Source organism: Embiotoca jacksoni, unplaced genomic scaffold (genome assembly GCF_022577435.1).
Source record: "Embiotoca jacksoni isolate LCO1_2020_lvr unplaced genomic scaffold, fEmbJac1.0.p SCAF_11, whole genome shotgun sequence".
NCBI classification, from domain to species: domain Eukaryota; kingdom Metazoa; phylum Chordata; class Actinopteri; family Embiotocidae; genus Embiotoca; species Embiotoca jacksoni.
This window is the reverse complement of record NW_027185241.1, coordinates 2,157,070-2,229,158: the sequence shown is the minus strand read 5'-3', so window position 1 is coordinate 2,229,158 and position 72,089 is coordinate 2,157,070.

The following is a 72,089-nucleotide window of genomic DNA, read 5'->3' as shown; positions in this document are numbered from 1 at the left end:
GAACCTGAATTAGACCGAGAGCACTAATTCAATCAAAATAAAGCTACACATCAATTATTTGAATTACAACTAAATCCTGTGTGACTGGTCATAGGGCCAATAGAGAGCCGGCAGTAAGTGTGTACGCACTTTACACACAAACATTAGTGCAAATGAGCCTGTGTGTGTTAGTGAGTGCATGTGAGCAATGCTGAGGTTGTGTGATATGGAGAGAAAAAACAAAAAAGGAACTCTGAATAATGCATGAGTCTTTTGGTCAATGCATTGTGATTTGCTTTAAGGAGGCCTTCTCTCAGCCATTATAAGATTAAACCCAACCTTGGTTTGTTTAGAGTGGCCGGGACATGCGAGAAGCCTGTCAACACTGCAGGAACTTGGACCTCACAAACACACACATACACACAAACGGTTACACCCGATACATAAAACAGCCATATATCCACCATACAAACAACCCAACGAACTGCCACACAAACAAAAGCACTAGATATAGTTGTGTATACGTCAGATACACTATGAACCTACCTATAAACTTAGGTGCTGTATGGAGGGTAAAATCACAAGTAAGGGGAAGAAGATGAGGGTGAAAAAAGAAAATAAAGAAAAACACAGAGTTTCTATAAGAAAAGAAAAGAAAAGAAAAGAAAAGAAAAGAAAAGAAAAGAAAAGAACAAGCGTAGAAAGGTATGAATGGAGTAAAGGCAATCTGTCAGTTCCAGTGGGAATGTAGGTAAATTGTAGTCCCTCTCTGTATCGACTGCTGTCCAGCCAATACACCTGCTGTGTGACATGCTTCAATCATTCTTTATTGAGCCCTCGGTCTCTCTCATGCTTTTTTCTCCTACTCTATCTGTCTTTTGATCTGCAGCCTTAATCAGTTCTGTTGTTGCTCTCAATCAATAATCAATTTCCTTGAGAAATAATGGCCCGCTGCTGTTTTGGGTCTTGCCCATAGGCCTTGACCTTATGATAGGCTAATGACAAATCCAAGGGGGCTGGGATGAAGGACCGGTCCTGGCCCATTAAGAATCATGACCCTAGATCATGAAAAAAAAAAAACAGGGACTGAATAGGTAAAGGTTGGTGGGCTCTCTCCGCACAGTCCTACAGAGATAATGTGATCGATAACAGGAAACTTGTATTTTCTCTCATGGAAGATATTTATGATTGTAAATATCCATCTTGCTTGGAAAAATACTTGACTTTGAGGAGGTTGTCAATTACTTTGTTGACACAACGGTCATAAAATATGATGTTTTAGCTCTAATTCCCAACTTAATTATGCTGAAGGTACTTCAAAATCAAGTTTACGATATAGACTGTCAATTATATGAACAGCACAATAGCAAACTTCTTCGTGATTTCAAATTCAAAACAAAACCACAAAGACAAAGAAAAGGACGCTTTCACTACTCTTTCACTAAACAGAAACCAGTTCAGGAAGTGGCAATGGATGTGCAGAGCTAACAGCTTTCTGTGTGAAACAAAAGGTAATGAGAGCAACACAGAAAGGTAGAGAAGGAAAGAAAAACAGAGAGGAGAAAAAGCACATTCAGTTTAGCAGGACATTTAAGACTCTTCGCCTCTTTTTCTCTGCTTGTTGGCGTGTTACATGAAAATGGCGTCCCAAGGGACCTCCTCTGCATGAAATGAGGGAGGATAGAAAGGATAAGGAGAGATGGGAGTGAAGACATGAGGAGAAGAGGAGGAAGGAGAGAAAGGTGGGAGGGGGGGAAGGGGGTGAGAGGGAGGGAAATCTAGTTAGAGGAGAAGATGGAGAAATAAAAGGGAACTCTGAAGAGGTTCTGGATGAGATACAGACACAGGAATGTATATCGTAACATGTGATAACATAGTTTAAAAAGTTTGTAAAGTTCTGTTCCACAATTGTTCAGTATGTAGATTTTTTTGGGGAGAAGATGTATCACTTGATGAATATGTTTTTTGTTGTTGTTTTTTTAAACATAGTGGCCTACTATCCTGCTCTAAGTTCAGCTCCAATTTTTGTCTGCCAACCCTTTTTATTCCAAAATAATGCATATTTAATTTACACTGTTCAGTATGTGCATGTTACACGTGAATACAGGGATATTCTTAACTTCCAATTTTCAGCAAAGCTCAAATGTCTAGATTTGTTTATGCAGACAATTCTGTGGAAAACACATTAGGTCAATTGAATATTTTGTTACTTTAAACAAAATTAAAAACACTTTTAAAACGATTGTGTTATAGACTTTATACCTTCCAAAGAGCCATTTATTTACGGTAATTTACTGTCTAAAAATGGAGCGTTCAGACAGTTGGAGCCTCGATCAATGATTTAAGTCTACATTATTTTTATTACCAATTGATCAAATAATTATTTTTTTTATAACATTAAGTTGATGATCATATATGACAAGAAAAATCCAAATGAACCTAAGTTTTGTGAACTATGACGTGTTTTTTTTTGTTACAAAATACAATGATTTAATTGATTATTAAAATAGTTTCTGATACATTTTCTGGTAATCAATTCCTTGATGAATCCACAATTTGTTTCAGCTCGACTCGTAATGACACCCTGTAGAATAAGTAATTGAAGTACAATATGAAATCATTTTTAATATGTTCAGGCTTTATGCTACAAAAAGTAACAGATTTGTAATAAATGTGACAGGTGTAGTTTTAAAAAAACATCACATAAAACTATAGATAATAGACGAGAAAAGAGACGAGAGATATTTTAATAAATTATATTAATTTTTTGTTATTTGTTGATATCACAATAAATGTGATACTAACACGTGTTAAAAATCTTTATCACCTTTAAATACAAAAGGAAAACCCATTACGGGAAGAAAGAAAGCATTGGAAATGTGACTGACATCAGCTCAAGCTCAACTAATCAGTGGCACAGTCTTTTAATCTGCCCCTCTCTGTAGCAACATTAGCCGCAGCCCGGCACAGAAAGTTAAATATTCACGATACCAGGCAAGCTACTCAGTGTTCAAACAAAGTGCTCTGCCAAGTTCACCGTGTATGTGGAGGTGGTGTGACAGCAGAGAAGTGTAGCGGGGGAGAGAGGGGAAGAGAGGGGGAGAGAGTGGGAGAGAGAGGGAGAGAGAGAGAGCGAGAGAGAGAGAGAGAGAGAGAGAGAGAGATACAGGGAGAGGGAGACAGAGAGAGAGAGAGAGAGAGAGAGAGAGAGAAAGAGAGAGAGAGTATTTTATTATTCACACAAGGCATAATAAACCAGGCACGCTCGGTTAGCAACACTTAAACTCCCCGTGCTGTAGCGGTTAGCCACTAATGCGACAGCAGTGATTTGGACATGTCCTATTAATAGTGCAGGGGAGGTTTCCATGCATGCTAATGGTGGTGTGTATTAGCTATTAATAGAATCACATAGGGGGTCCAGGGATGGAGAACCTTGCTGTGTAGTACAGAGTGTGGGTTTTGTCTGTGTGTGTGTGTGTGTGTGTGTGTGTGTGTGTGTGTGTGTGTGTGTGTGTGTGTGTGTGTGTGTGTATGTGTGTGTGTGTGTGTGTGTGTGTGTGTGCGTGCGCGTGCGTGCGTGTTTGAGAGAGAGCGAGACAGCAGGAAAAAGAGGGGAAGGTGGGAGAAGAAAAAACACAGGGAGGAGCGCGCAAAACAGAAAGCAAACGGTGTGGTTTCAAAGGCGGTATGATGCGGTGTGATGCAGCTGGAAGTTTGGAAGTGTTGAACACTCCTCCTCGGCATGGATATTTAATGACCTGAGACCCCAACAAGGCCTGAAGATCTTTTCCCTCTCCCTCCCTCTCCACCCCACATCCTTCTGGTTCTCCACCCCCTACATTGCGATGAGGAGAGGAAGCTTCCCTTCTTTGCTCACAGTCAATGTATATGGCAAGCGCTTAGAAGCATCAAGGAGAATATTAGAGCAGAGAGGCGAACCACTGAACCATAAGTCAGGATGGTAGAATTTCATGTATGAACTACTTCCTTTTTATCTGATATTGCGAATCAGAAATGGACTGAATATGCATTTTGTTTCATCAGTTAACACCTATCTCATTTAAAACCCATAAAATCTTTAAAGTTGTTGATTTCAGAATAAGAACCAGAATGGTTGATTTAGGATTGAACAGTACAGTATAATATAGTAATGGTAATATCAGTCAGCCAATCTATTTATGGTCGGAGAACGGAAGAAAAATGGTTTGTGCAACCTTCCCTTTCCTGCGTGCGCACACACAAAGTTACTGTATACATGGCCAGATAATGTTCAGTGCAACACAATAGCTGAGATGAGATGAAACTTTCCAAGGACATCAAAATATCACACTTCTGGAGAAAGAGGAAATAAAGCCGGGCTCATCACCGCGCTTGGTAGCACTCATTCATGTGTGAACGGTGTAAACAAGGTTACTCAATTCAGTCAAAGCCCAAATACAAATGGAAAACACTGAATTGTTTCATTTGAAAAAAAAAATAGGAAAACTATTCCTTCGGTTGTTGGGGGGGGGAGAGAGTCATTCAACACTAAACGGTATATAGTAGAGTGGACTGGCATGAAACTGAAAAAAGATCAGGAGGTCAGTGTCACATAGCGATGACATAGTGGAGATGATGGATCGAGGGATTATTCTGATTCATTTTGGCAGGTTGAACAACTTAATTTGTGTGTCATAATAAAAACCAAACAGCCATATTTAAGAAAATAGATGCTGGCATTGGTTATCAGAACGTTACATTAGTCAGACATTTTACCGACCATCTTTTCTTGAGCAGAAGTTGTAAATAATGTTGTGATGTTCATGTCTTCACAAAGAGCCACATGGCAGTGAAACAGGCAGGAGACTGAGAGAGAGAGAGAGAGAGAGAGAGAGAGAGAGAGAGTGTGTGTGTGTGTGTGTGTGTGTGTGTGTGTGTGTGTGTGTGTGTGTGTGTGTGTGAGTTCATGCACTGGGCAGGTGCGTGGTGACAGAGGAAACTGTTTTCTCGCTCCATATATTCACACATAACCATATCACTCCTACATTAAAAACAGACACATACATGTGCATCACACTGTGATGATCTTTGTCACTTGTTATTTTATGTTTTGATATTGAAATCAACTCCACAATACTCAATAATCCCATATTGTACATGTGTGTGTGTGTGTGTGCGTGTGCGTGTGCGTGTGTGTGCGTGTGTGTGCGTGCACGCGTGTCACTGAAGACATTCATGCATGTGTCTGCATCAGGCTGCTGAATAGGTATTGTTTTCCCCTGCGCTTCTGATCGGGCAATTTGGCAACGGGCAGAGGGAGGGGAAGCTAATGCGGATCTAATGAGTCGGCGGGCCAGCAGGATTGAGAAGTGTATCGGCGCAGTAATGTAAGGAGATGGGCCCGTGTCGCCATGAGGGATTAGAGTTTTGAGCTGCAGTAGATGGGGGGGGGGACCCCAGTGAAGCCACATTCTTCCACCTCTTCCCTCCTCCCACTTTATACCTTCCCTTCTCTCTCCTAAATAATTCCCCCACTGGATGTATGGTCTCTCGCCGGCAGCCCGACACGCCCGCCCTGGGAGTAATTGATTTCTTCAGAGCTCTCCGTCGTGGTGGTGGGAACAGTGGAAGAAGCTCCTGGTCTTCATATGTTTTCAGCACACACATACATGGGTCTGATGCATGGGAGAATCCCACCAGGATTGATGCATTACTTTGCCAGTGAGCTAGTGTGTGCGAACCCAAATAGACAATCACTGTCTTTGTTGGTGGGAAATGGTTGTAGAGCAGAGGCAGAGGGGTCGGCAGGATGTTCGGAGGCGATGCATGTAGACAGTCATTTGTGAAGGTACCGTACATGGAAAACATAGCTGCCGAACATAATGAGAGCAAAAAGTGTCATGCAAAAAGTTTCTTTTGCGTGTTTATGTGTTCGTGTTTGGAAATAGGAATATCTGATATTCTGCCTCCCTCCTTAATGGAAGTCACATCATGTAAAATGACACAGCAACATCTCTTTCAAGAAGCGATACCCTCGTTATTCCAGATAATCTAGAAAACACAGAGTAGTTTGTTTAAAAACTGCCTGGACACTACTAAAGAAAAGTGAGAAAAACAACCCGTCAAATGTACGAAGGTCTGTACGGAGAAGAGCGCATTTATGTTTAAACACGAGCATATGTTTGTGCTTATACATAGGTGTGCACAGATGACAGATGTGCGTTTGATCATGGTTGTTGCCTTGTACCTCTGAAGGCCTCCGGGCGATGCGTGCGTGTGCGCGTGTGCGTGTGTGTGCGTGTGTAGGTGTAGGTGGGGGTGACAGCGAGGGTGCGTGTGGTCGGGCTGTGCTAGTGGGGTGATCATGTCTCAGCATTGATATTCAAATATGCCCTGAAAATACAAACCCTTATGTCAGGGATCAAGGACTTGCCTGGTTTCAACACAATCACTTCACTGCGCATACTTGGCTCATAAATAAAGGAGCAGCGCTCCACTTTATACCACTGTGTTTTAATTATTGAAGATAGAACCATGGAGGTTATCTCACTGTTCTCTGCCGGCAACTTGAGAGACAAAAAAAAAAATTTGAATTTTTGCCAGCGCAGTGCTTAGAGAGCAACACTGCAAGGTGGCACAACAGAAGGACAACCCAAATCAAGTATTGGACTCGAAATCTTCCAAAAAAAAATAAAAAGTACAATAAAGTACAAAATTAAACCAAAAAAAACAAACAACACAAGTGAAGACACTTCAATGCCCTTAATGGTTGGATGTTATATAAATGTGTGCGTCTCGGTTAAAATGTTTTAATTAAACAGCCATATAATATAAAAATATTGCCCATTGCCTAGTTCAATCTGACTGTCATAAAATAATACAATGAGGCACATGTACTAAAATATCTTTTTTTTCTCCTGTGTGTTGCCACGCTGGGGAAATATACCAGTAAAACTGTGAGCCACAGGTGACTAGATAGATTCATCTTGATGTGCAGGGCTACATGAAGTGAATTATCATTATTGTGAACACCCACATACATGCTGTAAAGCCAGTCAGCAGCATAAAAAACGAACGTTAGGCGAGGCGCGTTTCCTTCCTCATTAATTTAACTGGAGGACTATTATTTGCTTTCCCACTGTTCATTAGTCAGGTGAGGATGACATGGTGGGCCACCACAGTTGGGAGACGTTTGTAACTGGGCAGACAGAAGGCGTGTCTTTGTGTTTAGATGTGCATTATGTATTGCCTGTTGCCAAAGAGGGGAGGTATTTTGGAGAAATGGTAAAGGGGTAGGAGGAGAGGGGAGGGGAGAGAGGGGGGCAGGGGGTGCGGTCGGTGGGGGGGGATGAAAAGGATAAAGGGGGGGAGGTGGTTATGTGGTAGTTTCACCCACATCGATTGCCTGTTTTTAATCGGGCATAACAAATATAACTTCCCTTGAATCAAATTCCCCGGGTAAAGCGTTATAAAACTAACCTTGTTATATTTATTGACAGGACATTGAAATAAATATTACAGCCATGTGGAAGATGGGGGAAGGTTCCAATCCATTGATTTTTGTGAAAAAAAAAAAAAAATACCATAGTAGTCATCTAACAAAGCAAACCTCCCACTGCTCCTCTCCCTCCCACCTTCTTATTTTCCACCCTCCCACCCCCCCACCCACTCTCCTTAGCATATTAGGTGGGGAATAATGTGAAAAAATGCTTAGCACATGGGAACAAGGCCGGTGTGTGCAGACGTGAGAGTGGGTCCCCCGGGGGTGCGGTGGAGCCCCTATCCCATAAATCCCGGCTCTGGTGCAAACAATCAATTTTCAATTTTAATTATTTACCATGGCCTGCTGGACAGAGGCATTTATTTTCCCGCTCTGTCCAGATTAAAAATTAAAAATTAGGAGATTAATATTTGGTAGAGTGGGGAGAAAAACAAAAAAAAAAGACCCGCTAAAAAAAAATTCTTTATTATCTTTCTCCCCTTTCCCTCATGCAACGGGCGAAGGTTAGTGATAGCTGAACGAGTCAATCAATAACTTCATAAATTTTCACCGACCTCCATTCCGTTGCCCCTGCCACCCTTGCACCCAGTGTGATTTTAGCCGGGCTCCATCTGTCGGGAGCCGGTCACATTAAGGCTGTGTGAGGGGAGAAACCGGCAAAATGTGCTGCTCAGCACTTTCTGTCCGAGGCTCTCCAGGTTTTGGCCTATACTCTCACTGCCGTTTCGATATTTCATCTGTATATTTAATTACAGAACCTGGGGCAATACAACCAAGGTATCCCCTGTCAAGCTCTCATTCACACAGAGCTCCTATTATAAGTGGCAAGCTGCAATAAACGGCACTCTCCAGGCCCTGCGACATATTGTTTAAGAGAAACCAAATAAGATTCACAACAAAAGATGTCTGCTGCAATAACATATGATCACACTTAAATAACACTGAAGCAAAACCATCTCAAGACACCTTCATTTCAAGACAATGTAGCCATCTCACAGCCAGGAATAAACAAGAAACATCGCCTTTCAACAAAGTCACCCGTCTTAAAATAAAAGACCTATCCATCGTCCATTAACAAACAACAATTAAGTGTCCATACCTCACATCGGTGGCCCTGTTGTACAGGAGTGAAAAGCAACACACCAACACTTTACTGTCACACTTTTCACCATGATGTATCCCGCGCTCTATAGGAGGGGCTCTAATGTGTCCATAAATTTCAGCGGCCAAGCAGAGCGGCTTCTCAGGAGTGAAGGCTTTAATGCCGATCAATGTGGTGCTGCTGATGATCTCATACACATGCTTGGTATTTGTGGTGAATGTTTTGTGCTTGGGAAACATTTGGCTGGTAGGACATTGTTAGCCTCTGGAATAACCTCTATTTCCTGATTTAACTTTACCTCATTTAACTGTACTGGAGTATTTTGCCCTGTAGTGAATTACAAAGCTACATATGCTTCAGTGGTAACATTTAAAAGAGCAACGGCAGCTAAGAAACATAAGGTCGAACTATCTTCGCCAAGTGGTGGGATGTGATGTCTTGTGCGACCTCAAACACGTAAAACACTAAGCAAAGGTTAAAACATGCTCAGCAAGTCATGTTATCACTTTTTAAAATCAATTATTCTTTTTACTTTGTCTCTTTTTAACCACTGTGGGCTTTCTACATGCATTAATTCAAAAATATTCAGATGTATTTGAATAGGAACAAAATTTCATTTAAGGCCCAGAAGAAGATGTGTAGATGAAACCATATGATAACTATTCATCTGATAATGGCGAGTAAAAGCCACAGGAATTTTTAGAAGGCTAACGGAACACGGTGGGAGACAGGTCTTATCATCCTCTCCGGTCAGAGAAACGGTACAGAAACAATAAATCTTTATGAATCAGTGTTTGACACTTTGAATATCAAACTTGGTCGGCTCATATCCAGGAAATCGGGATACAACTGGGGGCATTTGATAGGTATCACGCTGTCACACCCAGTCTGTATCCCAGATATTCTTTCAAAAATCTGTCACCTTGTCAGAAATGTGAGGGAGCAGATAGAAACAGAGGCAGAGGGCCAAAGGAGACACGGTATAAACACCAAAAATGTACTTTTCAGCTGTTACTGGAAAACGAGGATGTGATTGAAACCCTGGTTTTCTTTTCAATTTTAAATTGCATACCCAGTAACTTTGTTCTGATTCGTAAAATATGTGGTTTCTATACAGCACAAGTGAGTCAAAAAGACAGCGAAAGCAAGTTAGGAATAGACATTACAATTCATAGAGGAGGAAGAAACAGCTAGCCTCTGGCTGTGTGAGTAGCTGCAGACAGGTAGACGTAGAGAGCAACAAAGATACAAATATCTGTCAAGGCTCCGAAAGAAGACAAAGAGAGCAATGGAGGCGGCGGGGGGAAAGGGAGATCTGAGCAGGAGAGAGACCAAGAGACAGAGTGTTTTAGTTCAGAGCAGAGTGTTGTTATTTATCTGGTGGCTGCTAAACAAATAAGGAGACTCCCAGTTCTGTGATTGTCTCCGTGGGGTGCTGTCAGATTTAGGCACGGATCTTCTCTCAGCATCCAACAAACTCCACACTCCAGCTGCGCTCGCTCCACGCTCTCAACATGTTCGCCAAACACTCCCCAAATGTTGTTGTTTTGGCTTGTGTGTTTCCTCAATGTCCTTCACGATGTTCCTCGAGTATTCCTTTGACATTTCTTCATGTGTGTTTTCCTGGCAAACACTAAAACCAAGGCAGACAGATGACAAACTCCCCATAACATTGCTGTAGAAAATGACTTCCTCATTCATAATAGAGACTTAATTTGAAGGCAGTAAAATCTGATTTTGGACACCGTTTTGAATCCTCATTGTCAGCTGTAGAGCTGTCAGTGCCACTGTATAGAAAAGTGGACTTTGCTTCCGGTTCTGAAAAATTAGGAAGATGCTGACGATGCAATACTACCAAGTGCCACTAGAGGTTAGCTCCAAAAAGCCTCCGGCTGCATAGACTTCCATTCAACTTGTCTCATTAAATTCGAAGTCGATAATTTTTTCAGTGTTTCTATTTTTGGCTCCAAACTAGCAAGATGGCACCGGCCAAAATCCAAAACTCAAGGCCTCGTAACAGCCGTTTACTAACCAATGGGTTACGTTGGTTGCCACTTGGGACGTGAATTGCATCGTGGGATTGTCAGCAGAAACAACTGTACATGCCATGGATGCAACTTTTTCCTTTTCCATTGAGGAAAAAGGTTAAATACAGTGCATTACATACTAAATAATGAGTGATAGCAGACAGCCATAGTTACCTCTCCAAGGAACGGAGGAGCAATTAGCACACAGAATTAAAGTCTTTAACACTGATAAAGAGCAAGTTTACTCCACAGACATTATCTGGATTTAATAGAACTTCATCCACAATGTTAAGCACTTAAGCCATGTAAACAAGACCCCATGGCTAGGTGCCAATGAGGATTCAACTAGCAACACAAAACCGTAAGGCAGATGAGTGAAACTCACACACTTAAAGATCGAGCACTTGCTACCTCTGAGTCAATACAGCCTCCTGCAGCTTTCGTAGCAGCTCTTCGTGGCCCGATCCGACGCATTAAACCGGACCCCCAACTGCAGCAAAACCTCTGACCTTTAGCTGGGACTGGGGCCTCTGACACCTGTGTGGCCAGAGGAAGCAGAGGTGAAAGCAGAGGTGGAGATCGCTTGACCTCTCTTTCTGCCTCCCTCTGAAGTGTCCGGCCCGAGCTGAGGTCAAGGGTTTGACCTTTTGGGCCAGGGGGGGGTTATTGAGAGTTGTTGACCCCTGCGACAGGCCACTTGACCCTGCTTACCCTTGGGCTGAGGGAGCTTTCCTTGGTCCAGGACCCCGTGGCTGCAGCCCACCCTTCCACCACAAGCCCAGAGTAAGAAACGTTCAGGGCCGAACAAACGAGGTCAGGGCAGCAGTGCTGGGAGATTTATGTTCCTCTGAAGCTCTGCTAGCCTTCTGGCTCAGAGACGGCGCTGAAAGCTGCGGATTGTACGCTCCTGATGAATGATGAATTCGTACAGTGCTGCCATGTTGTTTTTGCAGTTTACCATAGTATTGACATTGTCACAATGAAGAGACTAACCTGTGAAATGTGTGGGAAATGTCCTTGTCAGCTGCTGTATATGCTGAACATTGAGTTATCACTTCTTGCAGTGAACTGGATTTTCTCTTCTGGCATCAGGAGGAGATACCTGCATGCACTTGTCTTGACATGGCAATGCCCCCTGGATAAACATGTCATGGGAAAGAGTCCTCCGTTTAGCAGGTCAAACATGTAGAAGTTCAGGATATTAAATCTTGAGGATATGTGGAGACACAGTACCAAAGATATGGAGAAGAGTGGAAGTCAAAACATGGATGGAAAACAACTATTTTTGTCACAGCTCTTTCTCTAATTGTTGCACGCCTTGAAACATGCTTTCCGAGGATTGCTTTTTAGGTCACCGGAGAGGAAGAATTGCAAGCAAAGATAATGACCTCACAGTGCTGATCACACCAAGTCTCTACAAGCAACAAAGTAACAGCATAAGTCACCCTGCAACACTAAAGCTTACTAATTCTCCCTCATTCTTCCTTGAGCTCCATAACATATAAATAAATAAGTGCAGAACACACATATCAATCTATCTCCCTTTCCCTGTGCACAGCCCTCTTTTAAAGCGGTGCTGTGGGCTTTTACCCAAATGGCGCCGGGGCCACCGGTATCATTTATAACGGGACGGCAGCACTAATGCAGCGCGTGGTTCAGCCAGGATGTTTTATTCATGCTGTTTTATTATTAGGGCCCCACTTAAAAAGGTGAGGCGCTCTCCTCTCCTCTCCTCTCCTCTGGCCGCCTCTTGCCGGGGCTGACTGAGGCGCGAGCTTTATCTATCACCCTGACAAGAGCGTCTTCCCTGGGAAGTCTTTCAGAAAACTTCAAACAGCCTCACTATTGATTTCTCCCCCTCTCCACCTGGGCACCGGCATACATCTTCCCCCCACCGTGCAGAGAGACAGGGAGGGTGGAGGGAGGTGGTAGTGGAAGTAGAAAGAGAAGTAAAGAAGAAGATGGAAAAAAAAAAAGGATTGAAAGTAAAAGAGACTCTGATAGATAAAAGGAAAAGAGAAGAAGCCTGGCCACTGCATAACAATATGGGTGACCTCACTTTGCTTTATTGCTCCAATTCTTGTTAGCTTCAGATAACCACGGCTGGCAAGCAGACATGCATGGTGATTACAGAATCCACACTATGCCAATTATGCATTCAAACAACACTTTGTGACACACAGCTGATTCAAACAGAAAGATCATATGCACATCGTACATCTTGTGCCAAGTAATTGTTGATGAAGCCTTTGTAGACAATCAAAGATTCTTGGCCATGAAAGTAACACCCTGAAAGAGACCAGTCTTTGAATTCTACCAACAATGAAGATGCACTTTCATTTTATACTACAAGGTGAAACATGAAGACGTTGCAATTATATCTTGAATTAATAATACCACCAAGACAATTGCCCCTGGATAGCGTTTTCAAGTTGCGTCTTTAGAATGACTGCCGTGTGTCTTTGCTATCTCTAGCAGCAGAAAGAGAGGAAACTCAAGCAGATACTGTGTAACTGTATAGTAATTAAGACAACTTTAATTTTATCTACACAAGACTCTCCCTATCATATCTTTTTGTTCCAGTTTCAAGAGGCTGCACAAAAATGAAAAGACTAAGGACCCTTTATTATTCCCTCCAAACAACGTCTCTCCTTGATAACAAACAGACGCCACAGCAGATATGATTTGAGGTCATTTGATGATGGGATTTATTACCTTACGCATTTGTTGCCAGAAGACGAGGCTCTCTGATACGGCGGAGATATGATTTAATGAGCCGTTAATGATTTGTCCTCAGAGGGTTAATGAGAAATGGTGGGCCTATGAACTGTTCCAAAGTGCAGCAATATTTAAAGATTGTTTTAGAGCCCTCCACTCACTCAAAAGGGCACACATAAATTAAATAACATACTTGAGCTGATAAGTAAGTAATTAACACAAAAAAAGTAGTTTGCCAAACCCTTGTAAGTAAGACATGAAGCGATGGCATCAATTAAATTCCTGGCATCCTTCCTGATGGGACACATTTGTGCCTAATTTCCGCTCTATAAAGCATTTTCATCTGTATGTCTTTGTGTAAGAGTCTGTAACTGTACCATTAATCCTTTTACTTGTGTGGCAAAGGGCTTTCAGTGTATTTTCGGAAGACTTTTTTTCAGTGGTGTGAATCTTGTGCGTGTTTGTAAAGACCCCCTGGCATTCTAACACACTCTGAAATCAATAGCACAAGGCCCCACAGGAGAAACAGGGAGGAAGCCATTGATTGACACGTTACTCTCATGTCAAACAGTAGAACATGGCATGGCAGCAACCACCTGCCGTCTGCTCCACCTGCCGCTCTCACCTCTTTGCCAGACTTCACTGGATAAACGCTACAAAAAAAGAGAGCGTATGCTTGCCATGTGCTTTTAAAAGAAACAGTCGAATTTGAAAAAAAATAAAATAAATACCGTGTGATGTTTGTATTTTTTTTCTTCCTCAACTGTCAAGTTTAATTGTTGTGTTTCAGCTCACATCCTAATCAGTGATGTTGAGCGTCTCGCAGCAAAGAAGCCATCACAAAATCGAACTTCTAGGAAACAGCTTTATCTCTTCAAAGTATTTCCGGATCCCCAACGGACCCGTCGAAGTAGCGTTGTTCTGCTGCAGGTGAGGCGAAGAAAAAAAATGACTTACTCTGTGTTTTGTTATTGTGGCGTGTTCCCTCCACCATCTACCCCATCATACTGGATAGCCTGCAGCCATCTCACCCCGACCAAGGTGGCTTGTTTTTCTTTGCAACAAGGCTCACTTCTTTCTTTAATTCCATTGATTCTCGTTTGCATTTTGGTTTGAGAGAGAGGAAGTGCACCTGAGTGTTTACCCATGCTGCGATGTTTGCAGTGCCTGGTGTCAGGCGCCCTCAAAGAAGCATAAATTAGCACCCTCTACAATGGCACCCTGAAGCAACCTCCTGGTGCGCGACATCAATATGGAGTGAGAAGCAAGCTGCGAGCACGTACTGTCAGAGGCCAAATGGTTGGGAGGAGATGTCACTATTCAGCAAATGCTAGACAATGCTCCACCATCAGCAACTCGCACATATTCACTGACGTAGGCTTCCAGCTATATGGGCACGTAAGCATCGGTGCACGCATGCAAATGCGCGTACAAAACATACAAATAAATCGGTCGGTATAAAGAAGCACACATTTGCACAAACACAGCAGTTAAATAAGTCTCTTAAGTTTTCAAACTGCATCTGTGAAAGTGTAAATGCAGATACACCTATTTATATTACGACTGAGTTCTCCTTTTCTCACACACACTGCCACACAAAAAAATAAGTTAAGATAAAAGAAAATGGTGGATAATACTCCAACAAATGATATGAAAAAGCAAGAAGGGCAAAAACACAAAAATAAATGGCAAACACGCCCAAATTAATATTTCATCATCAGTGAAATATGAGTGTGAGCAAGAGGAGGGGGGCATATGAGCATCTAATATGTCCCACAAATGTGATGAACACCGGGGCAGAAGACAAAGAAGACTCCCGAGCATTCATTAGTGGCACTCCTGTACACGAGTGAGACAGGAGGTGCAGGGGATGGAAGGGCTGTATGTATTTTATGTCCTCTCACAAAAACACACAATCCTCATTCTCCATCCCTGTCAGTCCCACTGTCCTCTTTTCTCTGTGAATTTATGTACACCGTAAGAGATAACGCTGCATGATCTGACCATACTTTGTTCTATATGGTTGCTTTTCATGTGAGTGTGAGAGATTAGTTTGCATTGTGTGTAGGATGCATGGTCTCAAAGAAGCACACATGCTCATGTAGTCCACCTTATGGGTTTCAATTACTGTGAAAATGTAAAAAAAAAAAAAAAAAAAAAAAAAAAAAGGAATGAGAAAAGGATCAAATCTAAAAGTTATGTTTTTCTGTTGGTGCGTATATGACATGAACATTAAGAGTGATTTGTGATGATTTTACACTCCTCATAACTTCAAGATGTTTTGTTAAAGACTGTTTGGATGAAAAAGTTGATCAATGTCTGAACTACGGTTATGCAATGAAAAAAAATAGCTCCACCGATAAAAAAAAAAAAAAAAAAAATGCAGATAAATTAGCATAATTGAAATACTTGCCATCATCTTCACAATCTGAGCCGACTGCATTGTGTTTGCTTGTCAGGAAATTGAAGACACGCACGCATGTAAACGGAGAAAAAAAAGATGGCTGAGCTATCAAACAGTGTGCAAGCCTTTCCTCTCAAGAGTGAGTGAGCTCCGCGGTATGAGGTAAACGCTTACTGTCGTCTTGAAAATCAATTCCCCCTCTCTTCCTTTAAGTGGTCAATATTTTTTGTTTCTCACAGCGAGCTCCACCGTGGCCCTTTTAATTCAATGGGCCAATTAGAGATACCGTCATGCCTAATTCTGGCTACACGGATGCTTGTTTGTGTTGTTACCTCATCCCTGGTGGGAGAGTCGGGAGGGGCGAGGGAGTGAATGGCACACCCTGTCCACTTTAACCCTGGCACCCGCTTGTCCTCACGGGCCCATCCCCCCCACTTTATTTCTTCTTCACCCCTCCTTTTTTTTTTTTCCTCTGTTCTTCCCGGAGTCAAGGACGAAAGCAATTGATGTGAAACTTTCAAAAATGAATTTGGCCACGTGTGTCACTTACGGAGTGGGAAGGAGGGGTTGCTGGGGCCAGGCCACCGCCACTCCACTGGGATCATTTGTTACTCAGCCCTGATTGGCCCTGACAAAACAATACCCTAAAAACTCACCAAAGTAAATTATGGTCCCGGTAAATGGCCAGCGAGGGTGGGGCAGAGAGGAAGGAAGGAAACGGCCGTCGGTCGGGACAGGGCCTTCGAGCTGCGTTGGCCCGCTGCCAGACGCAAAACAAAGTAATGTGCTTTTGATATTAATAACGAAGATGATATTGATCCACGCTGGGGCCAGAGCCACTCTGCCTGCCTTCGGGGTGGGCCCCAGTCGAGAAGGGGAAGGAGGGAGGGCGGTAACGAGGAGGGGTTTGCTCCTTGAAGAACCAATACCCCATTCCCAGCTCTCTGCCCCTCATCCACGTCCTCCTCCACAACGTCGTCCTTGCTGAAAGCCACTTTCCCTGAGGGTCCATTTCATTTGAGTGTCTTTAATTATGTGAAATGGATTCCATGGGAAAAAGAGAAATGGCGGCAGTGGTGGGCACTGACAGAGGGAGAGTAAAAAGAGAGCGAGGTAAAGGGCCGTCCAGTGGCTGCGTGCTCCCATTTTCTGTGTCAGATTCACAATTCTGTCAGCAGCCGTGTCCCGTTCATTCCCTTCGTTTTTTTGTTAGGATGGATTTTCTTTCTCTGTGCTCGATAAGCTCAGGTGTGTGTGTCCTCTGCTTTCAAGACAAATGCTGTGAGAGTGTGGAGGAACAACAGAGAGAAGAGAGAGGGAGGACTGAACACAAATAGGAAAAATGGCCAACAAAATCCAGTGAAACAGGAACAGTTGAAGGAATTTGGTTCAGCGGGCTTATGACTGGAAGGTCACCGAATTCTCCAAATTGTCATGAACATTTTTTGGGGAGATAGTGAATGAGTGAGGCTCTTTTCTCACTGAGCAACCTAAGCTGAAATACCCTTGAGTAACCTTCAGAAACTACTACTGAGCTAGAGTTTGGCAATGAGTGTATGACCCTCCACATCCATGCAAACACAACCAAGCTGGAGTAAATGAGAATGTTTTGGTTGATTTCCTGAAACCATTTTTAGCACCTCGTGTCCACATTAGTGTTCATTTCTGCCTCTTACACTCACTTACATTCAATTTAGTGAAAATAAATTGGTTGACTGGCTTTCCAGACAACATGTTTTGCTTGGAGAAAAATTATTCTTGATAAATTAAGTCATTGCTTTCTCGGATTTACTTCCTTAGATTTACATTCTGGAGCACTACACACTCAGGGTGTGACTGTGTGTGTGTGTGTGTGTGTGTGTGTGTGTGTGTGTGTGTGTGTGTGTGTGTGTGTGTGTGTGTGTGTGTGTGACAGATACAAAGGAAGCTAAGGATAGGAAGTAAGAGCTGGAATGCACAGAATCCTCCTCTGGGTTACTGTACATCTTGCAATCATTCAACAAGGAAACAATGTAAACAAATGAGGCGATGCATTAAATAATTAGCAGGTCCACACTAACAGCTTTGGCTCAGCGGGCAGCGGTGCCGAAAAGCCGAGCACTGACATACAAGCCACAAATTCCCACCAAACACAAACATGCGCACACAGACAAACCCTCAGTGGCAATTCAGTGCTGCAGGCGGGCTACATTTTTAAATGGAGTTATTTTTTTCCTCCCCCTTTGTTGTTGCTTTTATTTTTTTGTTTGTTTCATCTCTGATCTCCAGTGTTGTCAGTTTATGAAGCAGCACTTTTTTCCTGCACGGGGGGAATTCTGACAGACAGACAGACAGAAGTTGAAGAGAAACTGCACCTTGAAGTTGTGTTATATCTCCATCTAGAAATGAAGAACCCAGGGAACTGCAGAGTTGGTCAGACAGCGTTTATCTAGGTAATTTATATCAGCCCTGACAAAGTGATTTTTACACAACTTGAAATACGACACTGCCCGAGGAGCTTTTTGACAAAGTGAAATAACTCGATACTGTAAGAGCAGCGTTTTGCCTTTATGCCGTCTCACACTGAACTGACGAGAGAAGTTGCGCAATAGTGTGAGCCGTGAGAAAAAACAGGGATTTACAAGACAGAGGGAGGTGAAGTTAAAGTATTAGATTAAAAAAAATAAAAATAAAAAAAACAGCACAGAGAGAGTGATACACAATAAGTGAGTGGGTGAATAACAGACACACAGAACAAGTCATTTAAAAAAAAAAAAAAAAGAAGAAGAAAAGAAATAAAAGCCAGGTACACGCAGTGAAACTCACCATCATTTGCATATAGTTTCCTCCTAGATGGTGCTTGGGCATTATTTACATTGGCTAGTGCTTTTCCCGCAGGAGGCTTACCAGAGAACGAGCCTCCCTCTCACATCTCTCTCTCTCTGTATCACTCTCTCTGTTTCCTTGCTCCTGCTGTTGTCACGGGGACAGAGGTGAGCCCTGACAAGCCAGGGCCAAGTATTTACATATAAAGAGCCTGCATTCTTTCTGCATGTCCTTCCTTTCCTTTTGCCCACAACTAATGATACACAAACGTGACATACAGTATCTGCCAGGTTAAAAGCCATTGGTCTTAAGCCAGCTGCTGCCCAGTGTGTCACACTGGGTTGTGATTAAAGCACTGATATACTGTATGTATGCACACGTGAACAGTACATATATTTTCCCATGCATACACTAGTTTCATGAACGCATACACTCCTGTGGACAGGAAGAGAAACACACAAACACTTTTTCTTGCAGTTAATTGAGAATTCATTAACTCCAATGAAAAGTCAATTGTTAAGTGTGATGAATATTTAATGTGAATCGCGCCCACTGTTAAACACACTCCTAAAAAAAGGTGCAAACGTCCTTCTTATGGTTGCTAGCATCGGCGATGTTCTCTCCCAACCTATTAACCACCTCGCAGCTCTTTCAAACAGTCACAGGAAACCTCTCTCGGACAGACGGACGGACACACACACACACACACACACACACACACCTTACATTGATTTGTTTGTGTTGTATGCTATCTCAGTTTGCTAACAAATGAATACATTAGTAACGTTGGTGAGGAATAAACAACAGCACAATTTTCTCTGCTTTGACTCGACAATTGATAACAGTATAATAGATATTGAAAATAAAGGTGTCATGCCGGTGAATTAAATAGGGCCTAACGAGGTTTGAACTGTGATTCTGCTCTGCGTAAAAGTCCAGTGCTCCTTGGTTTTGATATTTCACCTTCTATGTAAATGTTTCTACTAAAAACTGTATTTAAATCTTGTATCTTGCATTTTGATTCCACTGCCACTGACCATTTCCTGAGGCTAGACTAAGGATCAAAAATCTTAATGAACAGTGCAAAAAGGGATTGTATTGCATTTAAATTTAAATCAGTATATTGTGGAGTAACAACACCATTCAATATAGTATCTACGACCTCAAACCCTGTTGTATATGTATCATATGTGGGATCCAGTTCATGGAAATAGAAACGATGGACATTTTCTAGTGCACATATTTGAACAAATGTTTACTGGTGTAACCGCACTAGTGTGAACGTGACCACATCATCTACTTCCACCAAACAGCCATACAGGCCTGAAACCAGGATCGGTGGCTGTAACATACCCCAACATAGAGGAGCTGCACGATGTGGCCAAACCGTCAATCCAAATCTTTTTATGCTACTGTCACAATTGATTTTTGTGTGTCTACATAAATAATATAGACAGAATAATGCTAATTATTCTATTAATAATAATGTTAGCTGCTTTTGAGCTGTAGCGTTGGGACTGGGACAGTCGCTTGCATCTAGAACAGAGACATAATGCTCCCATTACATTGAACAGCACATTGTCTCAGGTGCTGGAACAGGTGTGTTGTGCTGCCACTTTTACTTTAGTTTTTTACAAATTTTACACAGTGTGCTTGACAGGTAAAGCTCACACGTGGGCGTATTGAAGAAAACAGCAACAGCTTACAGTGCTGTCATGACTCCAGAGAGCTGTTTCTCACTGGTGTTGTGTGAGAAGCAGCAGAGCAAGCACATATCTCGAATTTGTGATTCGGGTACTTTTAAGAAAAACAGAAATTCTACATAATCACATTAATTAAATACATTCATAGCATTCAAAATCCGGTATGTACAGTACAACTGTGTGCAACGAGGCAGATAGAGGCCTACAACAGTCTTGTCTTTGTTTGAATGGATGGGTCACACATTTGACCTCGAGGTGTTGTAGAGATATTTCTGTGACGGACAAAAGGAAGAGTGGCGTCGACAAACCAGGATTAATGCTTTTCAAGACAGTCTGTCCATCCGATCCGTACCAAGGATCCCCCATTGAGACGTACATAGACAGTGCAGGCCCCCCCCCCCCCACCTCTCCCCCTCCCACACCCCCCTACACAACACATAATCACCTCTCTCATCTGTCCATTCTCACGCAAAGCAGTGAACCTCTTTCACTTCCTGTCTGTGTACGTCTACATATGATTCCTACAGCTCAACCAACACTCTTGTACACACATGCATCATCCATTTATCACCTATTCTTGAGCCCGTGTTTGTCTGCAAATATGTATATGCACCTTCTTTTTTCATTAGGCCAAAACACAAACCAAGAGTGAAAAATCAAGTGGGTGAGTATTAGAGGATGCCCTCCCTCTCCTACCGCTATATTAAATATTGAGTCAGAAATGAGCTGGAAGGTGTCTGTAAATGCTAAATAATGGAGAGGCTGCATTCGTCTGGGTCAGAGCTCTCTCTCTCTCGCTCTGTCTTCTCTCTGATACATTATTAAATGAGGATGCACTTCCCCATCGCAGCAGGAGAGAACAAGGGGCAGGGGGGCACCCTGTCTTCTCCACAGGAATGGGGGGTAGGGGTTGCCAGGGATAGGTGCGGATTCACAGTTTCAGAGTGTGTGTGTGTGTGTGTGTGTGTGTGTGTGTGTTGTGTGTGTGTGTAGAGAGAGAGGATTAGGTGGGCACGCCAAGCAATGGGCAAGAGAGGCACAAGCATCCTCTAGCTTGGCACCCCTCCCCGTCCCCCCCGTCCCCCGTCCCCCCACACACACACACACACACACACGCACCTTGCAGAAGTACCTTGAGCCCATTTGTACTAATGACTCTCCGTGCCTAATGCACTTTATGGAGGACGAGGGTGGATATTCATTTGGAAGGAGGGAGAGGGTGGGGGAGGTGTCGGGACGGAGTGCTCTGCCACACCGCTTCCCGTCCGCCTGTTTTAGCTGGACGATTTTTTTAGCGCGGGGCTCGGCCAGCGCTCGGTCCAGCGGTAATGCAATTCATCACAGATAAAGTAGGTAGGAGCCCTGATTCTTTTTCCCTTTGGCTTTAAGAGCTATCGAGAAGCCCGTACGCTCACTGACAACGAAGTGCCCGGATAACTAATCAAAGAATTGCAAATAAAAGTCTGGCACGCGGGGAAGACCAAGAAAACTACAGAAGATGTTCAAGCTGTTGTTCACACACACACACACGCACGTTAATATATCCTTCTATTTTTCATAGTCACTGATTTATTTTTTCCTTCTACTCTGCTTGATGTTACGTTTCCAGTCCGGGTGGTTAATTTAAATCAAATTTTCCATCTCAACAGTTAAATTGCAGCAATCGCAAAAACACAAGTACAACAGAGTAAATATAATAAACGAGGTAATATGAATGTTTGCTTTGGATGTTGCTGCCATGTCCGCCAGCCTTGGTTGATTTCCCTTATCATATTCACTTTTTTTTTTTTTTTTCTGTGACTTTAGTATGCTCAATTACAGCAGTGGGTGTTTCATATGAGAAACGTTCCCAAGGTGCGTAGCACAAAGCCAGTGTTGGAAATCCCTCAGATCCAAGGTGACAGTGCCAATAAACCTCTCTGTTCAGTTTTATGTGTTCTTGTGTATCTGCTTGCTCCGGGAAGGTAGTTACGGCAGATGAGGGAGGTTCCCATATCCTTTGAACACAGTGGAAGCAGGAGCATAGAGACTGGTGGGGGTCCCATGGTTGGAGTTACAGGGACCCCCCGCTCTCCCTCAGCTCATTTGCTCACCACGAGGGAGGACGCTCCTGAAACCAGTGGTGGTGTCTAAGGACAGAATGAAAACACACCGGCACCGGTGACAAATGCACACAAGCCCGTTCAAGTAGGAACTCACACTCTCCTTTTTCTCTCTCCTACACATACAGTGTGCCAGTATAATAAATAAATAAGTCATAAAGAGAAGAATCGTTTGATGTTACCTTGTGCTGCCTGAGGCCAACACTACACTCGGGAGCACCGCCACCCCTCGCACATGCACACACATACACACTCCCCGGAGAAGTAACTAACATACGGGGTGGAGGGAGAGGAGCAGGCACTCTGCCCAAGAGGCCCGGCAGACCACCATTGGATCTGGGAGGGAGTTTCAGTGCAGATTGGAGCCAAGAGTGCGTTGTGTAGAGCAGTAGGTGTGCTGTACGCACTGGAAAACAGGCTGGTATGTTGGGTACAGTACAAGTAGATCTATGCATGCAAGTGTTTGTGAACAGCCACAGGAAAAACTAAGAGCACCAGCCAAGGTAAAGCAAAACACCTCGAAGATGGAAGACAGAATCTGACTTTGCAGGTTTATATTCATATTGACAATATTTTTAAATGGGAGATATATACGTGTTCCTAATGTTTAAAAAAAAAAAAAAGAAGCAAAATAAAAGAAAAGGTCTAAAACATTTGACTTTGTAAGCGAAGTAGCCAAAGTCAGTAAATCTGAAATTAATCACTGACCTGATATGCGACCCTGAATCCTATTGTTGTTTAGCCAGATCAATAAATTGCTTGGCAGAAATAACAGCCCATAATATGTCATTGCATATATATGGATATCAGTGTATGCTGGTCAATAAATAACAAAACTTAGACAGAAATGTTAAAGATACTGTATGTTTGAGAAAGGTTTGACAGCAGCATTGCCATTACATAGTTTGTCCACCTGAGAGCACTTAATTCATGAACATCTTAGTATTGTCTGCAACACACTTAACTTTGATATCAAAATCTATAGGAAAATCTTTACTGAAATCAAAGGAAAGAATAACTACTTTAAATTTGGATTTAGTTGATCCTGTAGCCAACACATCAGTGCTGCTCACAAACTTCTCTTCCTTTTTCTTTTTTCTCTTCTCTCTACAGAGCGGCTTCCTGGACTCAATTATTTTAGCACCGCTCCCTCAGTGTGAATGACTCTTTCCTGGGGCGCTGGCAGCCACCTGCACCACATCCCAGGGCTTTCTGTGAGAGTTGGTGTGTGTGTGTGTGTGTGTGTGTGTGTGTGTGTGTGTGTGTGTGTGTGTGTGTGTGTGTGTGTGTGTACATGTCAGTGCATGTTCAGGGGTAAATTCATATAATACATACTCTTTATACAAAAATATCTGCAAGGAATCACTGTCAAAGATGCTACTGATCACAGTTCAAAATTACCACCCGTTGCGTGTCAAATGCAGATAGATTTTTCATGCTACGTGCCAAACGAAAGACTGTCTGAGGTGAAGGGGCACCAGCCACAGACTGTTTCAAGCACCCCCTTTACAACAATGTTTACATACAGTAAACTGTCACATGGTCTGCTGCTAGCAACCGTCAGGCTAATTAAATAGCTATCACGGACTGTGCAAAGCGGGTGATTGCAGTAGAGAGTCAGGAGTTTGATGAGGAGGTTTAAGATGATTAAAATGATTGAGCATCCGAAAGGTTAACAAAACCTCTCCAGTCCTTAAGTACATTAATAGCAAACACTTCAGTGGAATTTTGTGATCAAGACTTTTTGAGTTCTATTCAGGCTTTAATTCATTATCTGTTGATCAATAACTTATTGAAAATTATTAAAATAATTTTGCTTCACCTTTTGATGTGGGCTCCTTCAGTAAGTTGTATTTAACATAATACCTTATTATCTCAATGAAATGTCCAGAAAAATAGGCAATTTATTATTTTGACCATGAAAAATCTACCAGTACCGTAGTTACTATCAGACACTGCATTACACACACTGTATCTGCAAGAATTGCGGTATAAAGCTGTGTTGTGCAATCTAGAGGCATCATGAGACAAAAAAAAAAAGAATCGTAATAATAAAAGATAAAAGGTGATTAAACAAAAATAAAAGCTATAAAAAAATAATTTACTATTTGAACTAAAAGTGAAAAAAGAAAATCCTTGAATTCAGGCAGCAATAGACCCCGGTTGATGTGTTGCTACAATCCGACCTTAAGTTACTTTGTTGTGAGTTAACAGCAAATTAGCAAGAGCTAATTAGGTTGTATTAATTGGAAAAACAAATCAATACAATTATGTCAGCACATACAATCAACCCCTGCAGAGGATGAAAGCTTTCTCACAGCCTTTTAACACAGAATTATTGGTAATGAGGCAAATCTCCAGGAGTACAAACACAAGGAAGCACAAAAAGCACAGAGTAGCTCTCAACAACTGATGACCCAGAATACCTGAGCCACGTTCACAAGTTTGTTGATTGTCCACACATCAGCTGAGTGTCCCTGTCATTCAGCTCTGCAGGATATTAATGGACTTCTAGTGGTTTGTTGATTGTGTTGCTTGTGCTGTCAACATGGGGTAAATTTGTTCAACAAAATGTCTAGTCATGTTGAGAGATGTTTGTCTGCTGAATCCATTCATTGACAAACTATTTCACAGTGAGGTTTTAGTGGAACCACATTTAAAAGCAGAAAACTGTTACATGGATGAAAGCAGCATGTGGTTGGTAGAAAAACTTCTTACTATGGTTATCAATATTTAGATTAATTTTTTTTTTGTCTTTCATAAATATATGTGTGTTTTATTGTGGATAACCTACAGAAGCAGAAATGCTGGAGCGACAGAAATCTTATTTATTCTGAAGTTAGTTTTGCGAGTGCAACAGATAAACCATTATTGCTGATGTTTTAGTTGATATTGAGCTCAGAAAACTGAAGTGATTATCAAAAGTTATTTTAGTCAAAGGGAAGTCTACCTTTCATGTGTTAAAATATATATATATATGTATATCTTTCCTGAAGTATTATTTACTATGTAAGTTATATTCAGTTGTTGCTGCAGTTCAGTTTGCTGTATTATGGCTCTCTTCTTTTTTGTTGATTTTTTTTGCAGGTCCAACTTAGTTAATGTTAATATTTTTAATACTTTGAGGATAAGCAAAATGTAATATTATCTGATTGAACACCTGCATGCTAGGTTATACTTACCTTTGTAAATATATGTCTTTGATGACATGATGTTGCAATGCATTTGTTAAGTGTCTATAAGCCAAGAATTCTTACTTCATATTATACATATTACAGTTATGAATGCAGGCGCTCTCCCTTTCAAAAACAGATTTAATACACAGTTGGTAAATTCAATATGTTTTGAGTGATAGTTAAATAGTGTAAGACATCTAAGTGGCATTTAAGAAAACTAAAGTTTATCTTTTACTGAAAAAAGTCTGTGTTTAAGTCTTAGAGACAGCATACAATTTTTTTATTTTTTTTTAAAGATGATCAACATTCAAATAGTTGTTAATGTGTGGCTTATGTTACTGGCTGCACTAAAACCCAAGGATAATGTATTCAATTCTAACACCATTAACTATATTTTTTTAGCCAATATATAATGGATTGACACTGCACAGTGAAGTTTGGCCTGTGGCAGACCTATAGCTGCCACATTTGATCACCAAATGTTAATCAGTGTTCGGCTTGATCTTCTCAAAGGGTTAGGAAAGTCTCATGAAGTACATGCGGGCTGCTTAACTGTTGTTGTTTTAGTCTGTTTTTGCCTGGTGGCACTGGCCCACACTGGTGTGAAAGTCTTTTAGCTGGCATATGTTAGAATGTGGGGGATTTAATCTTCTATGCCTCACAGCTGGGGCCTCGTTAAATAATGTAAGACACACAGGGGCAGTCTGTGGCTCGATTTTACGTTTGCCCTCTTCAAATACTTGCTCTTTGCCAATGGCATTGCTGAGAGTTTTGTAGGCAAATAACAAGAGATGATGGAGCTAGGGAGCACTGTGGAACTGTTAGATCTCTGTTCTTCATTGAAACAGGCACACTCATAACATATTTATACACTGAATGGTGTAATTAAATAGTGGGGCAACCTGAGGAATGAGGGAACATGGGCGGAAACTTGGAATTAAACGAATTTAAGTGGCATTAAACAATTAACAGTGTGCACTGAAACCCAATGGAGAGTTCATTGTCTGGCTAATTGGAATGAACAGTGGGGTAGATCTGTCACTACAAGTAGTGATCAATAAAATTCAAAACGATAAGGATCATACGCACATCCAGGCTGAGCTGTTTGAGTTGCATGAAGTTCAGTGTGAATACAAGTGTAGAAACTGCAACAGAAAGTTGGATTTAATACAAGATGACAATGTTTTGGATTCGAAATACTGGATTTCAGTTTCCAAACTATCCTATTAGTGTTGTTTTTGTGCATCTTCAAATAGCCCTGATTCCAGCCACTACACAGTCAACAAGGTCATCTTACACTCAGGTCGAAAATGACGGAATACTGATGGTGTAAACACCCAACAAACACACCCCCCAAAAAAAAAAAAAAATCATGAACTACATACAAATAAATGCAATTTCACCTTTTAAAGTTAAGTCTGTTGATTACCAAGTCCGTTTTTGCAAACAACCTTGCAAACTGAACAGTTTTGAATAATCCCTCGGTTTGTTTACACGTAATGAGTGGTCGCTGACTGATGTGTGGCACTGACAGCTGAGGGGAAGTGGAAGGGCGCTTCCATGTTTTAACAGGAGCATTAGGGTAAAGAGGTTGTTGGGATTTGCATGGATTTCATTCCTCGTGAGTCGGTCAGCTCATGACGAGCCATAGAAATTGGGTTAAATTCCAAACAAACACAAATACAGACGGGGAGTAATGGGGTCTGGTCTGGGATGAGATGCCGTCTGTCTGGATGCCTTGATTTTGGGATAGTTGGAGGGAGAGGGGATGTATGCATTGTGGATTGTATGTGGTGTGTACTTTTCCATGCAAGTGCACATGTTTACATTCAAGCATGCTATGTGTGTGAATCCTTGTGCGTGTTTGCATGTGTGCTCTTCTAGATATGTGGGTCTAAATGTGTGAGAGTGTGTTTGCTTAGTTGTGTCACGTGTCCGTTTGATGAGCGCCAAAACACAAAAGTGGAAAGCTGCCCAAAGGGTGATTGAAGTTGCTGACATTTTAAGGCTATTGAAAACAAAAGCTAATAGGCAGCACCACGTGCTGGAATCGTGTCTGGTTCATGTTTAACAAAACAAGGTCACAGAGGTTGTCAGGCCATGAATTCCATAAATAACTTGATAATGGGATTTTAAAACAAGCCGTCCACCAGTCATCTCCCCTCCTCTCACACCCTCCCTTTTGCCCGTAACGGGCCCTGTGTGTGTGTGTGTGTGTGTGTGTGTGTGTGTGTGTGTGTGTGTGTGTGTGTGTGTGTGTGTGTGTGTGTGTGTGCATGTGTGTGTCTTCAGAATAGAGGGAATATTAGAATGCAAATGGATTCACACCGCATCCTCATAAACAACGGTGTTCATTTAACCCTCGACCCCTGCATTTAACTGCCCATCAAGTCATTTGTGTTGGGCAAGACACATGGAAGTAGGCTGAGGGAGGCCAGCAGGGGTGAGCGTGCATATGTGTGTGTGTATGTGTGTGTGTGTGTGTGGGGGGGGGGGGGGGGTGCAAGCCAGCTCACTGGTGTGCAGTCTCGTTAGTATGTGCACATTAATGTGTGTTTATGAACACAATATGTAAGTGACTGTATGCATATACCAGTGTTTGGGTATGTGTTTACGTCTGTTGGTGTAGTTGTGTGTGCATCATTGTGTCAACACCTGCATCTGTGCTCACGTTTTCTTTCTTTTTTTTTTGGAGGTGTGGGTTTCAGAGTTTACCATTTGCAATGCTCAATTAATCTTGTCAGCATGAATTTACAGGGGAATTGAACACCTCTTAAAGTGGGCCTGGCTTTGTCACTCTCCCCTTCTCCATCCATTACAGAGACACAGACACAGTCCTTTGGAAGACCTTCTGCAGAATGCAGCTGATTAAACATATTAGAGTTTCCTTTAACACACAACACTGGCAAGGATAAATGTTACCCTAGTTTTAACCGTTTTATATCGTTCTGGACTGCAATCAAAGTACCTGAGGCCAGAGTCAATCTCTCTATCTGCTCCAATATGTCTCTCCTTTTCTTTATTTTTCAGCTCTTTTCCTTGGCTATTAAAATGGTTTATCTAAACACACACATTCTCTTTAAGTTTTTGTCTGAGAATATCATTCCTATTCCTCAACTCAGCACAAAGGGACAGTTTTCAGGCATCGCCAAACTTGTATGACTCTCCTCCCTCTTAGCCTGAGGCCTTTAACCCAGAGGCATACAGCCATCTCACCCCTCCGCTGTTAAACTGTAAAAGCTGGCAGTGATGTCTAAAAATGGACAAAAACTGAAAAGGGAGAAAAGCCTATGCCCTAAAAACAACACGACAGGTTAAAACAACAACAAACAAAACAAAAAATAGAGAATAAACAGAGACTGAACAGGTGGAGGGACACAGACCGAGCAGTTCAAGAGAGAGCAGGAGGAGAGTATCCCAGCCAGCAGCCCCTGCTCCAGAGAGCCTTACGTCTTTCCACTGCCTGTGAATACAGTTTTATACATACAGGAAAAAAAAGAAAGACATCCTACAGTGAAGTATAAAAGAAAAGATGGCAGTCGAGTTGTCTGACCAGCAGAGACAGATGACAAGAAAAATGCAGTTAGTCGTGCTGTTAAAGAGGATATAAGGCGAGAGTCAGTCAAAGAGAGACGGAGGGAGAGTGAGAGCAAACGGGGCTCATTTTAAGAGGGCACACTATGTTCTGTCCCCTGTCTCTTAATCCTGGGCGTTTGTCGCGGCTAATTATGGTGGACAAGCCTCTTTATCGAACCTGCTCCTGCCATCAGCATTAGGATGCATGAGCTGCGCCTGTTGTTTTAAACGCTCTCATTAACCACACAAATCAGTGCTGTTGACAGAGTGCTTTTGAATTAAGCGTCTCGCCCCCACCGCCGCACGCCAATGCTTGCAGGGCCCAGGACAAGGAGCAATTTATAACACCATTAGCCACACTCGCCGAGGTTACAGGCATCAAAATTGTTCCCGTCTAATTATTCTTAATGGATACAGGGAGGGAGCGACGCTCAGGACAGCTTTTTCATTAGCCCTCAATCAAGAGGGTCGGGGGAGAGAGGGGTGGGCCAAATGTACTGCTCAGGCAAACGGGAAATCAAAAATAATCGTGTTTGCTTTTTTCATAATACAACACGAATGCATAGATGGAGGGAGGAGGTGGTGGGGGTGAGTGAGGAGATGCTGAGAGGAAAAAAGAAAAAGCAGTGCACTTGACATTAGAAGAATCCTTACTGTTGTACTAGTGAAGACGCGCATACAGAGGAAGTAACAGTTCATTTGCTTTTACTGCCTTGCAGACTAATGGCAGAATAAACTTATGCTGCGTAATAGATTTCTAAGACGTGGTTATTTATAAATGAATGCAGAAGTGAAGTTCAAAAGGAAAACATTTAATTGTTCAGAGAGGGGAGTTGCTGATGAGGTCTCGCCTCTGTGAACTCGTGTCCCCCGTCACTGTTAACAATTAAGGAACAGCTGTGGTAAAACTGTACTTTATTAATGAATCAACCTGGACTGATGAATAATTGAGTAAAGGATAGCTAATAATTTCTCCTTAAATAACAATTTAGCCTGTGGCTGGCCAGACACTCACCCTAACAAGTCACTTGTAACCAAATTGTGACTAGGCCTGGTTTAACTATGTAACATATAGCCAAGGGGCCAATCATTTACTGTCTATCAACTGTCTGACTTCAAATACCAGGGTACTCTGCCGGCAATTAAATTCCCCCAAAGAGTGCTCGATCATGCTGTATCTGTCATCTCGCTGTGGCGCCCAGAAGAAAAAAGGAGGGAAGCCAAATAGTGAGTGTTAACCATCTTTTTACAAGCCATTAAACGGGAGGACATTACCGTGCGACATAGTCCCTTAACGAGGACTGACATATGCGAGCGAGGCAGTTAGCACCTAACATTAAGACGCAGCGGCCCACTGATGAGATGGGACATTGTCCATGGGGGAGGTATCAGCGTTAATTAGGGGATAATCGGCTGTGCTCTACATCTCCCCTTGCCACCATAACCAACATCCTCTCCCCCCACCTTACAGATGATATGGTAAAGGCAAGGGTGGGAGGGGGGGGGGGGCATAGTTCATCTGCAGACAGTATAATTTGCTGCTGTTATTACAGTGGAGACTGATGCTCGTACTCTCTGCAGGAAGGAAAAGGAACCAGCTGGCAGTACCTACCAGAGGATGCATCATGCCAGGATGTGGCGGAGGAAACGCAGTACATTAATCACTTTCCTGCTGGCGCACTATGCCACTCCTTACCGATACCAATATCAGAGATGCAGCTAGATTTTGTGACATTATAAAAAAAAGAAAGTAATTGGTATATATATATATATATATATATATATATATATATATATCCTGGTTCTCTGGCAATAATACAGAACTTAATTTAAACATTAGAGAACATTAGCATACATATAAAGCAGTTAATTGATCTATTTTTACAATGACACAGAAAGGGTGATGAGGGAGCACACTGGTCATATATGACGTAAGCAGGGCACATGGCAAAGTTTCCCAGGCCATCTCCACTGACCCTGCAGGGCATCCGGAGGCACTGAGAAAGACAGAATCAGGCTAAGCATCCCTCGTGCTCCTCAGTTTGGCCCATAGCACTTTGTGTCACAATCGAGAAACAAAAGAGGAGCACATGCTAGAGCGCACACCGTTTGCACATATGTGCATGAAAGTATGTGAAGTGTGAGAGACGAAACTGTGGGATGAAGAGAACACGGAAAAGTAGCAAGACAACGAAGATGTGAAAGAAAACGGTCTTAAAGTGGATGCCAACTGGTAGAAGATGTTGGAGTCGTCAGGCTTTTCACCAAAAAAAAATCATATTGATTCTTTTCAAGCGATGGGCTTTTCCTTCATCTAAATCACCGGTGTTAACTGGACCAGGATAACACGCTGCTCCCCCTTTTCCACTATGCCCCTGGGCCACAGTGATGTACGGTGCTGGACAGGCCAGAATCATGCCTTCCAGCAGAGCCGGCCAATCAGGTTGAATTATACTCTCTAGGTGCCGGAGCGACATGTCAGGGGAGATTCGGGTTGGACACAGCGAAGCTTGGTTCGTGTGGTCAGTCAGTGCCCTAGAGACAAATGCCTCCGCTTCCAAATGTGATAGGCTGGCAAAAATGTCCATCTCTTTGCATGGCCACAGGTAATGGATGGGCATTGAAAGCGAGCATGAACCTTACCGTGTAATCTAACAAGAAACATAAACCATTTTGGTTGACGTGTGCTCAGTTATATTTATCTTGCTGAAATTACTCAATCACTTTTATGAAACCGTGAGGTACAGTGCTCCAGAAAATCAAGGGAAGTACTGTACTTTTACATACTTTCACACGAGGAATATGTTGTTTTAAATTCCTGTTTTCAGCATTTTCAATTTGCTTTACAGTAAAGACACATTTTCTGTGTTGTTTTCCTATATTATGTTTGCAAATGCTTTAATGTATGGCGCTGCATGAAACATGCACTCAAGGTCTTACCAATCTACAATAAAACACGGTTCAGGTGGAGTAAAAAAAGAAATAAATAGAAGGATAATCAAGTGTATTAGAAATAAAGGCTGTGATTCATCCATGACGAATTATGAACCGTTTTATCTGTGCAGATCCCAGAATACAGGAAGAAAGAGGCTAAAATGCGGGAAAGCATGGTAATTAAGTGAGACTAAAAGACAACGATAAGCAGTGATTAATATTCGATTAAAGCCAGAGGAATTTCCTTTCAAACTAATTAGGCGTTTATTAATCCGATTTGTAACCCCTGAAGTGTCGCAGAATATGCTGAATGTCAAAATGGAGTTGGCTCCTCATGCGAACCATCAGAGCAATTGTTCACTTCGATGCCGTTTCCCCAACACCTCATTCAGCAGACACATCAGAGGATGACACCAACTTGCTGTTCGTAACAATCCCAACCAAAGAAGTGTAACCATGTCTATCAGCTAAGCAGCAACCTTTCAGACCAAAGTTTTTTTTTTGCTCCACACAGCACAAAAGAACATCAGACTGAGGGTTGAATGACGTTCTGTTGCACCTTGAAGCAGACGAAGACCGATAGATAGAATCCATTAACAGAGACAGAAGAGAACAACAGAGAGAGAACAAGGGCATTTACAGTTTATGTGCCTCAACATATTATAATAACAGTTTCTGTGTAGTCTTTTTTCTAACAAAACGACCTGTAGCACCATTATAGGTCGCGTTTATCAGTCCCATATTGTGAAAGTTCTGATTACCTTTTCTTTTTGATCATAAAGCCGGCCTAGGTGATAAATAAATGGTGTGAAAGTGTCAACCAACCGTGACGTCACATATTGGTTCGTGAGCTGCTGATCTGAAGCCTCAGTTCGTCATTTCTGCTGTCACCATCTTGCTATTTTGGAGCCAGAAGAGACCGTATGTGAACGAGCTGAGGAGGAGTGGGCGGTGGATGTGACTCGATCTGATGGAGAACATGAAAACACTATGCCCGGCCATCTATAACGGAAACTTCACTGTACGACAGGCCTGTCAATCAAACAGACACGCCCCCAAACATACCGCTTTGAGGCCTAATATCTAATTAATGATGCAAATATTTTCAGATGAACTGACAGAAAACGAATAAGGCGGAGTGACTTCAGCAAATGATACTATAATGACTCCTGGGAAAAAAAAAAAAAAAAAATCTATGACTGTATTTTATGAGAGAATTTAAATCGGAGTCTATGGAGCTGGAGGCTTTTTGGAGCCAACCCGTAGTGGCCCTCGGTGGTATTGCACTTTATGGCACTTCCACATTGACCTCATGTCAGACCCGGAAGGTTTGCCCACTTTTATATACAGTCTACGGTCAAAACGCTCAGTTGGAGAAATGCACACATTCTGTTTTCAACAACGAGGCTGTTTGAATATCTGCAAACTGGTGATGTCACAAACTTTTTATGCAGAAGAAAACACCAAGCAAGCATTCAGTTGTGTAGCAATCAAGCTCCACAACAGAAGAAAACCTGTGGTTGGCCGGGGTGTGTATCACGTGGAAAAGACTCAGCCAATCAGGAGAGAGGCTCATTGATATGAATGCACCTTGAAGAAAAATACAAACAGCGCATGTCCTTGGTATTGCTCCAGAGACAGGCGATGTAAAACTATGTTGAGATTGTTTGATACTTAAATCCACAAAAATATTTTCTTGTGGATACAAAACACTGGCAAAGTGTAAAAAGAATTAGACCTTTATTACTTCTAATGCAGTCTTAATCAACTTAAAGTAACTTTGCATGCTCACTGAAAGTAGTCTGGGTAACACCTTGGATGTAAAAACACATCCAGTTTAGGAGCAAAAGCTGCAATACAAGACAGCATCCTTTCAGCCTAAATTGAATACAAATAATACATTGTTAGGGTGATGTGAATTTGGTAACCTTCATGATTACAAAAAATAATGCTGCAAGCCAGCTGACAAGTCTTGAAAGTTGTGTGTGAACAGCCCAACAACAGGTGTCAAATTTGTGTAAAAAGCAGCCTGCAGTGGACTTTTGGGACAAACCAACTGAGGAACAGGAACAAGTCAAGAAAAGAAGAGAAGAGAACAATCATGTGTGAAAAATGATTTAAACTGCGAACCAAAACAATCCAGAGGCATCTCAGCTCCTCATCACTGATCACAATCGAACCAGATATTATCAGAAACCTACTTTAATAGCTTGACGGATGCTTTTACCTCGAGGTAAATAATAAGAAAACACCTGCTTTTAGTTAGTGCAGATGGCACTATTAGTGCATGTTAATGTTCACTGCTGGATTAATGAGTAGTCCGACAGTTTTGTCAAGCTGAATGATCAATAAGCAGAGTGTTGGACTGTATATGGAGTTTCAGACTTGGCGGCAGCTGCCATACAGTCAAAATTCATGTTCAATGAGAGTTAATAACTTTCCTTTTTTGGATGAAAAATAAAGCAATGTGTTGTGAAACAAAATAAAAACAAACACTGTTAGTGATTCCTGTGTGAACACAACATTTTGTTGTTACAATTGTTGTTTTAGGTGGCTGTATTATAATGACAGGTGTTAATTAATGGCATCTGATTCTCTATGAACTTAAGCCACCTAACACTTTAGAGCATAACTAGAACAAGTGTAATGACAAATATATCAGTACTGGGCAACGTCTCGTATATCAGTACAACATTTATTTAGCATAGAGAGAAAACTGAGTGGTACAATGACAACTGTAGAAGCTTGTGACGGTCTAATACATGTACCGGATTTCATAACTTTAAATATTTTATTGCCATTAAGGACAGACATCACTGAAATATAAAAACGTACAGACAAACAGAAAGACTCTTTAGTGTGCAAAACTCCAGAGCCGAACTGGGAAGGAGATCGAGAGTCTATGGTTCTGTTTCCCTCCCTTCCCTTTAAAATCTCTCCGTCTATTGTAATGTATGTGTGTGTGTGTGTGTGTGTGTGTGTGTGTGTGTGTGTGTGTGTGTGTGTGTGTGTGTGTGTGTGTGTGTGTGTGGCTGCACAATGTGGTCATGAGGCCTGACAGGGCACTCCGGGGGGCACAAACCAGTGCCACGTCCATCCGCCTCTCTCTCCACAACGCCACGCCACTTCCTGACAGGGTCCCCGCTACCTCCTTCTGCGTAATTTAACACTGCTTTCCCAGGGTCCCCGATCGAGTGAAGCCCAGACACACAAGGACATGTTAAACACTGCTCATACGTCTTGTCGAGTCTACTCTAAGATTTTCACCGCCTGACCCTTTACGTCTCGTTACTCAAGTGGCTTTCGGTTCAAGTTGGCAGCTGATTCCAGGAACTTAACCTGTTTCCACATACGTGTATCCCCACAACCGCTCGCAATATAAATTAAGCCAAAACCGAGTTTAACCTAGTTTCTTAATCTGATTTTTGTGGGAATTATTTTGTGTTAAACTTTTCATTTCTTCACATTGATTCTCTAGTCACACACTATCTCAGCTCCCTTTTTCTTCCTACCTTTGACAGTTTTGTGTAAAACAACCCTGATCCTCAGCCTAAGCTCTCTGTCTCTGCTATCCGTCGAGCTTCCCTGCCTGGCCTCCATCTCCAAGCTCCCCTCTCCCCAATGGTTCTCTCATCTCGCTGCCCTGTTTGACAGCTTCATCTGATCCACAGGACTTTCAGCTAGTATATCTGGCATTCTGCCCTACCCACAGGACTCTAAATCCCACGGTTCATCCTCTTAGGGCTACCTTCCTCCAGCTTCCTCTTCCCACTGGCTCTCAATGTGTGGCAAAGAGCTATCGTTTCACTCCTGACTTCAGCACAGGTAAGGCTCTCAGGGGTTAGCTCGCCTGTTCTCACAATCCTGTAATGCTTGAACACTGAGGCGGAGACTGCATCCTCCGTTTGAGGGAAATGGTGTGTCCCCATGTAAAGCGACAGAAGCTTTGCGTAGCGACTTCTTGGTGTGACACAGCGACTCATGCAGCGCTACATGTGTTAATGAAGGAACGGTGACTCATGAGGGACACAGTGAGAAAGGGGCCTGCTGCAATGTATACGTTTCCTATGTTTGAAAATTCTAACTAAGCCATCTCACATCCTCTGACAAAATATGGTATTGAACGGTTTTGTATTTATCCGTTTTGGCTATAATTAAAACAGACTTTGAGTATAATCCTTTAGATAATAAAAAAAAATATGACGTACATAAACATTTTAGAAGAGGTTATGCAAGCTGCAGCCCTGTTTTGTAATTGTCAATTCCCTTCTGTTCTGGCCTCAATTAGATCCTTTAAGTATACCTAGAGGCAGCTTTGGGTGCTAAGCTGACTGTCTGACTGTCTTTGTGTGAATGTGAGAATCAAGTGAAGTTTGTTTATGTATTCCTAAATCACAGGATCAGAAGGCTGTGTAACCTGCATAACATCCTTGACCCCTATGTCCTTAAAATCTTGATTCAGATCCAGAAAAAAAAAAAAAAAGAACAAAGTACCAAAAATCTCAATTGGAGCGAGAAAGGAAATATCACAGAGACACACGTAGAGAGTAGGCAGAAGATTTATACAACTGCAAAAACACGGTATAAAAAGCTATGAAAAAAGACAACAGTACAGAATAACTTAATAAACTATGGTATAGATCCACAACACTGTCGCTAGACAGGAACATCAATACACAACAACTTTTTCAAAACTTTAAAATTGTAATTTCCCTCAGTATCCTCACATGACAACTACAGTACAATTAAAACTATGTAATGATCCTGGATGTGGTAAATAAAATATGTTTAGGTAACGGTTACTAAACCACCACCCTGACCTCCAAACTCCTACTTTCTAGGTCATAAATGGCAGAGCACCTCTTTCATTGGCAGTGAATGTAAAGCAAGAGGTCCAGATTTGTTTAATATGTATATAATTCCAAAGAAATTTGGGCTGACGTGGATATAATTTGTCAGCATGGAGTGAAAGATAATTAAAATGTACAAGAATGACAATATAGCACAAGACGAGTCTGTGTTCAAAGTGCAAAAATGTAGCACATTGACAATATTTTCTGAGGAACTTCCATTATACTCGGTTAAAAAGTTTCATGCTGAATGTAAAATTGTACAGTTTGACATCCTACAAGTTTGAGTGCACATTCCCAGGCAGGAGAAGCTGTCAGACATACAGACAGCAGAGATCACAATACTCACACTAGTCTTGGGCTGACCAACTCCTCCCCCTTCTGGTCAACTACACATACCCCCATCTGAGAACACACAAGACACACAATCTCTCTATGGCTCACACACACAGGAATCCTCCCCACCCCCCTCCTCCTCATTTAGTCGGACAGCAAGGGTCCCCGCTGCCCCTAAGCTCCTGTTAAAACCACTCCTCACCTCGCATGTCACGAGGCCATGTCTGTCATTTTGAATCCGCCCATCCTTTCCCGCTCTCGCACTGAGGGCCAAGAGGTTAATAGGGACCGAAACAATAGTCCAGCGCAGACACAACAAACAATGGCCCGTGGGAGCAGTTTTCCTACGGGCTGCATCATCTCCCACCACCCCCTGCATGTTTCTCCATCTGCGTTTTCCCTCTTTATCCCCATCTCTCCCTCTTCCTCTGCTTCTCTTTCCCTCCCCAGCTCCCTCTGACAGTACCCGTCAATACCCTTATCTCCTGGACAGTCATTTATACCTATTTGCAAGGTTAATTGCCATTTCATTGGCTGCTATTTATATTTTTAAAGCCTTGTTAGGAGACTAATAAAGTGACTGTGAAGATGCTGCAGAAAGGTAATTACCACATACGGTTAACAGTCGGGTGGTGTAAAGTGAAGAGGATGTTGCATTGTCATTTCAGTGGCAGAGTTGAGCGTAATTGTTTCTCTCTGCTGGTGTTGGGAGGGTGATAGAGAGGGGGAAAGCTGTTAGACATCCAGTTAGACAAGTGTGTGAAGCAATGAGGAGGGAGGCACGAGGTCCTGGAGGTGCACTGACTTATTTGTGGCGTGTGTGTGTGTGTGTGTGTGTGTGTGTGTGTGTGTGTGTGTGTGTGTGTGTGCGCGCGCGACTAAACTAACATGTTTCTCCTCTGTCGAAACCCATTTTACCTCATTTGATTTTAATTAAATTATCCGATTCTTTTCATGTGTTCATTTATGAAGGATTATAAAGCAAGATAAAAATGAGAATCCTGTAGAGGAAACCATTGTGGACCTAAAACCATTACGATGTAACATCAGGTATTGAATAGTTGATTACGATAACTGACAATTGGTGGTTAATTGTCATATTCAGCTTGGAACAACCAGATGATTGCGATGCAAGCTGTGATGAACTGTCAACTTACTGAGCTGATTCGATCCTGTTCAAACATTATATCTCAGTCCGTTTTGTGTGTTTTTCAATGTAAATGTTCACTTACACAATAGTCAGACAAATTTATTTCAGCTTTGCTGTGTATGCGCGTGCACACATGCACATGAATATCAACACGTGTTTTTTTTAGATTACTATACGGTATATCGTCAGTTAATCAAAATAAGTTTGACTGAAATATTTTTGACACAAGTGAAAAACTCCTGCATGCTGCGTCTCTTACTATTTGGCAAACTTAGTCTACATGACCTTCATCAGGCAGATGATCTGGATGAATGGAGCAGGAAGCACCTGTCACTAACTGGAGGACAAAATTAAACAGTTTACCCGTGTTCGCATTCACTTCGCCAGAGACAAAAATGTGTATTTTATAATTCCAATGTCTTCTGCGCATTAAAAGCCTCTTTAATGAATAAATGAATTTATACTCCTGCGCAAGACGCAACACAAAATGACACAGCTTTGACAAAATGAAGTCAACCTCCATTCAAACTTTGTCTTTGGTGTCATAGAATTTATATATTCATCTTTCCCATTTTATATTTAAGATGACAACACTGCTTTTATATTATGGAGGACTATACAGATCCCAGACGTCGACAGTGTGAGAACAGCAAAAGACAGAGAGAGGGGAGAGGTGAGGGAAGGAAGATGGAGAAGAATACAATGAAGTGGCTTAACAGCCTGAGGCTTCTCAAATCCGTCCCGAGCGCTCATACGGCAAGCTGAGGCAGAGAAAGAAGTCAACTCTTCGCCTTCTGTTTGCTCAGCAACCTAACCCGGCAGGGAGGCAACGGCGAGAGAAAAAGGGGCAAATGTGCGGGGCGGGTGGGATGGGATGGTGTAGGGATACAGACGGGGTTGGCCGAGGTCACATTGTTGATTTCATTCTCTATTTTTTGTCAGCTCTGCTTTTCTACCGCTCACCCCCTCCCCATACACACATAAACTTGCTCTGCGCAGGCTGACGCGCACACGCACACGCACACACACACACATCTTCAAAACACACAGATACCAATCCTCTGGAACCCCCAAGAGAGAAGTGATCAGGGGGTGTCCCCTCCAAACATGTCCTCTCTCCCCCGCTATAACCCCCCTTGCTTATTTTGCTCTGCCATTGTGTTTTGTCAGAGTCAGCAACAAAACGGACGGTCAAGAAAAAAGATAGGGGGGGAAAAAGAAAAAAAAAAAAAAGGGAAAAAAGACTATCGATTAGCCTTCAGAGCTCCACGTGGGCCACTTTCATCGATTAGGAGTGAGAGACCAGCAAAGCACTAGCCATGTTCCTTCTCCCTCCCTCTCCCTCTGTCTCCCTCTGTCTCCCTCCCTCTCCCTCTGTCTCTCCAGGGTCCTTTGTCCATGAAGAGAGCGATATAATGGGCCTTTGAGAGGGAGTGAAGGAGGGAGGCAGGAGATGTAGGAGAGAGGCAAGGGACAAGATGGAGAAGGAGGGGGAAGGAGGGTGAGGAGGCGGTGGGGAGGGTGACGTCTGTGGTGTCTAGAGAAGGATAGGAGAGTTCGGGCCTTACGGCATGGAGGGTGGGGGGGGGGTGTACAGAGGGATGGTGGACGGGGGAGGGAGGGAGGAGGGGAGAGGTAAAGAAAGACACCAAGGCGAGAAGAGAAAGTCTCAATGACAAAAGGTCGGGGCAGCTGGGCTTAGGGCGACAGGGACCAAAGGGAGCAGCGGGATAATCTGCTAAAGCCCAGAAAGGAGAGATTCAGCATGCGCGCCACCCTCGTAGGGCCTAAGAGCAAATTTGCACATAAATAAGGAGCCAACTTTGCTTTGAACGGGAGGTCGAGGGAGAAAGCATCAGAAAGGGAGAGAGAGTCGGGAGATACAGAGCGAAGTGTTGGAGCCACAGCTGCCTGCTGGCTGGTCGCAACTGGACCTAGACAAAGTTCAGCATTTCAAGCTCCGCAAGGGAGGTTTAGTTTAGTCCCCCCGCCCCTCTTCCTCATGTTTGAAAAAAGTAAGCAAAGATATTTATCATTTATTCACCCCCACCCCCTTCACACCTTAGTTTTTTCTTCCTCTCCATAGCTCCTGGCCCTGAGCTTTCTTAGTTCGGCCCTCAAAGACTGCTCTGTCTTCTGTGTCGACATCCATGGACTCGGGGGACAAGCGTGTGTGTTTTTGAGGGCTGCGGGCTTTGTTGTGAATGCACTGCACCTCTCAGACGCCGGGCTCTTAACGATGACATACAAGCGCAGTGCAGAAATACAGCGACTCACACCAACACAAAAAGAAAACAGAATGAGCATGTATAGAAAAGAAAATGTTTTTTAGTGAATACAAGCTCAAAGTACATGCGCACATACCTATAAAATCAAAAGCACTGCTCACCTCCACAAAATATTGGTTTTATCTTATTTATATTGGGTAGCTCAACAACAAATATCCCAGTTGTTGATTCAATCCTCCCTTTATGACTCAACATGGATTTACAGGATCAAAGACTTAACCGGACCTCATCAGGTTGGCTAACAGTTGTTTCTCATTTGTTTTTACACTTACTGCAAAAAATATTTGCAATGGGCACCCTTGCAAATTCATGATATTTACAAATGTGCCCTTGGATCCTTTAAAACTCATGCACAAATTTACACGGTATAAAGCACTTCACATTCTTAATTGTAGGTCGAAAATATCCTCCCGAAACACCTCTACAATAACCACTCGTGTCACCTGCGAAGTGAAGTGAAGTAGAACAGCTTTCTTCTGTATTGAAATACTGCGTATCATTCATAAATCGAAAGAACACATTAGCCAGCTTTCCATAAAGTGTTTTACCATGCAAGTTATGTTTTTTTTTTTTTTCTTTTTAGTCAGGTATGCTGTGCTTGACAGGGAGGTTCTGGGGTAGGAGTTCTTGCAGAGATTCTTGCAGAGAGGAATGATTCAGGAATGAGTTGAACCAGTGCAGGTACTTATCGATCAGCTTGGAAGTTATGAACGGGCTGTCATTTCCCTTTCATGAACAGCTCAATAGGTATTGACTGCAGATGAAAAGCGTGTGCAAGTATGGCCAGCCTTAAGGACGGGACAAAGAAAGAGGAGATGACGAGGAGGACTCAATGAGGAGCATATGGGCCCTTGACATGCGCGGTCATCAGTGCAAACAGACGGACGCACAGAGACTGAACTCGGACAATAAATTCACCCCAACGCGCTGTGCTGCGTTATTTTACGTAGGGCCGAGCCTGAAACAGTCATACGAGCCAAACACTGAGACCCCCGTAAACACACGACGCGTCCAGACGCACAAACATCTGACAAAGTGGCCCGGTGCGGTTTGAGACGTGATGAGATCACAGTAAGAACACATTGTCATGTGGAGCGGGAACAGGAGGGGAGATAAAGACGGGGATTGGAAATGGAGGGTGAGGCGGCGGGAAGAGGGGGGGGGGGGAGAGACTCGCCGGACAGAGGTGTGTGGATGAGCGGCACTGTGGGAGAGCGGGGGGGATTTGCGGAGGTGGCGTGTGGCCGTGTCACCGCGCGGATCTCGAGCCGTTGTGTGTGCAGTCGGTGGACATTGACAGGCATGTGTCGCCTACTGAGCACCATCCAGATCACAGACACCCTACAAGGCGCAGATGAAGGGAGGGCTTTGGGCCTCCCTAATCCCGGCTCATCCGTGTTCCATGTTCCGCGGCTCCCGACCATGCTTAGCAGAATTTCACGGCGGAGTCTTTCCGCAAACCTAAAACCAGCGTGCTCCACTAAAGGGATAAGGCCGGGTGGCAATAGGATGAGCAACCTTTTGTCACTCGCAGGCCCCTCTTGGTCTCATTCAACAGTGGCGAACACCATCTTTGTTTGCCGTCCTCTTTCACGTCACCTTTTATCCCTAGTCTTTGATCTCAGTCTGATAGTTTTGTTCACTATCAACTTTTGTGTTTTATTTCATTTTCTTTATCAAACCTTACTTCTCTATATCCGTTGTTCTTTTCACTGATGCTCAGAGTCGAGCGAGCAGAACGATATTTGTGCGGGGATGAGGCGCAGACACAGGGTGGGGATAAAGAAGGGAATTAAAGAAAATCCAAAAAAAAAAGAAGAAGGAAGACATAAAGGATGGAAGGTAGATAGCAACCTCCCCCAGCAATTTACTTTGCTGAACAGGAGCGCCCACAGAAAAAGGAACCAAGGTTTGAACTGCTGCCATCAGATGCCAGCTGATGCCATCCTTCTCCCTGAGACACAGGCATATTGCTGCGGGCGCAAAGGGAGCAAATCCACACCAGAACTAAGTCTCCCTAAAGAATAGCAAAGCAGGAAGACAACAACTAAGCACGTTAGTTTCACCTCCACGAATATGCATGTGTGTTGGCAGGGGAATGAAAGATGAGTGGCCTTTTGCAAAACCTAGACAATTACAACAGAGCAGCACTGTTGTGTGCCGCACAAATAACGCCTCCCCAGGAATCACCGGTGATGGGAAGCAAATGTGAAAGCTGCCATTGGTTTTTTTGTGACGAGCAGAAGAATGTGTGTATTTACTGCATGTTATCTCAAAACCCAAACACATTAGGGGCTATTCAACATATACAGGGTTGAATCTTTCAGCCCATTCATTCTGGGCATTTTCATCATTCTGTTTGTCTTTAGGGCAAATTGTCCTCTTTAGATTTGTTTTGACTCTATGCAGTCTGAGAATCTACATGATGAAATACTTCACTACAGTTGAAATCCTATAAGGAATGCACCATTAGTTAAAATTCCCCCGCGATAGCATGCTCTACATGTCCACAGCAAAGGTACACTTCGGTGCACATTGCAGAATCCAAATCAGGCTGATCTCACACCAGAACACCTCCTTTGTTGTTTGTGAGCCTGACGTTACCTCCCTGTAGCCCACTCACACATCTTAATTACAAGATAGATAGGCCCATCCTGGCAGTATAGTGTGATCGCTGGCCTGTCTCTGTCTCTGTGCTTAGGCATACAGCCGACTGCTGAGCAGTTTACTCCAGCTTTGATAGCAACAGCATCAACAGCAGGACCTAATGGGGTGCATGACCGAGAGATCTGAGCACGGGCCTTCCATATGCATCTCCCCACTGCATCACAAATCTCACGCAGTATTACCATGGGCCTCGGAGAGAAGGGTAAGCTATGCTACGCTAGCGATGTTCAGTCACGTAACATCACAGTAAATGGGATTTTTCACATTTGTGTGCGTGTGCTTGAGTGCACAATGTGAGCACAGCCTCTGTGGGTTTGTAATTTGCAGAGACTGTGAGGAGGCCTCACTAGTGTGTGTTTTAATTTCTTGTGTGTGCGTGTGTGTGCGCGTGCGTGTGTGTGTGCGTGTGTGTGTGTGTGTGTCACAATATCATTATGCGTATGCGCGTTTGTAACCACCTCTGTGCAAGTACATGTTGTTTACTGCCTCTTCGGCGGCTAGACTGCATGACAGCGTCCGACACCGTGGGGGTAAAAAATAGCAAATGGGTGCGGGGAGACAGCGCCAGGGTTATATAGCGGCTTACTGGGGAGCTGTTTAGTTTTATGTTAATTGAAGGGGGCTTACACAGAACTCTATTGACAGTTAACATGCCCTTCAAGGTGTTCTTTGTGGTTCAGCACTTCTGTCAAGACAGAGGCAGTCATTTTGCTTCACCTTTATTTATATGCTTGACTACTCAGAACATTATGGAACACTGTGGGGCCCCGTAATAGATGTGGGGGGGTGGGGGGGGTGGGGGGGCAGGTTTGTGTATGGGAGGTCAGATGACTCGCAGACGACCCAACCAGGTGTCTGGACCCTACGTGACTCATCCGACGGGGATGGGGATGGCCGTCCATGAAGGGGTAACTAAGGGGTAAGGGAAGAATAGAAAATAAATAAAGAATATCGATAGTTTTTTTTCTTGGATATTATGCAAACCTGACAGGGCAAGAAGACAAGTATGAGAGGTTATAGGGTGGATTTTGTTTCGTGTAAGGTCGTTCGTCTCGATAGAGTAATACTTGAAAAAGAACCTTTTTTTGACCGCAGCAACAATCATAATACATGTTGACCTAGATACAAATAATACAGACTGAACTTCGAACATCGCCGCCTGCCCGTTTGAAGCAAAGACGCGTATTTCATTTGAATTCATGAACACACTTGAAGACTGTTTTGATAAGTGGGGAGTGAGTGTCACTGCCATTCCATGTCTAATTGGTTGAGCGTACATCTTGAGACAAGACCAGACAGGGTTTCCCGCTCCGAGATCAGAGGGCTCAAACAGCAGCCCAGTCTTCCATCACGCCACCAAGGTCACCTGTCACTTAGCACCCTTCGACCACTGTGCATGTTTGATTTTGGTTGACACGTTAACAGACAACTGTGACATTTACTTGTGGATGCCACGACGACCGTGCCCTTTAAACTCCATCTTCACACTCCAACAACCCCGCGACTCTGCCGGAGCGGCAACAGGCCACGTTTGAAAAGTGTAATCACCAATTAGAAAGTGATTAAAAATGCATTGGAATCAATTTAGTATTCAACATAAGGTGACGTTAAACCATACCGCCGTAGCCTCTGTTGCTGTACCACCACCTTACGCCCTATTCATCAAATACACGTAAAGCTCATCATGCATCGCCCAAATTAGCATCGGCGCTTCTGTGCTCAATAGAAATAACGAGGCCCGGACACAACAAACATTGTCATTTTCGATCAATAAAATAAGAAAGACCTCCCGCTAAAAGGACAGTGATGAAGTACAACAGGACAGAATGAAGTCACTCTGCTAATATTAGCTCGGTTTGAGAAATGTCAAGCTTGTGACGGGGGCTAGATGGCTACAGCTAATCATTTAGGTTAATTGAGGTTTCCAGAAAGCTGGGATTGGTAGATTCCCCTTCTCTGCTTCATGTGATTCCATACCCACCCTAATTATGTAACCCACTATTATCACAGTGCGACCTACAGCTAATTGGGAGGAGATACCACTTAACGGTACAAGCAAAGGTGGGCGAGGTTAAATATCCTTTGACACACCGCCTCCTACATACACGAATAAAATGGCCTCATGACCCCGACTGTAGTTTTGGGGATGACGGGTAAACTTGTCGATGGAACTGCGAAGTCCTTCTAATCACTGGGCCTCTTCAGAGTCTATTTCGCTACTACCTTGTTCACCTTTGTGCCCTGGTCAGGTTGGCAAATCAATGAAACACGGGTCAAAATGGCTGCCTTCGTGACCCCGAGGTGGCCGACCGGAGGCCGAGCAAATGCTCCACTTCGGCACCGGACCCCCGATGTACCAGCACAAAGCTGCTCGTCGTGCAATAAAGATGATTTAGCGCTGCAACTCCACCTGCCCGCCACCATTCTCAGGTTTGTGTGCCTTTTGATTAATCATGGGCCAAGAGGGATTTATTGTACGGGGGATATTTGCCTCAGCGATTTAATAATGGTAGAGGAGGAACGCAATTAATCAGAGGGGGTCCACGCATGCCCCCTTTCCAAAAAAAACATGTAGAATTAATGACTATGAATATGTATATTTGTTTGTTAGCAGTGTATAGCGTTTGCATTCTTGTGTCTGAGCTGCATTGCTGAACACGGTGCTCAATAGCAGTTTGCTGCTCTGTGAATAACATCGCCCATTGTGTGCTGTGAATAAAGTATATACCTATCTCATGGGTGGCCGGATATCATCGCGCTGGCATGGGTTGGTGGAACTGCTTATTATTGTGTTTTGATTCGGCATCTACAGGTCCATCAGATATCTCAACTCCCTCTGCCTGTACACATGTACACACGCACTAACACACAGAGAAATCACACACACACACACACACACACACACACACACACACACACACATTGCCACATATCTTCGTTTTCCTTTCCCCTGTGCTGCGAATACGCTCTCAGGCTTGTGCAGGTATGGGAACCTCCCTCCCACTCTCATAATCATGTACGGGCAGCCTGGTACTATAGAAAAATAATGATGTGCCGTCCTGTTGGCTCATTTATCAGCATGTTTTACAACAGGCGCCGGGTGGAAGTAATTAAACTCTGCCATCATTACAATGAGCCAGGCCCCCCTCTTAATAGACACCCAATGAGACACTAGAGGCTTGCCTGGTAATTGTAGCTCCCACATTTCTATCCACTCTTTCTCTCTCTCCTTCTCTTTCAGAGTATGTGTGTGTATGTGTGTGTGTGTGTGTGTGTGTGTGTGTGTGTGTGTGTGTGTGTGTGTGTGTGTGTGTGTGTGTGTGTGTGTGTTTGTCAGTCTACAATCCCCTTGTTTCATGTGTGGTTTTAATTAGTGAAGAAACAGAGCTGATAAGCAACTGAGAAAAAGAGAATGAGCAAGTGAATTACAGAAAGAAGGTGAGGGTCTTTTGCTCCCGTGTGTCATTTTGACCCTATTTAACAATGGATAAGTCAAATTAATCCATTCAACTGTAAATAGGGATTACAAATTGACACAAAGAACTGTATCAGGGAAGCAACAGTCATAATCTGCCGTCATTTAAAATGTACAGGTTGTTAAAAGAGGACACTCATCAAGAACTGCCTAGAATTTACGGTGTGCACATGCATCTACTTAGCCTGTTCAGAAGAATAGAAAAAGTGTATAATCCCTGTCATTTGATAAACAGATAAATACCTTCCACAGATAATCCGGCATTTATAAAATTTCTGCAATAATTGAATAAAAGCATATATTGATCTTCTCGGGACAACACAGTCGTAGAGCAATATAGAAGGCACAGACTCAGCCCAATGTGAACGCTCCTCTGTGTATGTGCTTTTACAGATTGGCCTCCCAAGTTCAACACTTAAAAATAACGAAGAAATGTTGCAAATAAAATGAATGAAATCTAGTCTGTTCCCGAGACCAAACTGAATGACTCAGCCATGTTGTTCCAGGTCGGACCGAGATATTTTAAGCACATCTGTCAAACTGAAACAATGATGGGCACTTTTCTCAAGGATACACCAGCTATTAAGATGCCTGATTGGAGATTTACATTAGATCACTTGCTTGCTCACTTTACGCAGTGGTTCCTTTACCATACCTGCACCATTTAGTATCACTTACAGCTCTAATGGCACAATTACCCTTCACCACTAGCACTAATAGTACTCTGAGAGAACCTTTTGACGTAGGGCTGATGTTACAACCCTAGTACATACCCCTTCAAACCCCCATCGAGCTCCCGCTCAGACGTCTGCTCTCAGCCCCCCCCCAAAGCCCTCTGATCGCTGGATATCGATTAGGGCCCGTGACCCCAACTGCTAACCCCCACTCTCATATACCAACCCTCCTCCCTACTTATCAGGCTCCTTCCTTTACCATGCTCTCTCCACCCACCTTAATCCCATGATAATCAAATAGGCCCGGGCCGGCTCTTGAGCGCCGTACCAATTAGCTGGTGAGCAGGTCTGGGGCTGGTGATAGTGGTACCAGCAGAGGCAGCAGCCAGCACAGTAGTATCCAGGGAGGTTGTAAACATCCATTAGCGGTTAACCGTCCCTACTCATTTTTCCTTCCCAAAGCTCTCTCATTAGTGCAGTGAGCCCTGACAGGTAAACAGCACTAATGGGAATGGCCTATCAATAAACGCCTTGTGTGTTAACAGGAAGTGCTAGCAAGGGGACCGAAGATACAGACCAACAGCAATAAAGAGGGGGAAGGAGTGAATTCTCTGATATAAATAGCTGTAAACACGGGAAGGTGGTGGGTTATTAGTGATAGATGTTGCATTGTGGGCTCTGATTGTCTTCCTGGGCACTTTGCTTAAAGGTGGTGTGAATGTACTGTTGCAGGGACAACTCGAGCAGCAGAAGCAATTTTGGACAACAACAAAAAAAAAGATCTAAGACCCCATCTAATAAAATATGATCTGAAGTCTTTTGAAAGTCACTTTGAAGTGACTGCGGTGATGTTGGTATATACTGTAGCTGCCATGTGCTAGCGCGGGTACTTCAAGGCAAGACCTCAGGTGTTTCCAAGACTGTGTTTATGTGTGGGTTTGGTGAGCGGCAGAATGCATAACAATCCCTTTGTGTTAATGCTTATACTTTGTGTATCGCTGCTCGCCTGAAAGAGGGAGGAAAAACTGGAAAGGAGAAACGGGGAGGGACTTAAGAGAAAGAAAAGCAGAAGAAGAGAGTGAAGGTGGGAAGAAGGGCTGAGGGGGCTAGGGAGAGATGAGAGAGATGTTATTTATGTTTGGAGCAGGTTCACTCTGAGTTCACCTTACCATGAGACGTCCCCGAGCGGCGACAACCACACTACTACTGATGTGTGTCTGCGAGCCCGTGTGTGTGTGTGTGTGTGTGTGTGTGTGTATGTATGTGTGTGTGTGTGTGTGTGTGTGTGTGTGTGTGTGACCTCATGCGACTGCTTATGAGTACATCCGTGTTTCTTTTTCTGAACATAAACATGTGCGCATGGGAGTGTGTGCATATGTGCATCTGAACTGAGGGTCAATAAGTGAGCAGTAACGTCTTAGAGAGGACAAAGCATGTGGGGTGGATGCACTGACATGGTGTGTTCTGTGCGTGTGCGTGTGTGTGTGTGTGTGTGTGTGTGTGTGTGTGTGTCAGGGGCCCATTACTACGGCTGTGAAGCACTAAATCAGCAGTGCTACTGCAGTGGATAAAGCCAATGATACACGGATTACATCCACACTCAGTCTCTGCTGCCCGCATTTATCCACAGCCAGACAGATAAAGAGACGGCGCACGCATGCGTGTGTGTGTGGGTGTGTGTCTGTGGGTGTATACAGGACTCTACGTGGGCCGGTGCCTCCATGTATCCGTCTGCGTGTTTGTTCATGTTGCGAGTATGCTTCAGAAGTTGTCTGTCCACGTGCATCCAGGAGTATGATCCAAGGTACCACACACTTCCGTACATTCAAGTGTGTATTGACACTGCTAAGTGAGATATAGACAGCCAGATATACAGAGAGAGAGAGAGAGAGAGAGAGAGACATATAGAGCAAGAGTTAACTGCCATCATCAAGCAGGACCCTGTTTGAGCTTTATCTGTAGCCTGGGGTTGTATGGACTCTAATCCACAGCCGGCCCGCTTCAATAAACATCACCTTATCCGTGTCTTTCTCAGCCCACATTTACCACTTCGACTCCCGCCACAGAAACCCACTGGCACAGCACTAATTTCTTATATAAAAAAAACAAACATTTTGTACAGCTTACCGAGGGATGAAAACTGCAGCGGTTCCTGATAAAAGCGAAAGGGAGGGATGCAGGAATTCTGGGAAATCTGAAAGTGAAAGTTAAATCAATGGGTTAAAAGGCAATGTAGTTGTGGCAAAGTTGAGCTTTTCTAATCATTTTGCACAGCTTTTATGCACACTTTCCAGTTGCAAGTACAACAGCCTTCCTGGCTGGAGCCTTCCTCTCCGACATCAGCCTCATCCCAGGCCCGCGTTACACCTCCTCTGGTCTAATTACACAGGCTGACCTCCCACAGGTCGCCTGAGTAAAGGCCCCCTAAAGATCAATATTCATTCTTTTAGATCTGTCATCCGCTTTTGACACTATCGACCACGTTCTGTGTCTGCTCTCCCCCTCTGTTCTTTATTCATCTATTTACCCCCACACCCACCCTCCAACCCCCTATATCAGTGCTTGAAGTGGGCCTATTCCCGCTCGTACCAGACTTACTTCTAATTCCATATTGCGTTTTTCTAACCAAAAAACACAGAGAGAGGAGGGGAATGATTGTTGAGATGCAACATGAGACTGCTGGATTGTTGGTGTCGAAAAAGCATTGCGTTTTGCTCTTACCTCCACAGTCCTGTAGAAGCCTCCAACCGTCACGCCAAGATGGAGCCACCTCGAATGGGGGTGTGGGCTGATGCACTTGTATCTAAAAGATGAGAGACGAATAAGTTAACAGCTCATTCCTCTTAGATCATACGTCTAACATGATGCTGCCACAAAAGCTGCAAGTGTTTAAGGTGCTTATTTAGAGTAAAAGCACCTTTGCTATTTCAGGTTGGGTTGCACCTTTTAAACTGCAATAGACCCTAAAAATACTGTAACCATGGCTGCTGATGTAATTGTACAGTACAAAGTATGCACACGACAGAGTGCACTTATTCTTACATTTTAATACTCTCACAATTCCACTAGTAAAGTTAAAAGTTAACTTGATATTTCATATCATTTTTATTTTTATTTTTAAATGGGTGAGTTTGAGGCAGTATGGGGTAAGAGGGTAAAAGTATGGCGCCCTGACCTAAATTCAGGCACTCATCTTTCCACCTGTAGTGCGTCATTGACTTTGGCCGGGCCCACCGGCCTCATATTCTCCACAGCAGTATTATTGTAGATAAGCACCATGTGGCTAATGAACAGAGAGAAGGCTTGTTGAAGGTCAGCCTCTTCATTTAGGGGCCCTCCAATGAGCCAGCCCACTCTGCATGGCTAAACGCATCATCATAATAATGCCAAGGACCCACCGTTTTAAAACTCTTGCATCTTTTTTTTTTTTTTTTTTTTTTCCACCACAGCCAAATATTGCCTGGCATACTTTACTTTAAGTCTCCGATACTCCCCTTCATCTGAATTATGTTGATTTTTCCAGTTTCTTTCTGAAAGGCTTTTAAAGGTCTTGGCAATTATCCCTTTCTGGATGTGCTTAGAGAAGGATGCTGTCCATCCAGTGTCTGCTGATGATAGGGAAACATGATTTAACACAATCAGAGATGCAAAGCAAGGCTGGATAAGGGTGCTAATGTGACCGGGTGCCAAGGCAGGCCAAGGTCATGTTCATCTGCATGATTAAGGGAGATGAAATCTGCCCTGACCTCTGGATTATGCCAGAAGGAAATACTAGAGTGTGTATGTGTGACCCTTGGTGTACACAACCAATGTGTCCTTTTTCAACTGGAAATATTATTTTGAAATCATGAGATTTAGTACATTTTCCTCACTTATAGTGCATTATTTTTTAATATAAAATAGCTGTTATATAATTTTTCCATTCCTCCACGCTACATTAAACACGTTCCTTGATTTGTGCTGGACATTGTGAGGTGAAGAGGGTCTTTGTGTTCATGTTCATCTTCCTGCTCCTGTTCTTCCTGCTCCTGTTCTTCCTGCTGCTCCTGCTGCTTCTGTTCATCTTCCTGCTCCTGTTCTTCCTGCTCCTGCTGCTCCTCCTGCTCCTGTTCATCTTCCTGCTCCTGTTCCTCTTCCTGCTCCTGCTGCTCCTCCCTCTCCCCTGGATTAAGGGGACTCAGTTGTGGTCTCCCTGCTCTCTACTGTCCCCTCCTGGAGGGACCAGGCAGCTAGTTTCCACACACTGACACCTGCCCATCACACTCACAATGCAGAGAAACTCATTCATTCATTAGGACCCTGCACTTGTATCAGAATTTAAACAATACGGACCTGTGTTGTTTTAATGCTGCTTCCTCCAAGATATTGGATTAATATTAGAAATGCCTCCCTCACTCATTTCAAGGGTTTCAGAGAAGGAAATTTCACTGCAAGAAACCAGAGTTTATGTCTGTATTAATAGGAAGAGGGAAGAAACCTCTGCGTGCTAAACTTTTATTGTCTTTTGATTACCAAACACAAAAGTGTTTATTTTTCCACACTGAGCTATTTTCATTTACCTGCTTTATCATCCTTCAAATAATAAAATGTGAGTACCATAACTGCAGATCTTTGCTGAAAGCATTCATTTAAAGGATAATTTTCAATCAAGAGAGGGTGACAGTGCCGCCTTTTAACATGGTACTGTACATTAAGGCTTTGTGTGCTGTACTGTAAGTCACATCAAATGAAGGTTGTTTCTTGTAAACATTCGGGATCATCTCCCTACAACTCCTGCCCTGGTCCTTGTTTCCTCCCAGTACAAGCTTGCTTTCTGTAAGTGTCCAGGCCAGTATGCCAGAAGATTTGCACAACTTTCCTTAACTGGAAAGGCAGGGCAAGTGGGGAGATTCAGGAAAATACCACAGAGGAAAACACCAGCACATTATTGCAGGTAAATCTTCAGCCACTACTTCTCTCCGACATTCCATTGTTTTCCTCCCAGAGACTTATACTGTTCATTCAATGCCCCAACGGCCACAAGACCGATGGCTCAAGAAGTGTGTGTGTGTGTGGGGGGGGGGGGGGGGGGGGGCATGGAAGGAAGGAGGAGAACAGGAGTGAGAAACCTCCACAGCAGAGGGCCAAGTGTCAATCACCTCCTCAGGTGGGCTTTGGAGACACACACACATGTACCATGCACGACCGATATCTAGGGGAATTAAAAACACACTGGCAAAGAGCAGAAAGGGGAGAGGGGGGGAGAGAGGGAGAGAGAGAGGAAGAGGAGGAGAGACAGTGAGATGGTAGAGGAGGGAATGGGGGAAAAAAAAGAAAAAAAAAAAAGTAGGAGAGCAAATGGGACAAAGGGGATGTGCAGGGAGATGGGCTTGGATGATGCAAAGGTCAGAAAAATAATTCAAAGAGCGCAAAGTAGATTCACTGAAAGTCATTACCTACCACAAATTACCTGGGCAACAAGCTTAAAATAAATAAATAAATCAGTTTACATCAACAACAGAGGAGAGCGGGAGAGACTGGGGAGATGCAGACGAAGAGCCGGGGAGAGTGTGTGTGTGTGGGGGGGGAGGGAGGAGGGAGGAGGGAAAAGGACGGGAAGGAGGCAGAGGGGGGGCAGTGGCAGGAGAAGGATAAAAAAAAATCGATGGACAAACAAGTGAGAGGGCGCTTGGAAAAAGGAAGCCAAAGCGGGGAAAATTAAGCATTTAAAGAAATTCTGTTTTGGTGGTGTGGAGGAGGACGAGAAAAGGAGTGGTGTGTGTGTGTGTGTGTGTGTGTGGGGGGGGGGGAGCACAAAAGCGCCTGAGGGTGGAAGGGTGTGAGTGTGGCAGAGACGGGCGGACCACAATGCCCTGCAGCTCGATAGGGTTGAGTGACCACATCAGGTCCAGAGGCAAGCGGCGAGACACGGGCAAAACCCAATGGTTTTAAGTCAAGAGGATTAGATTCAGGGTCTCTCTTTCTTTAACCCACCCCCCCCACCCCCACCCCGCCTCGCTCTTCATGTGTGCTAGGTGGACTACCCCAGTGCCGCCCGTCCAATCAGTAAAGAGAAGGACCAAAGTATTACTAATAGCCTGGTTTTAATGTTTCAAGTGGTAAACCGGGGAGCTGGCCCGTATGCTCGGCACCAAGGTAAACAGGTCAATAGTATTGATCCTGATTCTGACTCTCTCTCTCTCACACACACGCACGCACGCACGCACGCACGCACGCACGCACGCACGCACGCACGCACGCACACACACACACACACACACACACACACACACACACACACACACACACACACACACACACACACAAACACACACAGCTTCTCGGCTCAGAAACATGGAATGCATTAGAGGCTTTCTGCATTGCACCGAAGTTGTGGATGGGGAGTTAACACATGCAGACGCGTGGACACATAAAATGGAAACACACTTGCATTCCCCCCCCCCCCCAATATACATAAAAAAGCAAAGCACACTCTAATTCTGAAATCCCGCAGGCTTCAGCACGCTTAAAGCAAACAGGTACACGCAAATGTACACCGACTTCCTCATATTGTCATGTCTAATTTCACTCCGTCAAACAATACAATAAAATATGTGGTAGGTAGCTGTCTACGCAGCAGCAGCAGCAGCAGCTGCACCCAAACACGAGGGCAGAGCGAATCATTTGAATACAGATTCCTATTGTCCTTCTTATGTCAATAAAACTCAGCAGTGCTAAGGAACTAGCGTGGTCAGCAACATTAAGGGACTAATTAGCATTTTCTTCTTTCTTCTGCTGGTTGATCTATTTAAACAAGCCTGGGGGGTCTGCTGTACTTACTGTAATTAAAGCAAAAAGGAGCAACTCTTGCTTGAGAGAAGAAACACATAAAGGCTTCCTCACTAGGGGGACCGAAAAACCGCACAACTAAGTATCCCAAAGTGGTTTTTATACATAGAAATACAAGGGGCTATACAAAAAGTAAATGTTGCAGGTGAGTGCTGTGGTTAGTGAGTTTTCCACCCGGCGGGACTCAGATTGGTGCCTCAATGTGGCCATACACTTCGAAGAATTCCTGAATGATACTTATTTAACCCCTATAGCCACTCCAGGAGCACAGCAAATTGCTGAAGCTGCAACCCAACTAAGGCAAAAGAAAATTCCTTCGGCAATGCATAAGGAATATCAAAAGTGATAATGAAAGGAGCTGCGATAAATACACAAGCCTTTCTCCTCTGTGCTGGGAAGAAAGGAGGTGAAGTTAGAAAAAAAAAAAAAAAAGACAAAAGGAAATCTTGGGAAAAAGTTTTTTAAGAGAAACCAGTGAGAGATTGTATTGGCTGATACAAAATCAAACATAACTCCTCTCCACAGAAGCTGCTCAATCTTTTCTGGCTGCGGGTCATGTCAGCAGTACCAGTGATCACTGAGGCATTAAAAGCACAGCAATGACACCAATGTAATGCAGCCATTCTGCTCAAGATTATGACACTTAGCATGGATTAGATAACCCTTATTAGGGCATTCATTTAAGCTAACGTGAGGCAAATTATAGGCTGTCATGACAGATACCCCGGCTGTTTAGACAGGCGCTGACACTGAAGGAACTGCTGTTGCGTGATTTGGCCTGATGTGATTGATGCAACAATTTCTCTAATGTGAAGTATCACTGATCTGAAGGATATTATTATATTATGAGTGTATGATTATTTCTGAAAAGTGTTATTTTAGAATGAATTGCCCTCAAACTTTGTATTTTTTCTCAGAATCATTAAATCATTTTAAACATAATCACGTCGTGATACTTAGCGCTAAAACAAACACAAAGATCGCCTTCTAGGGAGAAAATGAGAGTCTTTTTTTTCCTAACGGCTCAATGCTCTCAGTCTTCGCTTCCTGCTCGTTTTAGCTCTGTTCCTGCTCAAAAAGGCTGGCAATAAGTGGCAGCACCAGGTCCTTCAAGCATATGCAGCTGCCAATGCTGTTTCTATACACATATGCACAGATAAATAGTTTATTTGTTTGGCTCGCTACTCGGCAGCAAAGCTTTCTCCCTTGTCCAGCAAGGCATCGGAAACCTTTAACAAATCCTGGATACTGCAGTGGTCAACAACAAAAACAATGGCAAATCAAATATTGTGTATTTACAAAGAATAGGCCCATGTTCTGGTACAAATAACTTGGAATACAACACACTATTATGTATTTCTGAAGACGATACAATACCTTGAAACCTTTTTAGATCCAAGAGAAGTTCTGACAAATTGGCAAATCAAAACAAGGGCTTTGAACTCATCAATCATTTGCATTGTCAACTTAATAAAAGGCCTCTTAAATATAAAGGAAATGTGTGATCAAACGTCTTCTCTGTCTTTGTAAATGACATGTAATGCAGCAACAATTACATATTACAAATGCAGTGTGTATGTACATGACAAGTCCACATGTATGACATTCAGAGCAGTCCATACAGCATGCACTGATATGTAAACAGTGTGTGTGTGTGTGTGTGTGTGTGTGTGTGTGTGTGATGTGTTTGTAAACACGTGCGTGGGCATTGTTGTCCGTATCCACATGCTGCATGATGTGTATAAGTGCATGCAAGTTGTGTGTTGTTGTACAAGCCCTGGGGAGAAACCCTGTCTTAAGTTGTGTGTGACAGTCAGCCATCCTGCCAGATCAAGACCCGTCAGCCATGCAAGCCCAGCCCCGGCTCCATCCCCACCGTTTCTCCTCTCTCTCCTCTCTCTCCCTCTCTCCTTCTCTCTCTCTCTCCTCTCTCTCTCTCCATCCCTCCCTCCAACCATGCTGCAGCCTTAAACAAGCACCAGCACTTATCAGCCAGAAAAATAATTGGGAGGTCTGCCGCCTGCAATACGCTGGTCCTCCCCTCCGTCCATCCGGGTCGCTTCAGCAATGTCAACTCCCATTAGGGGGGAGGCCGGGTGCCAGAGCAAAGTCTAACTATCTCTCTCTCTCTCTCTCTCGCTCTCTTTTTCTCTCTCACTCTTTCTCTCTCGCTCTCTCTTTCTCTCACCCATCTATGTAGAGAGTCAACAGTTATTATAAAAAAAAAAAAAAAAAAAAAAAAAAAAAGGGTTAAACTTTGATCTGAAAGCCATCAAACTCCAAAGAAACTGAAAGATCAAAACGTATTAACAACAATAGAAACTTGCTGCGTATCTGTCTCCCCTCTGCGTCTGGACTAGAGAGAGGAGGGAGGGAAGGAAACATGGATCTTCTCCCTTAAAGGGTCTACAGAGAGACAAGACAAGGGGGGTGTGTCGGTGTGGGGGAGGGGGGCATGTGGAGCTGGGTGAAGTGGACAGCGTTGTGGGCGCTCTCTGCAGCATCAGTACGTTGTCACTGTCATGTCACAAGGCCGTCTGAGCGTCTCGTGCGGTCGAGCCGGCTGGCAAGCGGGGAGACAGAGAGATAGATCCAAAGAGGGCCAGCGGGAGTTGATGTTGATGTTGCACCGCTGTTGTAGCGGATATGTAGTGGCATGTGTGCGCGTTGTGTGTTTGTGTGAAATGTGTGTGTTTCTACACTGAGGAGCCATGACAGGGACAGTGGTTCAGCTGTCATTTCGGGTGCTACGATGCGATTGGCCGGGGCTGACAGGTCAGGGGGGTTCGTGTCCAACAGCGCAGCATGTAGGCGCCTCTCTGCGAGTGTGTGTGTGTGTGTGTGTGTGTGTGTGTGTGTGTGTGTGTGTGTGTGTGTGTGTGTGTGTGCACGCTGTGTTACAGAAGGAAGACACAAGGGTATTACCTCCCAAACGTCACAATCACTGAGCTGTGTCGCTCTACCTCTCCACATAAGCCCGACACGCTGTGACCTTACCCAGCCCTCTGGTATTTGCGTGTAATAACCTTTTATTGATACACAAGGGAGAGTGGCATAATGTAAAAACAGCTCCTACACAGTGAAATCAAGTCTATTTACCTATGAAACCCAGGGGTAACAGGCTGCATATGACCACCTATAGCTACACAAAACGCCTGAAGGCAGTGTGAACTGTATGGTCCTCTATTTATATGTTTTACTACACTGGAGCTCACTAACGTCCTATAGGACCCCTGGCTGGTCATTCAGTATGTCAAAATGAACCCTACACAGTTGACTCTTGCATAAGCGAGGGCAGTTACTAAACCTCTGACCCATTTCTGAATACATTACAAACCTAACTACTACTCCCACGCACGTGTCCCCTAACGCCAAGATACCATTTTGCCCTTGAGCCAGTCTCAGCCTAAGCTTTTCCGGTGCAAGTCCACACGGCCACAACTGCCTCCCGCAATGCGCGAGGTGACATTGAGAGGCCCCCGAGTCTCGGCGGATTCGGGGTATCCATCCAGCTACCCGTGCACAAATAAATAATGCAATGGCCGGCTAATGCAGTGGGCCCTGACGCAGTGGCTGACGTTGCCTGCAGCTACCTTTGGGCTGGAAAATAATTACCATGCAAAAGAGGGGGGAAAAAGGCCCCCATACATAGTGTAATGGGCTAAAGTGGGGTGATACAATGCAGCTGCCCTCCACACTCCGATGCCTCTCTTTCTCTCCTGCTCTTTCTTTTCCTCCATCTCTGACACTCTTAACTCTCTCCACCATAAACAGCAGCCAGAGCCTGGCCAACCAGTGCTGTCCATTCCTCCGAGGAGCTCAGAGAGATGAGAGGCTGTTAGTGGCACCCGCCTGATATTTCCACTGACACAATGCCACACTTGTTATACTAACTACAGAAGTCGGATAAGCAAAGATGGAAATTTACATGGATTTGGATTGTCTGTTAGGATTTGTTAGCAGCGGGTTGTACTGTCTGCTTTACATTAGATTGCACGCTCTGTAAACTATGTATATGCATCTTAATCATTAAGTTTATTACTTTGCGGCATAAAATGGTCGACAACATATATGTTTTACAAATGAAAAGTTACACCAGACAAGTACAAGCCTGTAGTTTCCATGCAACCAGGCCCCGACTGTGAGTAGTATTCCAATTAGGCTTTGGCATTGACATTGGCCTCAGTTTACAGTGGAGCAAACAGACCGGTCGGTATGTTGACTAATCCAGTGCAGGCGCAGACATGCTGATCATAAATAGAGGGCTGATCAATGTTCTGCTGTTTACACAGGCCTAACAGTGTTTACCGAGACACCTTTAAACACAAGCCGCCCGCTCTCGTCCATCAGCGCGGGTAAAGGACCTCGAGCAGTGGTGTCATTTGTCTTGCCCTCGGAGCGGACGTTTACTGTGCAGAGGTTATGATGCACTCACAGAAATACCGTGACAAGAGGAGTACATTATTTCTACAGTTTTCACAGATTTTAAGACGACAGGTACATCTCCAGATGTCATTAAACTTCTTTCAATGTAGTTGCAGGTGCAAATTAGCCAGTAATGGTGCTATTTTTGTAAATATAAAAAGATGCAGCCCTATTGCATAGATTTGTTTTACAAAAGGTGCATGTCTGCTCTTTTTTTTTTTTTTCTTTTTCTTTTTTTTCTTTTTTTTTTCGGAAAGTGAGGACGTGCAATACGGGAAAGGATGAGGTGAAAACAAATTAGCCAAGGGGGTGAAAATCAAGGACAATTTTTCTGACATTAGATTAAAAATTGATGGAAAACTGCACTGGGGCAATGACAGATTTGATCAGGCCATAGAAAGGAGACGGAATTTGAGACATGATGTAAAAATGTGTTTTGTTGAAGGGTGACTTTATCATATTTTTCTGTATTGATGCAAAAAAAACAAGGCTTATTGGGCTTCTGTAACAACAGCCACTAAAACACACATAAATGTCCATTTGGAAGTTGAGAGGAGTCGTAATGGCCTTCACACACTTGGTTCAAGGGCAAAAAATACCATGAAATACAGAGCCTGCCAATGATCTACGGCTGCTCCTCCACACATCTTGACCCCCCATCATTTCAACCCCACTTTCTGATGAATATAGTGGGATGGGGGGTGGGGTTGGGGGATTGGGTGAGTGCCATGGAGACGCACGGGCATCCAGGGATTGGGGCACGCCGCCTGCCACCAGGTCCCCTTCGCTCTAGGGACCCGTCAGTCAAAGCAGAAAACTTCCCTTTGAAGCTCTGTCAACTCTCTGGAGTGATTCGCTGCCCCAACCTCGGAGCCCCCACCACCTCCACCTCACCCCTCCCCTCCCGGGCTCCACACCTCCATCCCCCTCATCCTCCCATGTGCTCTCTCTCCTCTCCCTCTGTTGCTGCCTCCCTTCCCCTCGTGACCCCCACTTAAAATCCGCTGCCCACTGTCCCCAAAAGTTATCCCCTTATCCCCCCTTATCTCTGTCTCAAGCTATGCAATCCAAAAATTGAACTTGGAAAAAAAGAGTGGCACAGAAAGAGCTTAGTTTCACTTTTGCAAACCAAATAAGGTTTAAAATGGTAAGGCGTCATGAGAGAGTAACTCTTAAGCCCTGAGACAGACACGCAGGGTGATTCCCTACAGCTCGCTTGGTTCAGTCGTGAGTGACACTGACGGCTCTGGTGTATTTTCCTGTTCCAAAAAATAAGAAGAAGTGCAGAAAAAAAATCAAGCTGTGTTCAAATTTCTGGCACATGCCGCTTGATAATGGCTGATTAAGGCATAATTTTCACACCGATCGGGAGTCAGCAACAGTGTGGCAGCTGTTGGGTTTTGTTTTTTTTATCAATTAGGACATTGTTAGTTTTATAAATCTGAATCGCGAAAAAAATTATAAATTTGAGTTATCAGCAGCGCTGCTTCCAGTAGATGCATCACGCCAAGGTACGAGAAGGACGTGCTAAATGCTGATGTTTAAGAAAATACTTTGAAGGCACATGTATCATAGAGTGCAGCTCTCGTACCAGAGCATTAGACTTGCTGATGGCTTGTTTAAAAAGTGATGAAATGCGCATTAGATTTGTTGTGACTCAAACAGCTGTGTTCACACCACATACAGGCTTGTTAGAGTTGCCACTGGATCCCAGATTAAGTGCTCACTGACTTCCTAGGTACCCACACTAAACAAGACCGTGTGTGTGTGTGTGTGTGTGTGTGTGTGTGTGTGTGTGTGTGTGTGTGTGTGTGTGTGTGTGTGTGTGTGTGTGTGTGTGTGTGTGTGTGTGTGAAGCCACGCACAAAACATCTGTCAATGTGTGTATTTGTGTCCTGTATCACCAGGATGTGTGCACGTGTCCATCTGAGGAAGTGTATTAAAGCGTGTCACACCTCAAAGAATTAATTGAAAAAAAAAGGAGAGACCGATAGCTCAAGCCCGGGGCTGCTGAATATGAAGTCTGAGGCTTATAGAAAAGTCAGGAGGGACAAAGATAAAGGTGGAAGACTCAACATTTTTCTCTCGGAGAAGCCTTGAGCCCTGCTCATTGAGACGGAGCACAATTGAGGCGTTGTTTCTATATTACCTCGACAAGCCAACACTGACCAATTTACACAACGCTCGCTGCTAATTAGCTGGATTTTAATTAACACCCCCGGCATGACCACTGGCATCACCACTTTCCTTCAAAATCCTACGGTACATCAAATCTGCTCTGGAGCATTTGACTAATTTTTATATCAACCTCTGTTGCAACTTTAAAATCTAATGTCGGCTCTCAGCCGTTATTGTGATGTCGCACACATCCGTAATCAATTTGGGGATCGACGATTGGACACCTAGGCCATCAGAAAACTGACAAGCATCCATCAACTAACCCGCTCTTTGGGGGTAGTGAGTCACGTAGAAAGGCATTGTACATTTGACCCCGGGAGTCCATTTGACTGTACAGCTTCTCTCCCTCTATCTCCCTACCCTGCGACGGTGCCAAGGTGTCGAGCCCTCATTGCCGACACGTGGCTGGCAGGCCAGCTCATGGCCACGGGGTCTGCTCCTTTGAATAACGGCAGGTTAAGACATAATCATCCTCGGCGAGGAGAAGATTCACTTTGACCTCATCACCTCCCTCTCCTCATTCACAAGCCCTGAGAGAGATGAAGGGAGAGACGGAGACAAAGAGAGAGAAAAAGAAAGAGGAAGAGATAGAGCAAATTACAGTGTGAACCCAGAGGCCAAAAAGAGACAGAGGGAGCGATTGAGGGTGAGGATAGTTAGTCCTTGCCTTTGATGCTTAACTCTCGTCGACGGGTGCAAAGACTGAGAATCATAGAGATGTGCAAGGAAAAAAAAACTCTCTGTGGGTTGCCACACTACAACCCCAAGGCTCCACAATCATTCTCACATGTTAATGGGCTGCCATTTGGCTCCTAAATCAACCGAGGGCAGGAGACTGAAGTGAGGAAAAGCCGAAGACAAATATCCCATTCATTATAGGAAGTATGAAAACATTAAAAGAAAAACTACATCTCTCAAACTTTTCCGTAATTAATAGCGGTTTCAGGAGACGTGTTGGTGCATGCATCCAGCCGCACATAGTAGTACATTCATAAAAAACACACGCACGCACACTCACGTATGTGGCATAAAGGGGTACACAGTAGGGAGTGCATCACTGCAATTGATGAAGAAAATTCTTCTCATGTACCCCGTCCCAGTTTTAGACTTCAGATTCTCTCTCTCTCTCCTGCTGCATGTCATGCCCGCTCTCTCTCATTCTTTCCCCTCCCTCTCTGGTCCACTAACCCAGTTTATAAGCAAGCAGCCAGACACCTCCTCCTGCAGTTTGTCTGGGATAGTAGACAGCTCTTAGTAGGGCTAGGCTTCTAATGAATACACTCTCACCGTGTGTGTGCATGTGTGTGCATGTGTGTGCGCTATGAGTGTGCACCAGTGTAAAACTCCTAAAACCTCATCTTACACACACACACACACACACACACACACAAACACACTTGTCTGTAAACACAGCTGTCTCTTTATTACTGCACAGTAAATCCATTCCCTTCTATCACATTTATAGCAAAGATTAGTCATTATAACTCAAATCAATTTGTGTTGACTGCTCCCTATAGACTCAAACTGTGGACTACTGAAGTATTTCTAAACAAAGCTAATGGGTTTTGCATTCACAGGAGAGACAACAGAGTTGTAGATGATGCCAACATAATTGTTTGAATTGCAAATAGTAAAAGCGGTATTAGGATTCTCCTGGTCAAATGAGTTGAGCTGCTTAAAGTCCTCACCATTCACACAGAGTTTCTCACTTCATGAATATACACAGCCTGGAAGCATTTAGGATTCAACAGACTCCACTTGGCATTTTATGTTTTAATTGTCTACGAGCAGGAGGTCAATCAACCCAAAAAACATTGCAGTCTTGCGGTGTGCAGCTACTGTAGGTAGATGCATGGTCCTGGAAATATGGAGAGGAGTACAGCTCAGTCACACACACATGTGGTTAGCCGCTGATGAGGGACAATTTTTAAGTTAATTGATTTTTATCCCCTTATTAATTTCCTCAGCTTTCTCTCTCTCTCTGGCTTCATCAGCAGTCTGTCAATAGGCTTCGTGGTCTCGCTCGATCCTTTATCGCCTCACAAACGCCTCAATCAAATCCCAATCAGTCACTCATACCACCCATCAGCACCCAACTCAGGCCAGGATCTACACACACACATACACACACACGCACAAGTACACTCACACGCACCAGCACACAAACAGAGATACAGATGATGAATGAAGAATGTAAATGCAAACAGCTTTTACACTCATATACACCTCTGTTATTACAGAAGTCCCACTAGCCAATCAATAAATCTTGTGATCATATACTCATTAGTTCTAATTACAGTAAAAGGATTAGTTCCTGTTTTGATATAGTGGAGCAAGACGGTGGTACAAGTTTCATAGTGGAGCAGCCTAAGGCACAGATGTTTAAATAAAATTTCAGCCAAAAAACAAAGTAATGTTTTCTTCTTTGTGTCTTAATTCCATCACATCTTTGAATCTTAAATTACCAGTTTCTGGCTGTAAGATTGTCCTGTGCTAACGTAATATTTCTCAAACTGAATGGTTTGCAAACTGAATGCACGTGCGTACTGAAGACTGCAACAACTTTTTCTTCAAATGACATGAATAGGTATCATGATTTTCATCATCATCATCATGTTTTATTCAAATACTCTTTTTTAATCTTCCTCAATGCAACAGGATCCATTTTGTATAATTCAAAAGGTCAATCAATACTTTATTTCCACACACTGGGATTTAAAAATGTACACGCTCAGAGAGACACACAGAATGTGAATGTCTGACCTCCTCTACATACAGGCACTTCATCTTTCATGTGTTTTAATCACAGTTAAATGTATAGAAGAATTATGTTTTGTCAGTTGTTTAATTCATGTCAGTCATCTTGAAAGACAGAAAATGTGTAGACTTCCACAGAGAATTAAATTCCTGGTCAGCTGAAATATTTTGTAAATTTAACATATTTCTGTATTCTCTCCTATTTTGTTATGTAAATACACCTTACAGACAGAAGGGCGTTCACCCCTCCCTCTCCAGTTCCCACCTTCCCTCCCTCCCTCCCTCTCAGCATGTACCAGACGTAGTGCCTTCCCCCAGCATGCAGCCCCACCCATGTCCAGCTCACAGCCCCAGCCAGCATCCGCCAGCCCTGTTTTGTCATCATTAAACCTCCCCTGCTTGCCCTGCTTTCCTTAATATATGTCACCTGCATGGGGTTGCCACTGCCAGCAGTGGAGGGGTTAACTCTATTTTGTCCAGGACCTCATGCCTGCGTGCGTGAATATGCGAGTGTGTGGCTTACGCGAGTGTACCAGTCCGTTTTGTGTACACGTCCACATAGGCATGTGTTCCTGTCCGTGCGTGCCTGTTTGTTCACTTGTGTACGTGTGTGTGTGTGTGTGTGTGTGTGTGTGTGTGTGTGTGTGTGTGTATGTGTGTGTGTCCACGCAGGACCGTGGTCTGCTCAGCCTCTGTGGGTCTGTGTGTGTGTGTGTGTGTGTGTGTGTGTGTGTGTGTGTATGTATGTAAAGGAGAAATTTGCCTGTCCTTGCCTAAGTGAATGGCTAGGATTAAGCTGACAGCCCACCTTAGTGATGGCGAAATAATTGGTTGTTCAGCTCTGTCCTTGTCAGAGCGCTGACAGTTCTGCAGATGTCCTGTGCGGTTCTCCAAAGGTTAGGCTCAGCTGGGGCCGCCATTCATTAATCATTCCGCTCTGACAGTGCACCGAGCAGCCTGCAGCTGCCACCCCGTCCCCCTCAATTTCTGTCACCGCCTTGCACCACCACCAATACCCCCCCCCCCCCCCCCCACACACACACACACACACACACACAATCCCCCTTCTAGGTCTCCCCTCCACCCCTGTGTGTGTGTGTGTGTGTGTGTGTGTGTGTGTGTGTGTGTGTGTGTGTGTGTGTGTGTGTGTGTGTTTGTGTTCCTCATCGTACACACAAACAACTATGTTTAAACATAAATTTGCATGAAAAGTCAAGGGATGTATACAAGCAACAGCATGCCCCCGTACATGAGGAGTGTGAACTGGACAAGCGCTAAGGTAAAGATGTAAACAAAGCACACAACCAAAGAAGGAGGTCTTCTCAGCTAATGATCTAACTTGCTCTTCTTTCATATGTATCGCTCAGCACAGCAGCCAGGAAATGACCAACTCGTGCGTGTGGGGAAAGCATGGAAATCCTTCTGTACTCTGGAAACACAAGCACGCCCTTCCTTCTCATAGCTTTACCTTACGTCACAAACACAATACACAGTCCAGAACTTCACTAACCAGTGTTAAGCCTGATGGGACTATTAACCCAGTAGTTCATCAGGGATAATGTTGCCCCCCAAAGCTAGTCTGCCTGTGCATTGTATAGTAAGAATCCAGCATAAAACGCTGTGTCAAACGCTGCTTAATGAAATATAAATAAGGGGCCCCCGTGTTTATAACGTGCACGTCAACTTATTCAATTTCCAAGGCCCGGCTGAAAATGACTATTATGATCGGTGCGAGGTCAGACGCTCACTCGAAAAATGACCCCTCAGGTGCACTTACAGTTCTGACCGTATCAGCAACATTGTTCTGACCCCTTTCCCTCGCTCACTATCTAACGACCCTCTCAACCTATTTTGTCCCTCATTCCAACCCATTCTCATTCCGCCTCCACAACTCTCTCAGGAGTGGGGTGGGGGGATCTAAGGGCGGGGTGGGGTGCGGGGGTGGGGTGGAAGGATGAGTGGAGAGAAAATGTGAGAAGGTACTGAGAGGAGGAGGAGGAGGAGGTATGGAAGTGTCCAGTGGGCACTAAGTAGTGCGAAGAACTGAGATAAATCCTCCATTATGGTCTACCTGCTCCTCGGTATTAATTAACAGCTGGCTAAAGACAAGTGGCTGGCAGCCATGAGGAAAAAGTCTTTGTAGTCAAGACCCGAAAAAAAAAAAAAAAAAAGCAGAAAAAGACAGTGCTAGGTTGGGTGTGAAACATCGTAAATGATATTCAGATCTGATCAAAAGTAGACGACGGGTATCAAAACAAACTGGAATCTTGGGGGGCAAATGGCGGTTCCTCTAAATTTCCACATGCATTTTTCGTACTACTTTCAGAAGCTTTAGATAATACATGTACACTGCATGTATGTACAAAAACCCGGTGAGCTAAAGGCAGGAGTGTGTGAAAGAAAATGTGGAGGTATTTTCAGTGGCTGGGCAACAGAAGGTCAGATCAATAAACAAAACAAAAAATGGGTGCATGCAGAATATGCTTCTGCAGCCTGCCGTCTCTAATACCGACTTAAATGTTACAGCAACACCATAAATGCCTTAAGAACTATATGTCCCTTTAAACTGTGCTCTGGCCTTTAAATAAATAGAGATGCATGTCCTTATACTTTAACCTAGAGATAGATAAAAGAATTATTTATATTGGCCACTTAAATATCTCGGAGTGTGTGTCTGCTACTTCTGAAGTTTATGATGAGTTAGAAGCCTGCAAGATAGAGTTGGAGCAAAGGTTAAGAGTCGGAATATATTGACTTCCGAAGTGCTACTTCCTAGATGAATGAAAATATTGCTTGTTCATAATAGAGTCCACTGAGTTGAGTGAGCAGTTGTTGAATATGGCATTGCTGGTGGTCACCACAATGTCAAACACAAAACCCATCAGTGACAATGTATTCCATCACTTCTTCTAAAAAAGCAACAGGATCATTTCGGGAGCCCGTATTGACTCTCCACCTACACATCCGTCTGCTCTTTCAATAGCAATTGTGGCTCCAGAACGATGGCGAGATATGTGCTGACATCAGCTGAGAGAGGGGAGGAGAGGGCTGGTTGTTAGAAAAAGGAGGTGGATGGGGTGCCCTGTTGTGCAACTCTGAGGAAATTCCCTCTCTTCCTCCACCAAAACAGTATTTTTCCCAGGAGACTAAGGCAGCCATGGCACATACACCACATACACATGCGCGCACGCGCACGCACACACACACACACACACACACACACACACACACACACACACACAAAAGAGATGTGGATATAAATGGTTGTCGGTGTAGAGAAATAGAAGACTAGTGCCAGCAGAGACCGTCATTTTACTGCCTCACCTCAAAAAGTTCATTTGTTCATTAATATGCGATGATGTTGGTTCGACTTTTGGCCTGCTGGACGGAAGAGGAATGGAGATTTATAGCATTCATATTCTATACATTATGACCATGCCAATGGGTAATATTCTGGCAATTACACTAATGAACTCTCAGCACATGGTGCCCCATGTTAACATCACAGCTTGAGGGTGGACATTCTTTTAAGCTCTAATCTATCCAGCCAAGTCCACGAGCCTACATCCATTCATATCAGTCATTGGTTAGCAAGTTACACTAAAGAAGCCCAATGCATGTGCAAGGACATCTAAAACTGGAAGACATATCACCTCCACCAATAATGGCCATGCAAAAATGACAGATTCTTCTCGGATTCAAAGGGAAACACAGCGGAGCATCTTTGATTTGCCCCTCGGAGATTACCTATGTATCATAACTGTATGTAGATCATCTGCACCGCTCCCACGCCCCCCCCCCCCGTGACTATAGTATTGGAATAGGAGCGCACATACAGTAGATGACGAGCTCCAGTCACATGGTAGAGCCCACGGAGGATCTCATCAGCCTCTATGTAGATGTGTATGCTGAGTGAGTGATTGCCCATGGCTGGAAATTGGTGTAGTGGGTTTCACAGGGGAATTGGAGGGACGGGTTTTCTCTCTCAGTCTCTCTCGCTCTTCTCTGTGTCAGACACACACACACACACACACACACACACACACACACACACACGCAGCAAGAACACACTTACACAGAAACACACAAATATAACACACTTATTGGAAAACACCCACTGCAAGACATGCATGCACGTGCACACACCACCTGCACACACAAATCTCCCTATATGCACATGCACACTGAGCCAGGATGATTAAGGTCCTATGCAGAAGAGATTCTGAGTGGTACTGTGCCATGGATGCCTGTTTTCCCTGCTGAATACAAGCCACTAGCTCAGTATTCTCCAATGGGGAGGAAACCCGTCATCACAAATGCAAGATCAGGGGTAATTATGTTGTAATATGCCACATGAAATATTTCTTTGGAGCAGAAATGGGATCCCCTTTACTTCAAATTTAGAAAAGATATATTCCACATGACTTGGCTGCTATATTTTGCAGGCCGCGGGTTTCAATTTGCTGCTTTTATTTTTAGCGCGAGGGATATGATGGTCGACGCTGCTCATTTGCAAATGTTTTACATCTCTGCCAACATTCCCGTGTCACTGTCATCCGGTCCAGCTGGCATGGGAGATCAATCCTACTTCAGTATTGATCAATGATTCTGATCAGGTGAGATTATAGGTATTGCAGAGATATCAATGCGATGACGGATGATTGATAATGCAACCACGGCGATCGATCAGTGGGATATTGCTGATAAGGCTCTTGCTCTACAGCGTTGCATGGCAATTTGCATTTACTGCAGCCGTCTGTAGGTATGTGTTCTAATATTTGCACAGTGTTGATTATTTTGCAAAATAAAGATTCATCTAATTGTTACACTGCACTTTGCGGTGCTACAGTATATCAGACAGCATTTCAGAGAGTACTACCAGCTGATTTTTTTTTTTTAATCCCAAATAAGCCCATACATTTGATTTGTCAAACCCGTAGATCTCTGCCATTACATATTATGACCACTGGTCCATCACATCCCCCCTCCTCAGTGGATCAGGGCAAGAGGGTGATTTGTTTGTTTCCGTCTTGGACGCTCATTTCCCCCTGCTGCATATTCTGCCCCTCTGCCGCCATGCCCCACATCACCACCCCCCCACCCCTCCATTTTGATGAATAGCCAGCTGCATAAAGGCGAGCAGCCGATCTCACCACCAAGGTTACCGTAACCTGGGCCCCACATCTGGGGGGCTACCTGCCTCCAATTAGCACTGCGGAGAGAAGGGAGCGAGAAAAGGCAGGAGGGGAGTGGAGCTCTGCGCTGTGCTGGAGTAGCAGCGGGGAGAAGGAGCAGTCCAAGGATCCTCCCTTTATGGGCTTTAAATCTGCATGGCAATTTCTGGAGACCCGGGCTGGATGGGATTCTGATTACTCCACCTCCATCGTCCCCACGCTCATCCTGCCAGCCCCCCTCCCTTTCTCCCCAACTCTCCTCCAGCAGGTTGATGTCTCCCTGCCTAGCTTTTGTCACTGATCACCCAGCCCCTATATGTCCTGATTACTGGCTGAGCAGCCATATGGATTGCTCTGAAGGACAGGGGGGACTTATCCCAGTGAATCTTTCTCCAGCTTTGGAGCACACCGGGGACTGGATTTCAAAAGTGAGAATTTGAATGGATTTATTTGTCTGTTGATTGGACGGATCGGAGTCTGGTTTATCAGCACATTTGGGCAATATCTACAGTATCTCCACACGGAGATATCTGAGGGAGAGAATTGGGCAATTACTATAAATGAGCTGTGTAAATGCATGGAGACAGCATTCATAATATATCTACTCTGATACATAATACATGGTGAAAAGTTAGAATACCTACTCAGACTCGTTCCATGAGAATATACAGGGCATGTACTGCACAAAATAAAAAGCCTGAGAAGCACATTCAGAAGCTCATTTGGCAATTACAAATTACAAATCTCACATTTCTCATGCCCTCCTGCGACCATCTTCAACAGCCAGTGAACCCTCTCGCCTTTTCCACACAACCCAAAACCTACTTTCTTCACAGGCCAAAGTTTGCAGGCTCCACTTTCTCACAGCCACCGAGTCCCACCTCCTCCCCACACAAAGTGGCACAACAAATAACCCCCATATTAGAAAAAAATAGAATCCATATCTAGAACTGGATAGTGAAAACATTCTAACTCTGACACTATCTCAGGCTCCCGCTTTTGTGCGCTTTTATATTTGCACACAAAGCCCGAACGCAGCAGTTTTTCCCTTCTCTTTGTGGGGATGTCGGGTTTTCACCGCGGTCCAGCACCACTACAGAACACTGTCTCAGCCAGCGATTAGAGCCCGAGGTACAAGAGGGGCCACTTCACCTCGAAGATTAGAAGGAAACAAAGGCTGGAGTCTTTATATTGTGCCAAGAACGGTAACAGACAGGAGAGGAGAAAAGGTAGGAGCCAAAAACAGACACGCCGGGAGAGCTGACTGGAGTGACTTGTCCAGGAAAAATAATTTGACACTCCTCTAATGAGGTAATTCACAAGAAAAAAAAAAAAAGCAATGACGAATCAATCGAATTCAAAAGGTAGGATCTCTATGCAAAAATAAAGCCTTTTTTTTTTTTTTTTACTTGAGCTTTGTGTGTAGACATTGTGCTTCTATCGACCATACCGAGTTTAACTTCAGCATACAGATCACACTGCTACACCTATGGCCTTTGTTGCCTCCTACCAGTTTTGTACATTCAAAGCACTCAGCCAGCTGGGTCAAGGCCTCCCTGTGTGGAGAGGTGAAGGCAACATGACCCGCCTCCGCCTATTCCACCCCCGCCCACCTCCCCTCTGCTCGGCTCCATCCTATTTATTGCTGGATGTTTTTGCTACAGTATAGGTGTGTCCGCACGTTCGTGTTCCCGTTTCTTTCTCACATCTTTTTGCTTGCTCAGTCAACAGGGCCCTCGGTTGCCCACCACTGGTTGCTAATTGCTGCTGACATTGTTTGGTCTCTCGCTGCTTAGTTTAGGACAAACCCCTCATTCATGTGCTGCGGACAGCTCGTTAGGGCTGACCCCCACCTCCTGCATCTCTCTCTCCGTCTCTCTACCCCTCTCTCTCTCCCTCTTTCACTGACCTCCTTAATTAACTGGTAAGGCGCTTGCTGGGAAATTTGCACACAAAGGCCTGGTGTCTAGCCTGTTAGCCTCCCACTACCCAAACACCCACTTCTGCCTCCGCCGCCGCCTCCTCCGCCTCCTCCTCCTGCCCATCCCCATCCTGCTACTGTCTTCATCACTGCCCCAAACAGAGGTCATTGTACAGTCGCAGAAAAACAAAGATAAAATGATTCAGTACACAAACTGCATTCACACACATTCCCCCATTCGTTCACTCTTTTCCTCGCCCGCTGCCCGCCCCTCCTGCTCACTGCTTTTCTCTCCTTTCTTTTTTCTGTATTAATAGCGGACCTCATTAAAGAGGCTTGTTTGGAAGTGGTTCACTGGTGATAGACTCTTTTAAGTTGTCTCCGTCTGTTTGCTTGCTTTCTCCATTTAGTTTTATTGCTATTCTTCTTGCTCTATCTTGCCTATTCGTCATGCCCTCACCTCCCCGCACTCCTCCCTCTCCCTTTTCAGGAAGCCCTTCGAGGCTTCAGCTGTTTTTTTGTGGTCCCTGTGGAGGGCTCCCAAAGAGCAGTTAGCTGGCTGTCAGCAATGAGGCCCTCTAAAGGGGCCCGCTGAAGAATGCTGGGGGGCAAAGAAGTGTAAACAGGTGGAGCCTCTCCATTATATGAGACCTCCTCTATACTCACACACTCCCCACCTTCAACTGTCTTTTTCCATGTTGCTGTCTCTCACGCACGTAAACACAGACACCACACACACATCTGCATTCCACCACCAACCACCGTTTTCATCGCGAGTGTGTGTGCATGTGTGTTTTCCTAAGCTATCTCTGTGTTGTCTCTGCTGCTGTTGGACCAACAGACCTCCAAGCCGAATCTCGCATCTCACCAGGGTGCCTTTTTTCTCCCAAAAATTTTGTGACATTTTCTGTCCATGCGCTCTGTGTGTGTGTGTGTGTGTGTGTGTGTGTGTGTGTGTGTGTGTGTGTGTGTGTGAAGAGGGGTTTTCAGGGAACCCCAAGTGGATCTATATCAAAGCTATTTTCTGTCCCCACCATAATTTCCCATCATTGACTCTCAAATTTTGGCTTTCATTCATTTTTTCTTGACGTCTTATTTTACTTTCAACGAAAAACTGAAATTGTATAAATATGCAGAACATCATGTCATGTTCACAAAATTTGTACTTTTCTCTCTTCTTCTCTCTTTCATTCTTGGTGTATGGAGTGTAAATCCACCTTTTTTCCGACAACTAAAACTAAAAACTCGATTTTAAAATAACACTTTAAATAAAGTCAACCAAAATCTATCAAAATTGCAAAAGCATAATTTGCATATTTGTACATTTATTTGTCATATTTTCATTACTAGTCTAATATTT